The sequence below is a fragment of the Diorhabda carinulata genome, chromosome 2, assembly GCF_026250575.1.
Source record: "Diorhabda carinulata isolate Delta chromosome 2, icDioCari1.1, whole genome shotgun sequence".
NCBI classification, from domain to species: Eukaryota; Metazoa; Arthropoda; class Insecta; order Coleoptera; family Chrysomelidae; genus Diorhabda; species Diorhabda carinulata.
In genome coordinates this window covers 33,660,725-33,732,813 of record NC_079461.1, presented here as the reverse complement: position 1 = coordinate 33,732,813, position 72,089 = coordinate 33,660,725, and the positions used below count along the sequence as shown (strand labels likewise).

Sequence of the window (72,089 nt, the reverse complement as noted above, 5' to 3'; positions counted from 1 at the left end):
TATTTGTTTCGAAAGTTTGAGCCTTAATTTGAGGTTTTATAGCTTCTCAAAGATACAAATATATAAATAAACTGCCTCCAATGTTTATATTTCATATATACGTCTCTGTTCTGTGTCTGTTCTTATGTGGGACGCCCTGTATATATATATATATATATATATATATATATAGGAGAGAAAAACTATGAATCACTCCTGAATATTCCAATAGACAACTAACTATAATATTGAAATTTGTTGCTTAAATATATTTTCCATCCCCTAACTTCTGAAGATGTGGTATTAAAACAGAAATCGTCTTTGTGAGAATTTTCTTTCATTTTTTTTTAAAAGATTGTCTATGGAGTAACTGGATTGTATCATCAAGTTTTCAATTACGCATACACAAACACATACCTCGGTGTAGTTGACGTCGATCTCAAAGCATCCTCGACGCCCGCCAAGGGTCGAAAACTATAGCGAAGCATGTGGTATGATCAGAGGATGGTTTCTGCGTCAGAAGAGATGGAATGGGGAGTTGAACAATCCGAGGACGTTGGAAAAACAGCCGGTGTACTTTCGCTTCATGCATATTCAACGACCAAATATTTGCGAGCTCTCCTTATAATGATCATCCTCCCGATTCATCCCCTTGGATCTGTTCTGCACGATTCAATATAAGGGTCAGGCTTTACTTTTACTTTGGCGGCGACGAATTTTTATCCTATAGGCCAGTCGAATGATGATACAGAAATTTCAGCTCTAAATCAAAATACAAAATTTATATAATGAGATTTATCATTTAATAATAGAAAAAATAGGGTTATGGATAATTTACAGGGAAGTAGAATTGGTAGTAAATACAGGAATGATACATTTGAGGAACATGGAAAAGGGAAAATGAATCAAAATTGCTATTAAGTTTATATTTCTATTTTTTAGTTGTACAACAAGTGTTGGTTGTACCAACAACTTTCCATGGCCAATGTTCCGATGTCAACGTTTCTTCTTCTACCTTTTATAACCACTTATGGGCATTGGTCTGTTCCAGAATACCATTCCTTGTACTCAAGTTACCGTTTACCTATTTGTTATTAAGAGGTCCGATATTACATCGTCGATAAATCTTTACTTAGGTCTGTCAATCCCTTGTCGATTCCAAGTTTATTTCGAAATTATGTTGAAAGGGTTCTATCATTATTAAATGCTTCACTGAATGAGAATAATTTTAGAATTGACTGGCCTAAAAATCTGGTAACAAGAACAATTCCGTAACCGAAGGGGTGGTAATCAAAGTCGTCCTGAAAAAACACACGAAGCAAAGGATTTTCTACTTTGTGCTGAGGGTTGATAAATTAGGTTTATAAAATTAAGAAGTTGGACTAAAAACTTCCTTCCGCAAATTGAAAGATGAATGGAATGCAAAATTATCGAAAGAGCGGTGAAATAAATTTTAATTTTAGAATAAAAACTATTTGTAATCAATTATAAGAAGTAGATATATAATGTTTACGTGGTATAACTATTAGTTAAAATATATACTTTGAATAAAAATCGAGTTTACATTTTTGACATGAATCAAATCTAAATTACCAAAGTGTGAGTGAAATCATTGTTAGTGTATTAGGGAAATTTTCATTCTAAACGTTGGCAGTCGGTGGTCTACGGTGTTGCCAGATTTATCGTTACCAAATCTCACCGTTGCCTTGTATAAAACGTTTTGTAACTGAACTATGTGAATAAATATTTGTAGCGTTTAATACATGTTGTATATTAGGGTTCTTAAAAAAATTTTTCTCAACTTTTACCGTCTCAAATGTTTCTAATTGATTTAAAATAATCGTCACCAAAGATGAGTCCTGTAGCTCCATTTTAAGGGGTCGTTTTTTTGTATTTTTTTTTCTAGTTGAAATTTTCTACAAAAAACCATTTTATGTTCTTAAAGTTGAGTCTTTGAACTTATGAAAAACTGTACAATAATCAATGATTTCCATGTTATGAAGATTAGATTCAGACATAAACAATTCCGAATTGTATAAAACACTCGCCATTGGAAAATAAATCTAATCAATAGCGCATTAACAATAAACTAATTACTGAATTAAAAGTCTTCATTTTTTTTGTTGGAAAATTAATATAAAGTAGATTTCTTCTGTTTCAAAATTAGTTTTTTTGATAATTTTTTAGTAGAAAGATAAAAATTGACGTTTCGACTTTTCTGTAAGTCTTTATCAAAATACGAAATTGACTGTCAATATCGAAACGTCAAATTTTATCTATCCTAAAAAAATTATTGAAAAAAACTAATTTTGAAACAGAAGAAACCTGAAATCAAAAACATTTATATGAATTAATATATGAAAAAGTCTAAGAAATGAGAAATTTAAAAAATTATAATACATAATTACTTGTTGTCATACATATAATTGAATTATTTTATTATCATAAATACTGCCATCTATATTACGTACTGACAACCATTTTTCAACTTTATAATCTATATAAATATAATACTGACTATTAATTTGGGTAAAAATTTTGAGAAATTACACAAAAAACAAAAATAGTATAAGATATTTCTACGAATTTCAAATTTACTAATTTTTTTAATGACTGCAACTAGTCTTCATGACATTAGAAATCATTGATTATAAGTTCGAAGACTCAACTTTAAGAACAAAAAATGGTTTTTTGTATAAAATTGCGTCAATTATTAGTAAATTCAATTTTAGTGAAACATTTCTCATGGTAATGGAATGGAAAACTGAAACCAAAAATAGCTACAGCTACAGCTACATCTTTGGTGTGGATTTTTTTATATTTGAAACAGTAGAAGTTGAAAAATATTTTTTAAGCACCCTATATATTTATTAGATAATTATAAATTAATAGTATATTACAGGGGTGGCCACAAGCCTTGAATTTTGGAGACGCAAATTTCAAAATAACTTCCAATTTATAATTTTAGTTGATGAAGTTAATATTTATTCCGTTATTACAAAAGAATCTTACATAAATTAAGCTACATAATCAAAAATAACATGTTCTTTAATGTGATTATTCTCTAGGTTTTATTTCATTCATCAGTGGCTTATAATTTGATTGGTAATAGGTCACAATTTCAATATTCATCAGATAGTTCAGCTCGATGTTAAGTTTTAACAAATTTTAGACTTTAGTACAATTATTGACGTTTATAAGTGGTCCAAAAAATTAAAACGAATCTCTAAATACACATTTTTGCTTACTTCATATTCTTGTAGTCTAAATAGCTCCAGATCTACAGCTGTTGACACTTTTACTATAGGTTATGTAACAGAAAAGTTTAAGCGTCTTTAAATCACTAAATTTGTTATTAATATCGTCAGCAAGACATTTTATTGTATTTTCTCTTAGTATCAATTGATATTAGCGAATGATTCTGTTTCAAAATCTTTTTGAAACAGTGTTAACAACCTAACCTAATCTAACCTAACTTAACCTAACCTAACCTAACCTTACCTAACCTAACATAACCAATATTTTTCAGCAACTGTTTAATTGGGTGCAACAGTTCGAGAAATTTCCTACTGATAAGCATCTCACTAAATAACTTGATCATGATGATTTAGCACTCGAATGAAGGTACTTGTTGATATTTAAAACGTTTTGCTACTAACTAATCTCTCTGAATAATACAATGAATAAAGAAGAGAACAGAACACTTGACCGAGGTAACTAACGATCTTGATTCGAACGAAGTTAACTATGTCAATATACAGAAATGCAAACTTATGTTGTGAGAGATGGTTACTTGACAATTTGTTGCCTAAAAAGGCACAGCAATTAACGGTAGTTACTCGACGATTTTTCAATAGCAACACTAATAGTTTCATATTGTACTGTACTTACTATTGATTATTTAAAAGCAGTTAATTTATTATATAATTGTCTGGAATATTTCATTCGGGGTTTCGACTTAAATGTCACTTGAATGAAAATATTGCCAAATTCGGATGACTTCTCAGTTTCAGTCTGAATCTCGTAGCTTGAGTGCTGGAAAGTGTTTGCTTTGCAATTCACTTTTTTATACGTGAGAATCTACTTCAACCACTTGTCCCTTTCGAGAACTTCAACTGATATTAATCTTCCTTCTCTTTTACACACAAAAAAATCCTCCTTCCTGAGTGTTTTTTAGTTCGGGTAAATAATGTGCTACATTTTTATATATCGTCATCCTTAATCTATATTGTGTAGTTGGAGTTACAGCTTTAACAGTTTCGAATCTTGTTTTTTCAATGCAGATTTCGCTCTAGGTAAGAAACGGAAATCACATGACGCAAGATTCGTCATATAAAGCAGATGAGACGCCGAGTTTGGCTAGAATCCTCACTATTCAGACCACATGGTCCAGAAAAACCAACAAAGCAACGTTTGATGGTCGTTAAACCACGTTTTGACTGATTGGAGGCCCCTCACATGGTGATCCTGCAAACTTTTTAATGGTTGGTGTAATTACAACGGCTTCATGGTTCCATAGGTGAAGTTTGGAAATTAGAACGAATGTAGGAAGTAAAACAGAAGGCTCAGGACAAAACGGAGTTGTGAACGACAACTTAATGGTGAACCAGTAACTTTCTATGAAGAGGGATATAACTAAATCTGTTTTATTGAAATGTATCCAGGCTTAATCTTTTTTTAAATGTCAATTACACGTTTCTGGGAGGAAATTTCGCGCTTTTTGAAGTAGTAGCTCTTTAAGAAGACAAAAAGCCACATTAGATTCCACAATGGATTAGTTTGATGTAAGTAGGTGACGTGGGGATGTTATAGTGATAAATTTTGGTTTTTCCTATCGTGAGTTCTGTTTATTTCGAATACAAGATCAATTTAACGAAAAATAGGACACTATTGATAAAGTTAAAATGAGTAGAAATACTCCTTGAGCAAGCCCAAGAATTTCATGGTTTGACAGTCAACGCAAACACCAAATGTTTTTCTCGCTATTAACTTTCTTTCGTATGCTTCGATCGTGGTTTTTTTGAATAAATTCAAATTTATTACTTCGCATTTATATGGTTAAATTGCTAAATGTCATCGCCTTCGCCAAATATTGCAATACCTGCGCTCCCGCCATTTTATAACCACAAATTTATGACAAGTCATTTTATACGATACAGTTTGATGGCAGTCTTATTGAACTTTATGGACAGGTGCCTTATTATTTATGTGCTAAAGCACTATGTTCAACTAAATGTTCACAGATTGACAGGTGCTTTAATATTGATGTCGTAAAACACTGTGTTGCGAAATTTTATAAGCAGTTGCTTCTTTTATTATGTGGTCAAAGAAAATTTGCTTTTCTGATCAGTCATCAAATGATAACGAATACTTTTTGAATTACCATCATATTTTCTAACGTTAAAATTATTATGAACATTTTTAACAGAATATTTCGTCTAAAATACTAATTTTTGATTGATTTTTCCACTCCTTACTATACATATTGGTTTCTATCAGTGACACGGTATCGAATAGAAAGTATCGATGCTGCATTCATGAGTAGTATCGAATGAAAAGTATCGATATGTCAAAGTATCGAATACTTTTCTTGGAGCCTAATGACGTACACGTCAGAACATCAATATCAGTCAGTAAATAAAAACAAAAGGTTTTGGTACACAAATTTATTACAATAATAAAGAGATGCTATGTCAGTTATAGGCAATAGGTTTCTATACACGTCTGAATTCTTTGACGGAAGAACGAACGATTGTAATGTTTCAGATTAGAAGGTTCAGAACGATTGGACTAAATGATGTTGCTATAAACATGCATGACCGTAACCGTAAGATCCCAAGTTGGTAATTTCTCATAGTTATTCGATACTATACCTGTTGAAAAGTATGAATGCAAAGTATCGAGTACAAAAGTATCTGTATCGAAAGGTAAGATACTCGATACCACAAAGTATCGATACTTTTTTCGTGTCGCTAGTCCCTATATCACAGTGATGTTCTTCCTCTATTCTTCTATTCCTCTATCCAACAGTTTTCAGACCGTTTGACCGAAGCTTCTATGCCAGTATCGAAATATGATGCATGCTTGGACTCAAAATCGTTCTTCGCTGGTCTAATTTCATCGTCGCTGTTTAAATCTCTCGGATTTTACCTTTGCGACACAATAGTCGAATGGAGCCAGATCAGCGCTATATGGAGGCTTTACAATCTCCACATTTGTGTATAGTAATATTGAAAAGCAAAGCAGTGTGAACTGGAGTATTAAAAAGCGCACATTTTGGATGATTTTGCCTCCAATTGAAAGGTTATCCTCACAGTCTCAAAATATCATCAATCACTTTTTTGTTGCTTTTTTTGGCACAAGTTCTCGTTTCCAATGCCTCTCCATGGAATCTCTTTTGGTTATAGGATCATCTTTTCATGTGGGATCTTCACAAGATTTGCTTTGGAAATGCCGGTCTGTACTGGAATTTCTTTTATTTTTAGTAGCCGGTCTTCCACCAACTTCTGGAGTAGTCACCGTCGCAGGACCTCTCGCAGTAATCTTCTAATGATTCTTATTTCCAGCGAAACAACTGAGGCCAATTTTTAATTGTTGAAAATGATGGACACAAGTCACCGTAAACAGTCGCCATTTTGATTTGTGTAGGTGTTGATCTTTGTTGACACATTTTCTATAACAAAAAGAAACTAAAAAAAATAAATAAATGGACTTTCCTAGGAATTATTTAGAAGAAATACGGTAAATGAACCGCCTGCTGTAATAAAAAGTTCTAAAAGAAATATTAAAGGTGCTTACGCCACTCATTAAAAATGTGAGACGTCGCCCGAAAAGCGCCGCGCAAATTCGCCATAGTAGCTGGACAGGGCCGGTTTAGGGAGCCATTTTACGAACTTGTTCGTAACAGTAATTATCTTTCACTCAATTTTATCATATTTATTTCTTCAAGAAGTATTTTATGTATCAGTATATTCAACTATTTGTCTAATAGTCGGAAGATATCTTGCAGCAAGAAATTAATGGTAGAAACATAGCGTATTCTAATAAAATCCAAATCTCCATTTGATCTATGTTTCCCTTACATCAGTCGAATTTTAAACGCCACGTCTACCGTGAAATTACAACCGCATTTATTGAAGGGAAACTTTCTTGAAACAACATCTTCATTTTCCCATATATCCCATTTCAGATGAGCCTTAATGGATACTTTTATTGAAATTTGCCAGTCTATAAAAGTGCACCGTTGTAGTAATATCGCTTCCGAACTCCCAGATAGGGAGAGTGAGTTGCCGTCAAAAAGGAGTTTATCTACACACCTCTTTTCTTTGATCTCCTTCATGAATACCTTTAGACCCGAACATATCTAAATAGAGTAGCTCATGATTGAATTCGGTTGAAATTTTTATTCCAATTATATTGTACAGAGCGTCCACAACACAACGTTAACAAATAGTGGAAATCAAATATTACTTTTTATAATCTGTTTCACTTGAAATCTTCATTATTGATCTCGATGTTTTGGATTATAGACGAACCATGCGATTAATTCTAATAAAACGAAATCTTGTTATCGAATATTCGTTTTCCGACATGTTCATTTGTATATATAGTAATTAGTAAAAGTATTTTCAATGAATAATTACAATTTATGATAATTTTCTTCAGAGTGTCTCTTTATGGCAAATGAACAAAGATCTAAAAATCTCCATATCTCCTAAACGATAAATTTTATCGAGTTAAACCAAGAGTACTTTTTGTTAAAAAACCGATTGAAAAATGCATTTTTCCTATCTTTTCATGATATTTTTTTTCAGAATGTCTCTTTATGGCAAATGAACAAAGATCTAAAAATCTCCATATCTCCTAAACGATAAATTTTATCGAGTTAAACCAAGAGTACTTTTTGTTAAAAAATTGATTGAAAAATGCATTTGTCCTGTCTTTTAATGATAATTTTTTTCAGAATGTCTCTTTATGGCAAATGAACAAAGATCTAAAAATGTCCATATCTCCTAAACGATAAATTTTATCGAGTTAAACCAAGAGTACTTTTTGTTAAAAAATTGATTGAAAAATGCATTTGTCCTGTCTTTTCAAGATAATTTTTTTCAGAATGTCTCTTTATGGCAAATGAACAAAAATCTAAAAATGTCCATATCTTCTAAACGATAAATTTTATCGAGTTAAACCAAGAGTACTTTTTGTTAAAAAATCGATTGAAAAATGCATTTTTCCTATCTTTAAATTGTAAAGGTTGTCCCTGCTAAAGTTACGGATTGTAATTAGATAATATTAGCGTAGAAAAATTTTTTCCATGTCACACCATTATTCACACGTCAGCTATACACTCCCGAATTTGTTGTATCAAGTCACGGAACACCTTGTATACAAATTCCGCTCGTATATTTTTATTGTTATAAAATTTCAAGTGATACAAGGTTCGTAGAAAAATGCATCGTTCATCATATTTATATAATTCTAGCGATTTATGACACCTCCATATAAATATTATACTATGAATTTAGTTATTATTTTTTTCGGTAAGTATAATATTAATTATTATCTATTAATTATTAATATTTAGTACGTATGATATATAAATAAAATCATTTTCAGTTATATGTGTGAGTTAATATTTATCATTCGAACTCTGCATCTAGTTTAGTCGGTAGGTATGCAAATGGTATGCAAATAAAGGTTTTACACCCCCCGAAGGAGGATGAACAGCCCTTAGTGACTCATTGTAAGCCACTTGCATTAGAAAACCTTAAAACTGTGATTATAGCCAGCAATGTTTCTTTTAATACAATTAAGGATTAAGTTTTCTTATAAATTTTTTATTAGAAATTCTCGCCAACCCCTTTAGTATCTCGCCGAAGGGATTGAATAAAATATTACTTTCCAGAATCTAGTTATATACTTTAAATACAATAAAATTAACCAAGAAATATGAATTTTTAAATTATTATATATGAGATATAATAAAACATTTTTGTAGTTTATAATGTTCTCGTTTACGAATCGAAACGATTTTTCTTACGAGACAAGACGAGATTTACGAAGTATCGTCCCAAATCTCGCACGACAGTCTCGAAAAACGGCCTCAATTTGTAATGTCAAAATATATATTTACAAAAATTCGCAGTAACAGAAAATGAAGGGACAATATTTAGAGAAGTTCATGAATTTACTATCAATTAAATATTTATTCGAGTTATATATTTATTATCACCATTATGTTTCATATGATTAGTTTCTAGTTTTGCCGAAACTAATCGGACTCCATTTGATTTTGCTGAAGGTGAATCAGAGTTAGTTTCAGGTTTTAATGTTGAATATAGAAGACTAAATACGCGGTGTACACCACCACTACACCAACAATCACAATTACACTGTCTGAGGCGCGTTTCGATAACAAAGTTATCGTCTTCAGAAACCGAAGGTGTCAGTTTATCTTCAAATGGGTGAACAGCTTATTATGGGCTTTCACGCAGATATAAAATTATGATACACTTGGATTTTCATCGTAATTAATTTTGGATCCTCAGCATAAATTGACGTGGGGTGGAGAATTGAAGCCTAGAAAAGTTTGGAAATATTCCAAAATTTGTCCCACAAAATTTAATTGTGGACAATCGAAAACAACAGTGTGAACAAATTTACTGAATCCGATTATAAGAAGGGCTTCTCAAACTCTGATCTGATGTTTTATATCATTGAGGAATTTGAAAGTTTGAAAAAAACAAACAGAGACCAGCACGATTTATGGCTTTACAGAGTTTTTAATTACTTGAAAAAATGAGTATGAAATATACGACCAGGATATCAGGAAGTCAATATGACAGTACATGTCATATTGACATATGTCACAAACAGGGCCGCCAACCACTCAGAACGAAAAACCACAGATTCCGCAGACAGCCACTACAAAAATAACTATAGAGTCGGGATTCTTCAACAATCCTTTGTTCTCAAAAATATACAAAAGCAGACATACGTTCTCCCAAAAAGAAAACCATGCTTCATTTTCCATTGAATTAGAAGATTGATTATTACCATAATTGTTACTGGAGATTGAATTGTTCATTAACATATTAGAACATGGGATACATTCGATGATCTGATTGGCCCTGATAAAGGAGCTGCTCCTCTACAGAGCATTGAGAGTTTGATCATTAGTGTCCTCTAATCTCGAAGTTGTGATAAAATTGATATTTTGATAAGGTATTAACAGTATTAACAAAATTACGTCTGAATAAAGTTGATAAAAATGTTTTTGCTCAATTTCCGTTTTCAGTAAGTCTGGGAATCATTTCGAATTGTTCTCTAACTAACTATTTGGTACTATATTAGGTTTTTAGATTGGTACGGACAACCAGAACCTAGTTTTTTTTGTGAATATTTGAAAGGACTAATGCCCATTGTGTTATCCTTTATTTTCCTTTATTTGTGAACTTAGGAAACTACTTAATCAGCCTCCGATCTTTTTCCTTATAAAGTTTATATTTAAGCTTGTCCAACATTTTTTTATTTCTAATTATACTATTATTTCGAGGTAATATTTGGAGTCTTGTGCCAACTGTACAATGTCCAATGGTCTTCTGGACTAATTCCATTTAGTAGCAATTTTTCGTACAATTCTTGTAAACCATAAGCTGCATTTTAGATAATTTGAATTTTTCCTTATAAATACTGTATAAATATCGAAATTAATTCAAAATTAACAGTGTGGAAAACTAGAGGAAAAGATGGTTGTGTACAAAAAACTTCTAGTTTCATCAAAATGTACTAAAACTACTAAAAATCGAAATCATTTGTCTTCCGTATTACTTATTTGTAATCGTGAATAAAAAATATAATAAACAAAATGTTTTCAAATGAAATGATAATATATACAGGGTGATATCGTATTAAAAATAAGCTAAAACTAAAAAATTATTATTTTCTTCATAATTCCACTCAATATTCGTCCGCGACAACAATAATTTTCAGCATTTCACATTTCGATAACGTTTTCAGTTTCGAACATCCACCGAGAGACGAATGGAATAACAAAATAACTGATTTAATCCCGTAAGTACTTACTTTTAGATTTATTTAGTCTCCATAAATATTTTGCTGAGATGGCGGATGCCTTCCTCGGTTCCTCGTTGTAAACATCTCTGGTAATGGGATTGTTTTATCTTAACATTTCATTGGAATTAAGTGCCTCAATGTCTTCGGCCATTGTAATTTTATAGCGGAGCCAGTGACGTAGAGGACTGATTTATTCAGATTTTAAAGAGTTTCCGTATATTTTTCGAATATTTATTTTACTCAGTTACTCAAAAAGTACTCGAAGTATATACAACAGTAAATTTGATCTCTACACCCTATATATATATATTTGTTTCTAAATCATCTTGATTTGAGGTTTCCTCTCATTGAAAATCAGTTATTTTTTATAAAGACAAGTCAAAATTAAACGTTAGTCTCCTATCTAGGAACGTATCAGAATATTTTGTCCCATTTTCTTGTTGGAACTGATTTGAATGTTAGTTCTGTTGTAAATTTTTTGATGCGACTTGAAGATTTGAATGTCTTGCAAGAATTACCATCAACACACGTGGCTATTCCTATTTTCCTAGTCGTTGACAGATCAAAAGTATAAATTGGATAGTACCAAGGATACTTCCTTGTGGTGCCCCTGAATTAACTGGGTATTACCCGTATGTCTATTCTCCAAATATGATTTTGTATATAAATCATTTTATATACAAAAGAAAGCCGTGTATAATATATTTCAAACAGATTTGGCTGAAAATTGATGGGTAAGTAGCTTTCAAGTGGTATAATAAAACGCAACAAATACAAAAACGAAAAATTGATCAGTCAAAACTCAGCTCGGCCGCCAACTGACACAAAATAAAAAAATACAAGCAAAATAAATAACAAAAAATGAAACAGTTTTTATTAGCTTATCATGCGCGACCCAGTCGATCGAATCTTTCCTAACCTAACCTAACCTAACCTAACTTTGTAATGAAATGATTAAAAAAATCACGTGGAGAACTCCTCGTTTGTATAGAGCTCGACTTCGTGATGTTCAATCACAAAAGCGAAGTTATTCAGTCCGCAAAACGATTCGGTTAGGAAAAGTACTGGGTGGTTCGATACTGCGAAGATTTGACGCATTGAAGTTTTCCGGGGTCACGCCAGGCTTTTGCTGCCTTAGTGAGAAAGGGAATTTGCCATTTTCAACTTTGTAACATGCGTTCATTTCTTCGTAGCGACATATCCAAATGAAGATATTTTCTTGCAAACACAATGGTTGTTTCTGAATAACCTAATTTGGGACAGACGTTATCGCATTTGGTGATAAGTAAATTGATGGACAATGGTATGGATTTTCTTGTCATTGCATCCATACATGCTCTAGCCACGAGTTCCTTCTAATATTTTTTTGTATCGCTTTCCTCTGGTACGTCAGGTCAGTAATTTGCTTCGACTTATCTGCTATTTTCGTTAGAGTATCTTGATAAATGTTTTGAAACATTATTCCTTCCAGTCTTCAGCAGTTGTGGGTGATAAGTTTGAGCTGGGTTAATATAATATCCATATTTAACTTTTGGATGCGAAAGACTAAATTTTAAATAGGTAGATTTTATCTAGAAACGTGATTAGTGAAATTAGTGACGTTGCTTTGTGAATGGATTTAACATAACCTCACATATTTTCAAAATATTCTCCATTAAGATCAATACACTTTGTACGCGATCAAGGAACCGTTGAGGTACCTCCAAAACATGTTATCTGAAAGCATCAAGTATCTGTACACAACTGAAATAGCACTCGGAGTAAATTCACTATTAAAAATGTCGGCGATGTCAGATTTAACATATTAAAATCAGTGTTGCCATTTCAAAACTAAAATAGCAGCCCTCATATTAAACTTCGAACAAATTCGACTCGATAATTATTAATCGATAATTTTCTGTTAATATAACCGACAAAAAAGAGGTTTTAGTATATAAAAAAAAATGAATTACAAGTTATAATAATGGGTACTTGCTAAAAATATTCATTTCTTTTATCCTGTTTGTAGATTTTTCTATACACACCCGTGAAAAGTTCCTGTCGCTTCTCAGTACTTTATTGGTTTCTTTTAGTGAACATTCCGTGATATTGCCTTGTCTCCCGCTGTTCGACGTCTTCTTACCTAAGCCGGGTAATTACCAGGACATAACCTAAAATCTTCTTGCTACTTCTCCACGACATTGCTAATTTGTGAACTGAATTCGATTGCATTTATTTTATTTTATGTGATTATTCGTTGACGGTTTGTTAGTTGGGGAGACTTTCCACGAAGTAAAAGATTCGAAATTTGTTTTAAATTTATTTTCGAACGATATTTTGAATAGAAGAACGCTTTAATTACGCAAACAAGTAAAGGAATCAACAAGATATCAACAGTGTTTGTCATTCTTTTGAACCCGTTTGAGGCAGGTTTTAGAATTTTTTTCAATTTGTTGCTCGATGTTAGCACAATTGTTTAGGTAACATTCTCATTTACATATTTTTATTCACAGTTATGAAAATAATGAGTTTTTATTTGTAACACCTAGTGGAGAGAATCGTTAATGGACTAGGATGTTTAATAGCACTCAGAAGTTTCTACATCTCTCCTTAATATCACGATATCTTAATGTTGAGAGAAATGACAGCATTTTCTGGGATTCCAGTATCAACTGAAATGAATGTGTGTTTTCGTCGTGCTCTTATGACTGTAGATAACTTTTTATGTTCAGATGCACATTTTTAATTAGTCTTTTGAGGTAGATCATCCCAAATAGCTACAAGCTAAATTTTCCACTGTAGCCTTCTACCTAACATGTCCCAAAACATGCTCAAGTGGATTGAAATCTGGAGATTCTACTGCCCAATTCATTGGATTTGTATTTTGTATAATCTTCCATGAGAAAAAAGTCTCTTAGGACAATAGGATACTAAATATAAAATTCGAGATTTTGAAGCTTCATTGTACAACAAATAAATAAGTAGCAGCCCCCGTAGTTTGTTAAGGACGTCGTGGTACACTCGGAGGTCTAAGCTCTATTGTACTACTTGTAATTGTTATTCGTGTACCAACAATACAATATTGAGCAAAAATATTAAATCTGGGATATAATTGAGAAAGAGATCGTCCAATTTGAACCACCATAATCTCCTTCAGAGAAAAACCACGAATTCTACGATAGCTCCGTAACTATCTACTACTCAATCGTAAGTATAACTTGGTGACTTCAGGTGTCTATTAATTACAAAGTATCTTCAACAATAATCACATTCAAAATTTAAAATAAATGACCTGGAACAGAATCCTACTGACCGCGCCAATATATTTAGAAAATGAATCGAAAAATGTGGAAGATGAGTACTACAATAAAATGTGGTTTTGGTCCAATTTTGTGGTAGTCTTATCTCGAAAAGGGGAATCATTAAAAACACAGTTGATATTTGTAAAATATCTTTTCCTATCTACACTCGATTGTACGCTTGTATATACTTCAACATCCTGACGGGGATTTGATTCTGGGCACACATTAACTGCGTTATCCTCGATAGTACACTGAGAAATATAATTTGTATAGTATTAGCGACCTCTTTCGATTTACTACTTGCATTTTGCAAAACAATTTATTATATCACAGAAATATCTGTTTTTATAACAAAATAAGTCGAAGGAATTGTACGATGTCTGGTTCATAATTCGTTTTTTAGGTAATAGATGACACCATGATAGTTGTTTCACAGATAAAAACAATCAAGTGAACGGTTATTTTAGTTTTCTAATTATCTATTTTTTCAGTGTGGGTATTATAAAGAAGCGAAATAAAAACTGTCGGTAGTGAGATGACGCACTTTCCGCCCTATCGTATCGTTCAGATTCTGGATAGTATGCAAATCAGTCGAAAGTGAAGCTCCTTGTAACGTTCACACGGAGCTTTGTGTGGGTTTACCACCTGATAAGGTCTCCACTAACACGTCTCTATAACGTTGTCTAACATCATAATTACATCTCTCTCGGTATAACCAGCTCTATTCGGGTGTTATACGCTTTGACTGCTTCAAGATGTTAGAGTGGGATTACTAAGAGAATAAATGATCAAAAGCATCTATTGAGAACTGAGAATGACATATATAGTATAACAAACAACAAAAGAAATTAATAAGCTGTCTTTGAAATATTACAATTGAAATTTCAGTAGCTGGGTGAGTCATGTACATACTTTTACCATATGTATAACATCTTTTCTTTATTAATTCACAGGGCGATTGATGAAATTTCTCTACATTTTGATTGCTCATAGTATTTACACAACTCTTTTTTAAGATCAACAATTCTATTGGTATTTGCTAATCCGATGTCGGTTGCGCAGTCACTACAAACTCATAAGTTCTTTCCGGTTACCTTCGACGTGTAGTGTTTACACTGGTGAACTATACAGTATTCTTCAAGCTTTCAATTTTATTTATCCTCACATTAAATTTATCGCCATACAATAGTCCAGAGCATTCATGGCATCTACCAAACTCTACTTGATATAACAGTGTATTCATCTGGCTCCCATTGCACATTGGAATCGCTGGAAACGAACCTGCAGATCACCATGTCAAAGAAGCCGCAAAGAATTCTCCTGAAATCCAACTTCAGCTTGGCAATGATCTGAAGACTAACTTCAAAAACCTCATTCAAGAATCGTGGTGCGGCATATGGAAAAAAAGTTTCATACCTAACCGATAGTTTGGTATGAAAAGCAATCTTAAAGAGTGGACAGAGTAGACAGAAATGAAGAAAATCCTGGAGTTCCTAAAGCCACCAACTTTTTATTGTCCCACGAAAGCTTATAACAAATTTTGATTGTTCTATGGCCACCATATATCAAAAAATTGGCACATCAGGTTTCTTTGAGACACCAGGACATACAAGGTGTCCAGAAAGGGTATCGGATGTTATCCAAATGATGACCGTTACGTTCCTGGCACTCTTCTAAACGGGAACAAAGATTGGCGATAACAAGTCGACACAAAGCTCTTGATATTGCTGCCATTTATGACCTGATGTTTTCCTTCAATTGATAAACCTTACTTTTGAGGTATCCCCATACAAAATAGTCGAGCGGGCTAAGGTCGGGGCTTCTGGGAGACCAGTTGATGTTACCCCTTCGCGAAATGACTTTATTAGGAAATAATTCATTCACAACTTCCATCGAGTCATTCGAGGTATGGAAAGCGGCCACATCTTGCTGGAACCACGTTCTTGGGTTGAAACCTGCAAACTCCTGTAACTCTGGGATCAAAAAATTTGGCAACATACCGCAATAACGGTGACTATTCATATTGATTGCTCGGCCTCGTTGATCTTCATGAAAATAAGGACCAATAATTCCTTTAGCAGACATAACGGCCCAAACAACGACTTTTGGTCTGTGCATGGGTCGTTCATGCTTTCGTCTCGGATTCTCGACTGCCCAAAACCAACAATTTTGCTTATTAACATGACCATTCAGGTAAAAATTTGATACGTCGCTGAACTATATGTTTTCAAAGTTGTTAAATCTCTGTATGATTTCGTTCGCAAAATTCAGTCGATTAGCATAGTCAGTATACTTCAATTCTTGAACCAATTGAATTTTATTGACTTTTAAATGCAAATTTTCCTTTAAAATCAAATGTAAGGACGATTTTTTGATGTTTAACGCTTGGCTTCGCTTTCGGATGGATAAAGATGGATTTCGACGAACTGACGCCTCAACTTCTTCAATTGTTTCTTCATCGCAAACTGAACGAGGGCGACCAGAGTTTTGAATTTTAACTGTCGCACCTGTATTCTCGAACATCCTGATCCATTTCCTAATGCTATCGTCACTTGGCGTGGCGTGGCGTGTACGATATTCCGCACGATACAGACGTTGAGCAGTCACTATTGAATCACCGTTACGATAATACGCTCGTACGCAAAATGCGTGATGCGTCGCCGAGTATTGTTCCATCGTGACTAAAACTCTACAAAATGGCGGACGCCACGAACCCATCCCGCTCCCTTTCGTCGCTCCGTTTCGATTGTGGCGCGAAAGCAAATACCCGATACTCTTTTTGGACACCTTGTATATGGAAATATTCCTTAATGTACAATAAATACTCGTAGATATGATTTTCGTGAATATTCGACTCCTGGAAGGAAATGTCCTTATGAAATCTTTCGCCTTAATCGTCACGTACAGCACCCTAATTCTTAGGGAAGTAATCCAGATGTGAATGCAGGATATGTATTTTTGAAGATTTAAGTAATTCGAAATTACTGTTTACCGTTCTTCAACGCAGAGAAAAACTACTTTCCTGGCTAATACCCCAACGAATGTTGAATTACATCCTCTATGAAGTCTAATACGATCGAGAGATTGTTATACCGTTCTGATGAGACGTAATAACGTCGAAACTAGTCAGTAGTTATCGTTACAAACGATTACGGGATTTCACGGAAAACTAAGTTTTTATTTAACTAATTTTTGATGTTATTTTGAATTATTTTGATCAAATGAAATAAGACCTATGAAATGCACTTGTAAAACAATCAAATCAGTTGATATCTCTCAATATTTCCAATAAATCGCCATAAATGCAACATACTTGCTTCTATTGAAAATCACTGAGCTGTGAGTGCAAATATTTTCCAGAGAATAAAGCAAAGCTTCTCCTATTAATTAAAGTTTTGGTTAACCACTATAACAATACTAACTAGGCAACATATGTGGTAAAATTAATATGTTTCACCCCGTTTAAGTAGAATCTCGGTCCCGTTGTTAAGCCATATGTCGTCCTACATTCACTTTTAATATTATAGAAAGCCGCATGTACAGAAAGATTTAACCAAAAGTATTTGTAAAATACTAAAACTTTGTTTTTAAGTTAAGATGGCAGCATAAATTCCAATAACTTGGTGACACAAATAGTTCAGTAATCAATAATTAAATCGTGCATGGCTTCTATTACAATAATTGTTGAGTATTGATCAAATTGACAGCTGATCCGACCTGTCCCAACCTTGACCCTATCCTTATCTCACAATATTTTGTTTTATATAGAGTCAAAGTTGTTAACCATGTTCATGTTAATTTAATTAAGTTGGCAGACGACAGCGAAAAAATGAATTAAAATGGCGACAAGCAAACGTGTTCCAATTTGTAATTTCAAGGAATTTTTAAGTATTGAGCAAACCACTCCTGGGCGCTGTAAGACTTTGAAGTTGGTGGAGTGGCTCAGTAACTTTCTCTCTTCTTGTGCCGTCTTGACGGACTGGTGGAGAGGAGTAAAGCTAAGAAACAGCTCAAAAATCCAAAGGATTAAGTGTTGTACGCTGATGCAATGACAATTTGTTGTCCTCCCGGCGTTTTGTTAATCAAGTATAACAAGTATTGTCAAACGATTCAAAAGGTAATTTTTCGAAACTCTGTTCAATAAACATTTCGTCAACTTTGGACTTCATCATTACTGAACAAAGAGCCCAAACCGACTGAAAATAACAACAATAAGAATGAAGGAAAGTAATAGGAGATGAATGAGGATAACAGGGAATAGGAAATAACATAAGATGAAGGACTATTCCTGCAGTACCAAGGAGGTTCACTACATATAACAAGCTGATAGTAGGGGACTGAATAACAAGGAACTGTAAATGACGAAAGCGATGAAGTCGAAAGGAAAAATACTGGAAAAGAAGTAGAAATTTCTTTGTTGTGCATTTTCATAAAATATTTTCGATTATTGCTTGCGTTAGGATATTAGTCGTTAACCCAATTTCCAAATGAATCTACTGGAATATTTTTTATGATAATCATCGTATTTGATTCCAGGGTGTAGAAATATGTACCGAGAAGTTTGTTATACTGTGGTAAAAAATATTTTAGAGTATAATAGTTCATTAAATTTACAATAAAATCTAATTAATTCACCTACAGTGACTTTAATCCTATAAATTTCCCCCAACAACCCATTCTAATAATATTCGAACTTGACTCAATGTGTACATACTTTCGGATTTGTCACTCTCCCGGTCTGTTATCGAATTGGAAATAATGAGGGGTCAAATAGAAAATAACCCCAGATGAGAATTACTGTAGTCGATAAAGTAAACGGTGGTAGTAATTCATTAATGGAATCTGTCCACAATTTGTTGTCCGCAAAATAAATGCGATGGTTTTCGTCGATGAACTACCGAATCACCGACGTTGTGGAAATCATGTCAAGCGGAAAAACGGTTACGGTTCGAGAAGGTGTTGAGATAAATTGTTCGAATGCATTTGTTGATTAAATTTGTTAATAGTAGTCGTAGCACACTAAATGAAATTATTGGAAAATATCAATTCACTTTTCTATTAATTTGGACTGTCTGACATGACAATCACATCCTTTATTCATCTCTGTAACAGCTATATTTGGAATTCAATACGGCGCATTAGTGGAATCAATTATAAAAAAAGGAAAGATAAAGTTCAAAAACAAAATCATTGTTATGAAGCTTTTTGATTTGAAATCTACTTTAGTTTCATAAACTTCGTCTTTTTGGTCATCATCGAATTCGGCGTCTTCGTCGGCGTTGATGTCTATGATAGATCTGTCATGGATGTCACAAATGTCACTGTCAAAAGTGTCAATTTTGATTGATTAGAATGAGATAATAGAGGTTAATTGATGTAGGTCAAGAAATATTGCTTATTTAAGAAAGAGTTGAAGAAATAAATATTAAATGTCTTTTTATGACAAACGCATTACACATAAAAAAACAAAGAAACGATATTTAATGTTTACTTCTTCAATTCTTTCTTAAATATTTCTCGACCTACATTAATTATCTTAATCTAATCAATGAAAATTGACACTTGTGACAATGACATTTGTGACATCCATGACAAATCTATCATAGACATCATTATCCACAGATAAATAAAGTAAATCATATAGAAACTAAAGAAATACTTTTTCTTTACATAAATTCGAACAACATATAAAAAAATCAAAATAATTTTTCTCTTATCGAATATATTCCATCTTTTCTCTTCACCATGTAACTTAATTCTAGTTATTATATTACGTAACTCTTCTTTTTTATATGAATATATTTCTCGGCGATGCCATCTGTCATCAATAACAACACTAACGATTTTTGCCGCAGTTGTTTTGTTCCGTTCATTCTTAACCAACCTGAAAAATATTTTGCCATCAACCCGTATAATTGATAGTCCCCCCTGTATTAGTTTACTAATACTTGTAGCAAAAGATGATAAATAATGACGTTTTGATAGAATATAGTACGATATTTCGACTGCAAGGGTTGATGTATTTCGTTGGAAAAGATCATTCATCATACTCAAACTGCAATCAAGACTCCGCCTTGATAAACGCGTGTTATCTTTTATTCTTTCCATTGTGTGTATGATGTTTGTTCTCGAGGGAATAACGTTTCTATCTAAATTCATTCAATGTAATTATCGTAAAAAAATGATAAGGGAAATTAAAACTTGAAAACGGGAATGAATTATTGACTAATTAGATATTTTCCAAATTAAATTACAAACAGAACGCATCTAAATTGTTTTAACCGAAAAATCAGCAACGTATTAGTTAATATAAGGATTGTTTTCTTCAGAATATTGCATTTATGGTGAATCCTGCCATAGTATCATGGCTGTCAGTAACCTAAATTAATCCTCTTCTTTTTTATGTTTACTTTTCTTGAGTTCACCATCTACGTTTAGATATGATAAAAGAAAACAATTATACTTTAAAAAAACTGATTACAAATCGGAGATTTTGACGAAGGAAAGATTTGTTCCTTATGTCTCAATGATAATAGGGGTTGCGGGACACTGCAGAAAAGTTGAACTTCAAGAAATGGAAGAACCTTCCAAAAAGAAGATTCCAGAAAGCAAAACACACGTAATTTGAGAATTTGTGGTTAATGCTCTGGAGATATAGCTGGTGTCGAATTTGTTGACTTCCTCAAAAAGTATAGAAATATTAGACATCCTTCTATAAAGCAAGATCAATTTTTTGTACAATATTTTAATGGAAAATGTGACATACAACCTGTGAGCATAAATACCATTGGAAAAGATTCCGCAGTATCTGGATCTACCTAATGCTAAAGGATACACAGACGCTCGTCAGGGTCTCTTCTGAATATAAAGCAACAAGGACGATGGAAATCCAACATTGTCGCTAAGATCTCATAACAAAATGCGAGGAAAGTTTCAGGGAATATTCTGGACCAAGCCCCTGGTATACATGTGGATATCACAGCTTCAAACGAAATTAACATTAGACAAGAGAATATTCACCCAAAAAAAAGGGACATACATTAAATAACCGTGTCTTTAATAATGTTATTTTCAATAATGATAAATCTTAACACGTTCAGCCCCAGTAGCGGTCCATAGGCCCGCAACTGAACTTTCCTCAGCCCAGAGCGGACCCAAGGGAAAAATGTGCTGTTATGAAGACTATCCAAAATTTGGATGGGTCATGAATCAAACTAGTCTCACCAACCCTTGAGAAAGAACTCAGGTATAAATGAGTCACACATATTTCTAAATGTTTCAACACAAAATAAACGTAACAGGTATTATTTTTGACCTCATATAATAATCTTTAAAACACGTTGTACATTTTTGTACACTCTAGATAAGCAAAAATCAAAGGATAAAGAAGCGAAGAAAATTTTGTTTTTCCATACTGCTAATTGGAGATTAATATTTAAATAAAGATTAATTTCGATAAAAAGTGCAAAAAATGTTTTTTGTTTGCGGGCCGTAGAACCGCTGGGGCGCTGGGGAAAGTTTTAGTAGTAAACTTTTCCTCGGGCCCAAAGAGTTTATCAATTTTGGATGGGGCTCAATGTGTTCAAATATTGAATTAAAATAATGAGTTAATTATCAGTTTAAATGACATAACTGTCAGTTGTCACAATTAATAAATTATTATTTGAAACATAAACAATGTTTACATAACTGACATATGAAGGTTGTGACGTATCCTAATGTCAAGGAGTGACTTAAAACGTCACATTTGACAGCGGAATTAGATGAAAAATGTTTTGATTTGTTATTTACTAGCAACTAAATTTAAATTTAGTAATAACGTGGCGAGAATATTTAAATTGGCAGTGAAAACCGCCAGCATATGTTATAATAAAAAAATAATAAAAATTTAGTGAAAAAGAAATATATATATAAGTAATATATCTTAACCATATGATATTTATCAAATTTTAATGCAAATGGTAAAAGATATTTAAGTAAACTGTGGGGTTTGTACAGTTTATGAACGTAATAATGTGAAGTAAATGACCTTCAACTACTGAATTAGACATGAGTCTTCAATGAAATCGACACCAGAGTCAAATGATAGAGTTAACTGGTTTTGCATGCGTGAAGAATTTGCGCTCGACGGATAAACCTGTTGCCATCAAATAACAATTGTTAATGCAACATTTACCCCACAAAAATAGCTTTATTCAATAACCTTTTGCCGCAATATTAAAATATTCACCTATCTAATAGAATATTAATAATCAATTATCATATATAATTGATTGTTTCTGAAGATTAACCTTGTTTTTATTGCTTTCATTCAGGTGAAATAACTTCTTTAGTAAAACGATGAACGAATTTTTTTGCTGATATTCTTCACTATTTTATCTTGTTATTTTATTTTGTTTTCTTTATTGGAAATTCCATCGTGTGAAAACTACACAAAGAGTATCTATATAAAGCTTCCTATGTCCCGTATCATGAGCAACCTCATTGAAAACGTCGAAAAAAGCTCAACTTAATGATACATGTGACACACGCATCGATATGAAAAACGAGCGCGTCTTTTCTACTAAAAATCAAACTTCTTTTCGCTACATTAATATATAACCAATTTCACCCCTACAAAATACATTCGGACAGTGGCGTGAAGCACCACCACATCTTTCACATGATCATTCTCATTACGATTTAGAATTCAGTTCATAGTAAGATCAATATAATCTCCATTTAATTTTTTATTAATTTCTTTTTTGTCTTAATGCGGTATCATTTCATCATTTTCTGCATGAATTACTAAATACAATTTGTGTCTGACGTGCAGTACATAAATTATTCTTGGGCCTCCAAGGTGACATCTATCACACGTAGAATTCAAAGAGGCAAGCTAGCTAGATAATGATTTACACTAGAATTAGATCTAGCATGATCCTGAGCTAGCGACGTCCGAAGGATTCTCAAATTTTGGAAAGCCTAAATGGGCTAAGGCGAGGGGGATAGAAGGGATTGCAAAGGGACTGCTCAGGGATATACAAATATCAAAAAATCGAAATTCGTACCTCAATTTATCTGCTATTGTTTCAATTTTAGGAAAAAATCAATTGAAATCACTATATAAGTCGTTTGAGTGATTTGAGTATCTTTTTGTCTTCATGCTCTATGACAACTAGCAAGAAGTTTAAACTCGTTCCAGCGGCTAGTAAAATCGTGGAACGTAGAAACGGATGAGAATGTTCTAAAAGTAGAATCGAATAAAAAACTCAACAAATGGACCAATGGCTTCGATCCCCATCATGAAAATGCACAGAGTTACTTTTGATTTCCAAATGATTGGTTGATGAAAATGGGCAGAATGCGACCTACGATTTTGCCAGCTTTTTTCTTAATAAAATAATTATTTCTTACATTATATTCTCTAACCAAGGAAAGTGGAAAAAATTATTAGTATTTAGTCGTAGGTCTACAAAGCTGAGATGGTTGGAGGTGAAGCTTATTCAATGAATCCATGACATTAAGCCTCTTAATTGATCTCCTTGAAATCATTTTATTCCCGGTTGCTTCCTCCAGTTCGCTATCACTAGTCTTCTTTACATGTACCTAACCCATTTCTACGTGTCTACGTGGATCTTTTTTCTTCTTTCTGTACTTTATCCAATTTTTAAGCCTCTTTTCACCCATTTTTTTCTATTCTGGTTATATACCTCCAAACGTATTCTTTCAAAAATTTTTCCCAAGACTCCTTTCTACCATGTATTGAGCCTGTTTTCCCTAAGATGCTTAACTATTCTTTGAATTCTTTCGCTACCTTTGAGATGTCTTTGGACCTAGGCTTTCTTGAGCTCCAACTGTTTTATTGCCTCTTGCCAATATCTTAGCGAATTCTTCTGCTTCATATCCTCTGCCAACTATTGAAAAAGCCGACGAAATTCAATAAAAAATGAAAGTAGGCTGACATATTCCATCTCGCTACATCGCTACGTAATTAAACTTCGACTAGACTACAAAGAATTTAGGTACGTGAAACTGGATACTAAGAAAGCTCAATATGAGGCTCCACAAGAATGAATGTCTAAAAATTTGAAGAACCAGGTGTCTATTACTGATTCCCTGCCGGAACGAAACACTTCTAAAACAAATAAATTCGAATGAAGATGGTGGTTATTGTTTGGTAGGGTTGGTAAGGTACTGTAGAGCTAAAAGGTTCGTTGGTATTAGTCCTCATATAGGAGCTGCTCCTCTGCAGGACCGGAGCAGTGGTTATTTGTTTTAGATTGCACTGCTTAAGGCTGAAATTTTGGAGAAAGAAGAAAAAAAGAAAGACGGTTCTTTACAGGTTTGAAGATGTATTTGTGAATTTTTTATATTTTTTGTTTGTATTTTCGTTGTTTTTATTTGTATTTTTTATTTAATAAGACGCACATAAATTGGGGGGCGGGTACAGCTGCGGCTGCATTATTCCCTATAGCTGGCCATTTGGCAGAGGTTCACCAGGTTACAAGAAAGCCGCAGAAAACTTGCAACACCGACGATAGGCATGTGGTTCAAATAATAGGGTCAGAATTGATTTATAGGAAAGGCGGTACCACATATATTTATTTGGTGACTATTTGGTGAGATTTTGATTTGATATCACCAAAATTTTGGTGTAAATCAAGTTTGAAAAGAGGTTTGTTTCTCATGTGTATGATATTTTTTTGAAAGTCTTAGTTCCGTTGGTTATTTCTTTTAAAAATAATTTGATGTAGAGAAGACGATGGTTAGATTAGACCTTCCCTTGGTTACGCCTATGTACCAACAGTTTCGGTCTGTTTAGAAGGGAACCCGTCGGTTAACAATACATTCAAACTGGGGTTTAAAAATAATACGGTGGTCAAAGCGTCATGGTGTCGTCTGCGCCGCATTAGGCACGAACCAACAAAGAAAAGGACAATGGCAACCCCTAATAGAGCTTTTTTGGCGACGGGGCTAACAAATGAAGGGTGGATGAAACGAAGGGCTAAAGCGACTTTAATTGTTAAATGTGTACACATTTTTAGTTAGGACACGTGACGTTGTTTGAAAACGACAAAGGTCCGATAGAGAAGCGGGAGTTTATCTCGACGTAAAGCTGGATGTTGGTTTTCTCAGGATTAGTTTTTCAATATCAAAACAAAACACGACTCACGCTCACGGATATATTTATTTTGATTGCGATGCCTTGCGTCGATTCACGCTCGACGCAACGTGATGTGTGCACGTTTTTAATAAAACTTGACAGCTCTCGATCTCTTTATCGACCATAGACAAAAACAAAAGGATGCTGCAGGTGAATCATCTCTATTTTTATTCCATATTTGGAAATTAAAAAAGTTCCATAACACCGAAAGAAACTTAATGAACAATGTTTTCCTATTCAATTTTTAAAACTAATTTTAGATCAATTGGTAAGTTCGTCCGTTCTGTTCTTTCTTAGTTACACGTAGAGTACTCTACTGTCAACTTATTTAATTACTCAACAACTAGATTATTTTAAAATTATCATTGTGTATCTGTTCTATAAAGTGTGGGGCGGACCAATTATTCACGTTTTGATTTAATTCAATGCTGGATATTTCCATTAGCCTCTGCTTCCTGTTCTTGGAGTAGTGCCTATCCGATTCCGAGGTTATTAACTAGCATGACTATTCTAACTTGTTGGTTGGTGCCCGCAATAATTCTGTGGTAGTTGAGGCTAACCATGGCCTGAAGATTTGGATTAAACTGGTTTATCTCCATCCCATCCTTTTCATTTCTTATTATACGATTTAAATATTAGATTATATTATTTAGAAAGGCATCCATACTCTAAATCTGACCCCAAGCAGCTACGAGGGTTGTAGTTGTACCAAAAGTAAGGATCTCATTCAGCTACAGCTCTGATGGAAGGTGCAGGGGTAAATACGATAACACTGGGTGCGTAGTGGTTCTCGATCCAACCCGTCCACGATTCGCTATGTCACTCAGTGTTTGCTCGGCAACCGCCAGTGATGGATTTGGTGACTATCGCTTCTGCCAAATGCGTTGAGTTGACGACTGCATGTCCGTTCAGAACTACCACAAATGCAGGACTTTCGCACATGGTCGAACGGAAGTCCAAGATGCATAATGGAATGGAAGATCGCCTGTTTTGGATGCGATTGTCCAGAAGATCAACAGGAAGCTGCTCCAAGAGGTCATTGTCCGTGAACTTGTTGAAGATATTTCTGAAGCTTTCCATGACACAATTGAAATAAGTTTAAGAGGAACGTGAGGTTATCGTAAGGCAAGTGCTCGTTGTGTCCTTTCGATATGAGGGGGTAGGACTCTATAATTACAGGAGATGACACTTGGATGTTTCATTACATGCTTGGAACAAAACAACAGTGCCAGTGGCGTCGTTCCAAAAGAATTTAAGGAAATCTAGTCGATAAGGTTATGGCGACTGTATGTTGGGATAGGAACTTTTAATATGAGGTAGAGATGGCGCTGGTCGTGGACCCCAGGCTGTCTCTGAAATGAAACAATATAGAGCGATTGTTTAATATTTTTATTAACAAATTATTATTTCTAAAATGACAACGAATTATCGATGAGAGTGCGAAGTGTTTAAACAGAAGCAACCTTTAACCCAACACCAAATTTTGTTACTAAAACTGGATCTATTTTCTGCAGAATATAAAATCGTTATTTCGCGTTCGGGAATTTCTATTTCGGAAGAAGGGAAGTATTCATTTTCCAAAAGTTCCAATTCATAGCTGAAAGCGGAAGATCGCCAGAGATTGTTCTTGTAAAGTGTGACAACGTCAGTATGCATTGTTGATGCCGCTGTGCCTTCCAGAGGTAATATAGATTCCTACAATTAAAAACAACTATAAATTAAGCAATAAATAGACAAGAAAATCAATTGTTAACTTCAATTTATTCGAATTGCATCAATAAAATTGATTTTAAACAACCAAATAGTGGCCAGAATCACGTTGTTAGTGCTAAGCTATTAAGAGCAATCTTCTGAAGATAATACTATTACCTTCTGTGACATTACTACCTCTTATAGGTTTACAAATTGACTTATTAATTTATGGTGTACCTCAGACTGTTAACTCGTCAGTTAGCAGTGATATTACAGATTAGTTTGCATTATTATTTACATTATTTTGAAATCTGAAATCAAAGAAAATGTACCGCGATTCTGTCACCTATTATGAGATAAAAATTCGATAAAATCTTATTTCTTCACAATGTTTTTTTTTTTTAGTAAATCATTGTAAAGAAAAAGAAATTCGTTTTTTAATTGTTAATATTATTAACTTCGTCAAACCTTCCCTCACAAAAATGAGGGCGATCGGTGTTGGTAACCTCCATGTTATTATTTCGTCTCACGTCAATTTCTTCAGTTTTTGGACACAAATATATGCTACTATTTTCTTCTGAAATTGTCCTGATCAATTGTTCATCCATTTTTTATTAGCGTACCCATATTTTCTTTTTACCACATCGGGCACCATGTGGAATGAAATGGAAATGTACACAAATAATTTTTCTAATGCATATTTTTTGTTGTGATTGTTAATATGATAATGACATGTTATGTCAAATTGTGACAGGTTGAATTGAAGTCTTAGAGTCAAGAAGGTAGTATAAAGAAAATATTTTGTCTATGTTCGAGTTGGTATTCGTTGCGAATATTTTTGTTAAGCCAACGTTAAAGATTTTTAATCATCAACGAGAATAATGAACATTTTCTATCCTAAATTAGTATAAATTCTTACAAAATAGACATTCCTTAGATTTTATTACTAAAATAACGTGATTTACCCAAGCTCCGTCTGATACCAAGCTCTAACCATTCAAGAAGTTCATCTTTAGTAGAAGTATAAAACGTAGTTGAAAACAAAGTGTGGCAACTAAAAAGAAAATGGAAAATCGACCGTTATAGACTAAATAAGAAGAAAAATGTGATAAAAAGACAACTAATAGAGAAGATATTAAAAGAATGATAACAAAAGAGGGGTTGTAAACGTTTTTTGTATATTGAGAACAATATTAACCACCCTTGAAGGCAAAGTAAAGCAACTAGCAAATAAAAAGTGGAAGATATACCGTTTAGGATAAAGTAAGATAGAAATGTGAGGAAATGGTCATTAATAAAGATGATATCGAAGAGATCGCAGCATTAATGTCACAATATATTTGTATTTGGCTGGAATCTGGAACCAAACAGCAACCATATTTCAAAATGGTTATTAAAGATATGTACTCACTAAAACAGGCGCGGTTATATAGAAAATAAGTATATTCGTACTCTTCTGAAAGTTTTTCCCCACACTTATGATCTTTTCCATCTTAAGTTTCCTTTACTTTCCACTTCTCTTAATCATGTTCTTCCGGGTCTCTCCCCGGTCTTCTTTTTATATGTTCTAGCTACTATCTGCCATTTTTTGTCAACCGAACCTTTTTAGTTGTATTTCTTCTATTGGTTTTAAATTCAAATGTTATCTATCTGTCACAGTTTTAATATCATCTCTTTTCCTTTTCCCATACCAATTCCAAACATCTATATGTTCTTGTTTTATTATCATAATCTATTTTTTCTTCGAAATCAAAATATGCGCACTTTTCCAAAGAAACAAGACCATTTCTGCCTGTCGAGTAGGTATTGCAAATACTGCTCTAGGTAGAATTATATTAGACAGCCTCGGCAGTGCATCTGTTTTGATAGTATCGGTAAAACAAAGTCATATCAGTGACAGATCGTTGACGTAAAGGAGAAAGAACATATAATGGAAAATGCATTACTGGAGAGCATCAGCGTTGATCCCAAACATCTCGGAGGTGACCTGGATGAATCCGTTTTTGAGAAAGGTAGTCGATGAGCGAGGACGTACGATCTAAACTTATTTAGAAGATTGACATACAACGTCTTATCAAAAGCCTCCGATTTATCCAGTGCGATTGCTCTGGATTTCCCATATTTCTCTATAGCTCCAGTCCATACGTTGGTGATATATACTAGGAGATCCTTGGTTGATCTATGGTCGCTGATGATGTTAGCAAACTCAAGATATTCCATATTTCACCATTGTAGCTACTATTCGTTTAATTAGTGTACTTTTTGTACAAGTCCAAGATGCTTGATGCTTTAAAGCAGTCGTAATGTGTCACAGAAAGAAGAATAATGTGTTTTAGAGCTTTTAGACTTCACTCACTTCCTCTGCGGATGTTTATAAGTAATTTCAAGGGCAGCGCGTGCCCATACAAGCGAGAGGAGAAAGACAGTATCGCGCCATCTCTTAGCAGCAAGCGGAAATATCCTATTATTTTTGTCGAGAACGATAGAATTTTCCGCACGCTTCGAGTCTAGATTAGAAACTTCCTTAACCATATGAAATAAGTGCGTCGGCGTGACGTGAGTCAGTTGAGTCGAGTAATCGAAGCGATACGGTTGTTTTTTTTTATTTTCAAACTGGCCGACCTACGAGTTCATAATTTAATATATGGCCCTCTGCAAAATTGAGTTTGAGACTTCTGCTTTAAAGCCTACGCATTGTGTCTTGATTATCAAGAAGGTCGAACATTGTTGTTGCACGAAGCTGCTCTTCGTGACTTTTAGTGATATTTTTCGATTTTTTTTTAATGGAATTATAGTTGTGAGCTGCTGATAAAGTTTTTAATATCATTTCAGTTTATTTCTTTTTTATTTGTTTCTGTCACTTGTCATTATTTAGACACGTGAGAAGCAGCGCGTTATTTGAATGTGTCAGCTATTTTCAATTTATTAATTTGAGTGATGTTGTTGAATCGAATGCTTCCCATAAGAAACTAGACAAAAACATTTTTAAAGTGTAAAGAGACAAACTGAATTTCATTTTCTGCAAAACCTGTCTTGATTTATTTCAAAGCATGATCGTATTGGGTCGTGACCATAAGTATATATTGTGTGTAAATTCCCCTTATCCTTCGAATCAGTTAACAGAAAAAAATATCTAGTTTTTTACCGCCTTTTTTGTGTTATAATATGTCCGTAACTTTATTTCTTCTATATCTTGCTATTGACTTATATGGTATAACTGGCAATGTTCGTTCTGATGACATTGACGATAGATCAGTTTTTATCTCTACAAATTACAATACTTTAATTTCCGTTTTTCAACTTTTTTTTTCTACAGACGCAATTATCTTTGAAGCAATTAAAGTAACTCTCAGATTGTTCATGGGAACATGTCATTAGAATCTTTCAACTGGTTTTTAATGACAATTATCAATCATATGATGTTACCTATTTCAAATCATCATACATTTCTTGTAGATCATGTTTTGAATTTAAAATAATTGAACGCGACGTTTCGGACACTGTGTTCTAAATCAGGTTCGAAAGCGGCAACAAGTCTTGAACTAAGAGTCCAAGTAACCACGAATGATTGGCGAAATAGTGTGTAGAGCCGGTGAATCATATTTTATAATAAAAAAAATAAAGTGGCGCCTTCCACTGAAGTGTATGAGTTTATTCTAAACATGCATAGTGTGCCCCTACAGTAGATTTAGAAAAGTCATTCTGATTATCGTTGAACTATTCCGTCTAATCTATTTTGCATGTTTTTGTGGTTTTTTTGAAATTGGTGGCCAAAATGGTTGAATCCACATGTATATATAACGAGAAATACAAATCTACTATATTCTAAAAATAGCTATCTGATCCGTCAAGTTATTTTTTTGCCCCCATTATTTTAGTTTTTACCTAACTACCCTCCTAAAATCCGGCTTAATGCTAGCCCTTCATAAAAACGTCCTACATCCTTCTCTATCTTCGAAATCCAGTGTGACAGCCTAAAAAAGAAAATTTTTGGAAATTAAAAAAAAACTAGTGAATCAATCGTTTTAAAATTATGAGAATATATTTATACATGCTTTGAGAATACACAGTAAAATTTTTGAAATAAAATATTAAATATTTTTAAAATGACACGCGATATCTGGCGGCGCCAAAAAAGGTCCTTCACTGCTGGAGTGATTGCAGCCTTCTCCGTTGATAAAACCAAAAAATATCTCGTTAATATAAAACATATTGTCTGTACGATGACCTTTGGGCGAACAAAAAAATCAAAAATTGACAAAATGGCGGATTGTTGAAAACAAAATTAAATTTTACCGAAAATTTTGGTCGTTTTAGCTCTGCCAAAATTCGATTTTTGATCAGAAAATTTGATAGCAATCATTTGTCTCCGAGTAATCACTCCAGAAAATTCGAAAAATGTCGAGAAAAACGCTTTTAAAGTAGCCGTAGCCAATGCAACTATCTAACTGCCGAGCGGCTACTATTTTAAATCGCTGTAACTCAAAAACTATTCAAGATATCGATTTAAAATTTTAGTATGTTATTAATGAAGGTATTATCTATCGATTTTCTTAGAAAATTTTACATTAGGTGTGCCCCTTAACACGTTGAGCCCCAACCAAAATTCATAAACTTTTCCTTGGACCCAAAAAAATTGTTTTCTATTTTTACACTCCATATGCGGTGTAGATCCAAGAAAAAATAGAAAAAAAATTTATTTGAAATAAAAAGTGGGAAAAAACTTTCAAACAGTAAGAATTGACGGATGAATAGTGATTGTAATGCCTCGAACCGTGATCGACTGTAACAAAAACAAATCTTCTATACATCTATCTGACCAAATGGGAAGTTACAATACTTTTTTGAGAAGAACGTTGATTTGGTATAGGAAAATTGCTACTGAGCTGTTATTTGTGACTTCATAAAATGATAACGGAAAAGAAAATAAAGCAATTACTGATTTTTTAAGTGTAGCAAAGAAATTGCTGAAGAAAGAAACTAAGGATGTTGGTGATCCAGAGACGCCAAAACCAAAAAAACCATTATCTAGTGAAGAAAGAAGGTCCAAGTCAAAAAGTGAGAAGAGATGTTGTAGGGTACAATGAAAAAAATTGTAATACTTTTTTCGTCATGTTTTTATACCCTCAAAAAAACAGAATGAACAATAATAGGTACAGGTACAGGTATTGAATTATGTCGAAGAAAACAAAAAAAATATAAAGACCAAAACAAAATCAGATGAATTTTTCAAAGACCAAGACGGTCCAACCAAACTGTAAAATACTTTTAACGGTCCCATGAATAAAATATGTCGTGCGGTCCATAGGATCGTTCTGAGTTGTGGAGAAAGCTTAGTTGTAGACCTATAGACCGCACCAGGTCTGAAGGTGACATCTGCTGCAGTTAGTTAATCAGAACTCTCTAGGAGAAAGACCCAGTATCAATCTTTCCATTTTTTGTGTGATACCAATTGATCCATAACGTTTTTCGTCAGACATTTGGTCAAAATTAAGCGAATTATGGAAAAAATGTGGTTTCTTAATGGCGCTTAAATAAATAAAAGATTATGCTTAGTATAAGTTTAGCGTTCCAGAAATCTTAATGAACGTTTTCAGTAAATTTGTAAACATGGAAAAAATTGGTCGTCGTTTTATTTGAAAGGCCAACCATGGAAATAATAGATTGAAAAAGGAGAATCGGCTTCAAAGAAGACAAAGATCTGCAGGCAAGGTCATGAAGTCGGTTTTTTGGGATGCGCGTGGGATAATTTTCATTGACTATCTTGGAAAAGGAAAAACTATCAACCGCGAGCATTATACGAACTTATTACAACGTTTGAGCGAAGAAATCAAGCAAAAACGGCCGCATTCGGCTAAGAAGAAAGTGTTGTTTCATCAAAACAATGCATCAGCACACACATCCGTTATTGCAATGGACAAAATTGATGAATTGAAGTTTGAATTGCTTCTTCATACATTCTATTCGCCAGAATTAATCCCCTCGGTTGATTTTTTGTTCCCAGACTTGAAATTATGGCTTGGTAGTCAAAAATGAAGAGGTGATGTCGGCATTTAATGGCTGGGAAAATTGTGTGGAACTAAAAGGATATTACGTTGAAAAAAAATATATTTTTTCCAAAATTACCTTCCTTCATTGGGCATTGTATTATGCCGGTGCTCTATCGCAATAGGTACGAACTCATCACCATTCCGATTAAGACTTAGACGCTCTTTAAAGCCTCAATCTCCAGAACTCTCGAGAAGCAAGAACTTCACTACTTCACCTTCTTCTTCCTCGTGGAGCCGCGCGTTTTCGTTCTCAAGTTGTTCGAGAACGTCTTCGCGAGCCTCGATGTTATTTTCTTTTCTTAGGAATTGGAGAAGTTCCTTGTATCTATCATATTTTCGTCTATATTTGATAGAGTCAATTTTACGATCAGGATAGATACTCTGGAGATGTTTAGTGATGAATCGACCAGTACAGGCAAGCTCATGTCTGGCCATTTCTATATAATCTTCGTCTCCGAATTCAACGGGGTCATTAGGTTTTTCGTAGAGATTCTCAAGCAGATGTTATCGCATTCCAGCGTAAGATTTGTATATTAAATCATCTTATAAATCTAACTATGTATTTTGTAAAACTGCAAGTAGATATTTGTCAATATAACACACAATGAGTTTAAATTCGTGTTGAAACTGATTTATCCTTACAGTAAACGAATTATTAGGTATATAAAATGTGTTTTGGTGAAGCAAGCTCCTCCGCAAACAAAATAATTTTAGCAACGACTTAAATCCGCTTTTCTTTGCATTGTATCATGTTTTTGAAGATCTTGATCTGCTATTTTATGGGAAAACAATTTGTCATATGATTACTTCGTTAACGACATCAGTACATAATCACAACTGTTTACTTATTCGCCTAATATGTTTCTATTTCTTACTTCACATAATCAGAGATTGCAGGATCAAAGTGAAGACTTTGTTCAACGGCAGATGCCAGTTTACAGAATGACAAATGGAACAGAAACTTCTTGCGAGGCATTTGTAGGAAAGAATTCACTAGAGAGTACAATGAATTTTTCATATTTTAAATCAAAAGATCTGCAGTAACTACAATTTTTGGATTTGTTTTTATTGAACGACCGATGGTTGAAAAATGTTGATATACAAAAAAGATATGTTGAATAAACCGAAATTATGGTAACTGAAGCATTAAAACAACGTATCATTCATCAGAATATATTCCGAAATCTTTTCAAAACTTACATAAAGAACAACAATAGGACCTAATTCTCGTCAAAAGCATTTTGTGGTTTTTTTACAGACCTCACCCCATCCCGAACATATCACACTAGCCGTATATCGAATCACCCGCCGCTTCCAAAAATTTCTATGCATATAAAGAGCGTATTGAAGTTTTTCTTATGTACAATTTATCTTAAATATGACAGCGAAGATGTAGGCACAACAACCATTGACGATAAAAGTCTGGACCGAGCATTTTTACATTCAATATACGGGATGGTTTAACTAGGAACTATTGGCGTAAATTAGTGTGGGCAAAATGGGTCCCCGCGATTAAGACAAAGAAGAGAATTTAAACAAGGGATAGATATGAACCATGATATAAAAAATTTTATTCAGAAATTTCTCATAGCATAATGATTTGGACGTGATGCAGTTCGGTTTTGGAAATACCCTTGGTCAAAACGAAACAATGTTTACTCTAAAAATTTGCTGACCAACGCAAGGATGTATTCGTATGTTTTATTCGATTATGAAAAGGTCTTCGACAGAGTTCAACACGCAAATGTTATTCGTGTGATGATTTCCTGGGTCTCCAAGATCTCTTAAATTTTGTTAATGTGATGGTACAGGAAATGTAACTGAGTATAAATGTTGCTGGGGTAAAGTTCATGGTATCATGTATGCTAGTCATACCTCAACGCATTACTACAGAGAGGGTCTCCAATTTCGAGTACCTAGAATGCTACATCACCGAGCAACTGGACCCAGATAAGAAAATTAGATGCAAAAATTGAATGGGCTCATGCAACTTTTCAATTCACTGTTTTGTAAAGTTAGTCTGGAATTAAAACTGAGACAAATAATGAATATATGTTATATTTGGTCTGTGCTATGCTGAATACTGGAGGCTGCCACAATCAACCGTATATAAGCATTTAAAATGTGGTTACAGACACGAAGTCTCAAAATACCATGAGTGGTAAATGTAGTTCGTGAATTTTTGACAACAGTCATACTTGAATCATGTCCTACATTCTATTCTTATACTAGAGGTTAAAATAGTGAGTTATAATGGCATGGCATGGGAAAAAATCTCCTGGTTGAGGTTGCCCACGTCAAGGGATAATTTGAGTTGTTTATTATTGCAGGCCACTGAACTCAACGCAAACTGTGAATATGGAATGATTTATAAGGAATTATAAGTAGCAAAAAAATATTTGAATCAAGTTTTGATCAATCATTATTCCCAAGCTTGGTTAATGATTTGAGTAAATAAAAATAAAAGCTTCTTTAATTCAGACTAACAACCAGCAATTACATCAGCAGGCAAAAATGAAACCGATCAATTTTCATAAAGAAAAATCCTCATTTTCCATTCCTGAACTTTCACTGGAATATTTCGCATCAAATGTCACATTTCCAGTACTTGTTGAAGCCCCTTTTTCATTGGAGTACGGCTTGAACTTCGCCTCTAAGTCAGTTTTAGTAAAACATTTTGTGATTCCAGGAACTTTACTTTATTAGATGCGTTCGAACCCACTAGTTCTATTCCATCCACAATTTCAGGTATGTTCGAAATTAAAGTTTCATTCTGCACATATTTTTCGTCAATATGTGTAGTCAAAACAAACCGTAGATTCTTCAAACATAACTTGAACGTGTATAGTATAGTATAGTGTTATTTGAGGTTTAGGATGCATCTCAAACTATAGCTAAATCAAGGTCTAAACTATGTTTTCTGAACTACAAAAACGAAACAATTCCGGAACTAGTCACCAAAAATAGAGCTACGATTTCTTATTAACATACTAGAGTACTGGCAAGTGATATTTGTTTTGATTTCGGATGAACCAGGATCTAGCTATCTGTAAAGCATTACTGGTATAATGACTCTACAAAAACATTTTCAGGTGTGGACTTCCCGTGTTAAACAATTGCATTCCTTTCCAAAACAGAGATGCTTCATCTGCATTGCATCCTTGTCCAGTTTTGTATTCCTCATCAGATATTACGTTTGCAAACTGCTCGAAATTTTCGTCTGCCTGCTTTTCCAACGATTTGTTTCAAAAAAAGCGACTAAGATAGTTTGTATCAAAGGAAAACTCATACAGTATTCACGGCTGGTAGTCTGAACAGTGATGACTTGCCATATGGTGGAAGCGATGAAAGCCCTCTCAATTTCTAATCAGATATGTCAGATCTACTCCCCATAGACAGCCGTTTTGCTCCTTCAACAAGTCACCAGATCTTTCCAGAACCACCGCAACCAGCAATGCTGCCGACTCTGATGGAGAAACCCTTGATTGAAGGGGACTATGTAGCTGTAGTTCACGGTCGACGGAAATAATCGGGGAAAGTTGTACAAGAGGGGGATGGAGAGTTTGAAGTAACATGCATGAAAAAATCTGGGAAGTGATGGACGTGGCCACAAGAAGAGGATAATCTGTGGTTTAATCCTAGTCGCATCTGATGCAGGATTCGAATCCCAAGGATCATACCTGGAGAGAAAGCACTGTTTTCAGTTGACTCAAAGACTGCTGTGAGTGCACATTTATTTTAAAAAGTGGGGTTACTTTATTACAAACCACCGAAACAGTCGTTTTAGATGGAGAAATCACGTTGCTACAAAGTAATCCCGGATGGTGGGGTAACATTAATACAAGAAACAAATGACCCCTCTCCCTCCCTATTCAATATATCGAAGAATTCCAAACAGCAAGCTGAGATGTTAAGCTATTGTTTGGTCCAAGAATTGTCGAAATATCTTGAAAAATGAGGGTGCTACAATACAAAATATGCGAACCCTATATCAAAGTAACCCCGGTAACTATTTATTGAATTTATTGAAATTATCATTTATTTTGTATGATCAATGATTGTGTTTGTCTTCTCTAGACAATTCGCGTCAATGGCAGTAACAACAATCCAAGAAGCAGATACCGAGCAAACGGGACACTAGTAGGTATACTCTGAATAGTGCCCTGTAATCCCCGATATTTGCGTATGAATACTGCCTCGTATTGTGGTTATATACGCTGGGGGTTATTGTTGTCCTGGCCTTCAGTTTGACAACGTCATTTTCTACTTGACTGATCTGTGATCTTATCGCATTTGCGTGGAGGTGACGACCGTATTCTGAATACGTCCCCTCTCGACGACGACAACTACCAAATCAGAAATTTCCACGTGGTTGAAGGAGACGCACTTCATTTACCTCATGATTGAAATGTCATTTGGTATATACGACAATCGTGTCGGATGTCGGACAATTCACAATCTTAATTTTGGTAAATTAACAGAGAAGTTTGATATTTAAAAAAAATTATATTAGAGTAGATGTAAAAACGATTTGTCTATGAGCAGAAATGTTATCAGAATCAATTTCTTTCCTCTTCAAACTTCAAACTAGAAATTTGATATGTCAATTGTAATTGACGACATCAAATGGAATAATTTAAAAAAAAATGGTCGAAATATGGAAACTTAACCTTACCCTTCATTTAACTTCAATTGCGGAAAGTTGTTCCACAGGTGTGTAAACTAACTACGAGACTAGTGCTGCTACAGAAAAAGTACGCTTGCGCCAAATGTTATCGATGTGTCTTCTTTGTGGACAAACCAGTGTAGCCGTTTCATTTGTCTTTTTGTTTTATCGCAAAAATGACAACTTTAACTCATTTGGCTGTTTGGCATTGAATGTATGTCGCGTCCACGTGTTTTTGAGTTGGTTGAGAAAAGGTTTTGAAGATGATTTATGTTCGGATCGCCATTCCACATGGAAATGTTCACATGGGATGAATGTTTGCAAAACTCGCGCTTAGAATCCTCACATTTCAACAACAAGATACTCGCAAAAATATTTGTGGTGGCACTTTGGATGAGATTGAACCTTAGATCTATCAACCGACTTTTTCTTCCCGTATGTCAAATCTGCATTAAAAGGAACAAGATTAGAATAGGCTTTTTAATGGTTTGCAACAGTTTTTTGTTAATAATAGACACAAAAAAAGAGAATTCGCTTGTGTGAAGATGATTTCGTGGGATTATCGCTGAATGCGAGTTGATTCAAACTATTGTTAACTCAAGTTATAGTTTGAACTATTTTAGCTGATATTTAATATTGATTTATTAATAAATTCGAGCCTCACTATTTCTAAATTCGATCTACTAGAATATTATTTAATTTTGTTTTAATTATAAAAACGTAAATTAAGCATGACACATCAGACCATTAGTTGGCTGAAATTACCACCTCTAATCTAGCTAATAACCAATATTTAGCACCATAAAGACCACTTATCCCGTACAAGTCGGCGTAAAGTTGTCATATGGCAAACTGTTAGTTATTAACATTTAATGGAGAGTAAAGAAGTTGATAAGGGGCGGAATAAGCCCAAAGACACATGCTAACATTCATTATTCTCATAAGTAGATAACTTCTTTTCCAATAGGGACTTGACAATTTTGATTTTAGTTTGTGAACGCACCTTTTTACTTAACATCGAACTGTTACTGTCAGTTTATTTATTAGACATAACCTTTTCATCATGGTGAAGTTCACGAACGCATCTTAAAAATTTATTACAGAAATTCGGAGTCGGTGGCCGTTACTTTAAGAGCGTTAACTCCGATTTTCGGTCGTAATTCTCGATCTAGTACACAAGCAGGAACAAGTTTAATGAAAAAGTTTGAGTCTACATAATCGTTGTGTGATATTGCCGTGCCAGTGAGACTACGGGTTGATCGAAGTCAATTCCACGGCGTTCTCAAGAGTTGACCATCGCCAAGACCACTTTATGGCGAATTTTGCGGAAGGATATTACTTCACACCCATACAAAATCAGGCTCACTCAAGAATTGAAGCCGATTGACCATTCGATTCCTCCGATTGGGCTCCAAGATGATCAATTTCATCGCAAAATCATCTTCAGTGACGAAGCTCATATCTGGCTCAATGGGTTTGTCAATAAACAAAATATGCGGTATGGGGCGGGTGAAAAACCACTTCATCCACAAAAGATAACTGTTTGGAGCGGTTTGCATACCACACAGCATTCGTTAAAATCGATTTATTGAAGAAAAAGTTTGATGGTCAAGAAACGGACCAGTCGATTGGCAGCCTCGTTCGTGCAATTTAACGCTTCTAGATCTTTTTATTTGGGGCTATATCAAGTCATTGGTCTATGCTAATAAGCCGACGGAGTTGGAGGAGAAGCTCAAAGCCAATAATAAACGCGAAATAGCAGCCGTTTCGGCCGAAATGTGTGGCCGAGTCATGGAAAATTGGGTCCAACGAATCAACCGCTGTAAACGTGCCCCCGGTGGCCATATGAGCGAAGTCGAGTTCCATTCATAAATGTTTTGAATTTACTTCAACCCGATAATAAAGTTTTTGAAATATCTCGAATGGTTTTCATTTTATTTTGAATAAAAGTCCTTATCGGAAAACCCCTTCTTACATCTTTTCAATTGTGTATACTTTTTTAATTTGTTTTAACATTCAGGAGAGATAACTGAAGCTTTTCCGGATGCCGGAAAAGCCTTTGGTGAGATGCTTTTCCTTACCTATTCCATCGGGTCATATATAGTGAAGATTGCGTTTCATACCTGGAATTTCTGGAATAGTTTGAGATATTTTCTGTGCTACGCACTAAAACTCTTTCCACTTATATTTCTGTGGATCTGAATTCCATCCGTCAGGCATTACTTCGCAAAAGAAGTGTTAGCTAATTTGCTCTTTTTTCTTCTACTTTCTCACGTTCCCCAATGGATGGAGGATCAGGATTACAAGCTAGATCCTTCTTGTTCTTTCACTTCGTCGTCGTCAACTGGGCAGGACTCCTAGGTTCCTCTGCATCACTGTAGGGAGGTTGGTGTCCTTACTGTGTGTAGGTTGTGACACGCTCCTACATTTGTTTTACTTAAAAATTGAGCCTCCAATGAGAAGTTATTCATGGGAACAATATTAAGGGAGTTAAGAAGCCATGTTTCTTTTTCGGTATAATTTATGATTTTCTTTTGTTCTCATCGAGGGTATTATGAAATAATGCAAGTAAGGAAAGTTTTTTTTGTGTTTTTTATATCATAGTGCGAGTTGTCTTTTCAAAAGTGTCCAAATAAATTGCACTAGGTACGAGGGAAGGAATATATTCCAGCTCATAATTTTAAATAACTTTTCTTAACAACAAATTTCGATGTTATGAAAAATTACATTCTCAATATACCTTGCGGAACATTTTATGCAGAATAAACTTTTTTCTTTATCACCAACACTGTATATTATGAAAAGAAAAGTGAATAAAAACAATGGATACTATTCACAAGATTCTTTGTATAACAAAAGATTGTAAATTCTTCTTTACAAAGTTGTGTGTTGATTGTTTGCTTTGTTATTTTTATTTTAAGTAATTTTTGAGATACGGTTCTGTCCAATGAAAAAAATACGCAGTCTGTGCATCGTCTCAGTGGCGGACATTTGGGCGAATTTGTGGCAGTTGTGGGGGAGTGGTAACAGTATGATGGATGAGCGGTAGTTAGGGGTGACCCGAGTTAGAAACTCGACGTCACCCTATTTATATTTGGGGTCGCTTAAATGCTTCCCCTGGAGGACACTTTGCATTGTGAATGCCTTGTCATCGATACAATTGCATCAAAAGGAGTCAATTCGGTACGTTAGCTATTGTAAATATAATTTGTACGACGACTGTTGCTAATTAGTTTATTGAGCGTCCTGCTGAGGATGCTCGATGAGCGTACATTGCAAATTTGTTAGTTATAATGTTATCAATGACTTGAGTAACAAATAAGAGAAGGGATCTTGTACCAATGAATGATTTATAATATAAATTCGGAAAAAAATTTCCCTCAAATGTTAAGATTTATTTTTTTAACACTAAAAGGTAAAAAATTATTATAATGTGTTTTTACTTAATCAATTTTCTGCAATAGTTTTACAACATTCAGAATTATCTGAGAAGGAATACTGAATAATATGTTTACACTACCACTACACCAACACTCACAACTACACTGTCTAAGGCGCGTTTCGAAATCCAATTTATCGTCTTCAGAAACCTTTTTCAGGACGATCAGCAAGATATTATTGCTAGTGAGCTACGAATCAATAATGAATCGTGTAAATAGATGATAAAGAATTGAAATTATATCTTTAGAAACTTCTCGTTGTCAACAACTCAAGGCAAAAATTTTCCTTACAAAAAACATACGTCATTAGATTCCAATAACGATCTGGTAATCTCTTGGATCTGTTCAAATAATTATACCTTATTTTTTTACAGAAAATAAGGCCACAATTACCGTTTATTTATCTTAATACATTGGTTTGGTTCCATCAGAATGTAACAGCTTTCTGGATAGTTTCTTGGCCTCCCAGATCTCCCGACTTATGAGTGTGTGACTTTTTTCTGCGGGGACATCTAAAGAGCAGCGTCAAACACTCCAAAATTTTATGTAGTCTTCGAAGATAGGGGAGCGGGGGGCTAGTTGTAACAATTTGTCGCTTCTTAGCTATGAAAGCTTACTTGTTTCGGATTTATGAAATCTAGAAGTACTATTCCAATTAACAACTATTCAACTATCGATCCCAAATAAACTTTTGATCAAACCTGTAACGATTTTTGGTAGAAACGGCTTTGAAAAAAAGCTGACGAGTGCTGCAACTTACCCCGTGATTGGGGCAAATTGTAACATTAGGAATTGAAACTCAGTTTTATATTTTATAAAGATTTATTTGGCATATTTAGCATAAGAAACTTTGAAACGCTAAAACAGGCTTAGACACTTTAAGTCAAATTTTTAATCTAAAAGAAAATATTCAAAAATAAACAAATATGTAACATAAAGTTCTTTATTTACTGAAACTATTGAGGCATTTTAGGCTTACATCCATTTATAATCTTAACTGCTTCATTAATCAAACTTTCGGGTTCAAATTCCGAATCAGAATTTAAAACATTCTTTTTTACTTTTTCTATTCCTTGTCTTTTAGCTATTTTTATCTTACTGTTTCCTCTCGTTATTTTTCATCGATCTTGTGTTTACTTTGTCTTATTCAACTTTTTTTCGTGTTCATTTAGTAACTCGATCTTCTCTGGCTTGTCTGTCTTATTTTAGATGGAGAAAAATCATTTTGCTTTTGAATACCAGAAGGTCCAGGAGTCGGCTCAAAGTTTCTGGATTACAATTTTCTATGGAATTTATGATTTCACTGACACTTATATCTAAGGAACAATTATCAAATCTATACTAGAAAGATCTGTTATTAAGCTGGAGGCAGTGATGTTCATATCTGTTTCAGATTCTTTGCTAGCAGGATTTGGTTGATCCGTAACGTAAGATGGAGCAATATATGAATCTTTAAAAATATCTGCATTTAGAGACCATATGTCCGTAGCTTCAAAACCATTCATAATATTAGAATTAGAAAGAATCCCTATCGATCCCAGGAATGTCGTATATGGTCATCGTTTTCCCTGGGTTGTTACGCATCCCCGCTGTCTGTGTTCGGCTTAAGTAATTCTTGAATTAAAAATTAATATTTACGTATAAAATTATCCAAAAGGTTCTGTGACTAATGCTTTCGCTTTTCTTTTTGCATACAAGAATCTCCGGAAGTTCCGCAAACTACACCACTTTTGACAGCTGAAACTCACAAATTATTCCATGGGACTGTGCACTTTTTGAATAATATTTTCGTAGCTTTTTCTCGGTTTCTTTAATTATTCTTGTCAACCTCTGATAAAGGTAGTAACGGACTTGTCGATCTCCACAAATCCGATTCCGTGGTCTCTCTCCAGTCGTGAGTTTGGTTTTTTGTGAAATGTACAATATGGATATTGAAGAAAATGTAATAGTTTCTTGCTAGCTGGCAGAAGAAGAAGATAAAGAGCATAAGATTGCCAGAAAGCCCTCGATTTGGGTTCATTAAATCAATCAGAAGAGACAGGAGTATGGAGAATACCGCACATTATTCCCTGATCTGATTGATGATGACTCCAGATTTTTTCATTACTTCCGCATGACTAGTGTGAAGTTTTATGAACTGTTTGACATTTTGGAACCACATTTATAGAGGCTGACGTTCTATTGCTTATCAACAGATACTAGCATTCCTGATTCTATTGAGACTCCGTACGGATGATTCGGAAAATCCGATCCGTCCGATGACAACGAGTGCGTGACAACATTAAGTCCCGCTTCCGGTAAACCGCCGGATCTTTGAATACTGTTTTCATCCCCAGGATAATTTTGTGTCCTGAAATAGGGACGCCAATGGTGTATTCGAACAATTATAATCAACTTTTGGTTCTAATGACATTTTTTCCGTCAAATTGACATCGATATATAAAATAATCGGATTTGAAATACTATTCAAGAAACTGCTAGCTCTTTCTCGGTTTATTCCAATCGGGACAGAATGACCTTTGGGAAAGACCCAGATTTCATAATTCAATTGCTAAGCGAATATGCACTATTGTCTTGTACAAACAATAAAAATGAAAACGAACAAAAAGTTTCAAACAAAGATGGCAATAACGAATACAACAAACACCACGAATCACGAGAAGGTAAGCAGCATCGGCTTTACTCTTCATCCCGGGGTATCCATTACTCATTATTCTAATTAAAAATGTGGGCAGTACTGGACTTGACGTGAATTGATTTCCTTTTTAAACTTTCATTTATTTTACTTCGTATTGCGAGATTATTTTTGACTTATTGTATATTGAACAAGTTTGTCAATTTTGATTAAATACTGATGAGAATATTTTAATAGCAGCTTCTCTTTGGAAGTCAAATTTTGCGTGGATATTTTGAGGTTATATTCCGTTTTAGGAGAGATTTAGTTCTAGTGGAGTTCTGTTTCAGATTTTTCTCAATTTATTTCTCTTATTCTCCAACTATCCATGTTTTTACAGGACATTCCTCCAATTTTTTTTCTAGTATTTTCGATCTATCTATATTTTGCTTATCTTCATCAACATTCTTCAAGTTTTGATCTTTACATATTTAAGTAAGATACTAAAAGACACCATGTTACTAAGTTGACTGGCAAAAAAACTAAATACAAAATTGTATTTTTCTCAATAAAATATTGAAGCTAATGGTATTAACTGGTAGGCACTTTTCTCAGTTTCAAATTCAGTATCTTTCAAACTCCAATTTTCTGACATTGAATCTTATTATATTCTGCTTTTCATCTTAAATTTCCAGGTTTTTGTGATGTTCTTTGCACATTCATGATTTTACCTTTTTTTATATGCAATCTGTATTATAATGTTATCTCCAGTAGAATGGAAATTAAACTTGTTAGATAATTGCATCAGTGCTATTATTAGAAATTAAAGGCAACATGCCGTCTTCTCATTGGAGGTTCTGCCCTGCATTATGTTCTGTAGCAGTAAGTATTTATCGTTGAGTAAGATGTGTCCTTTGTAAGATGTTTTTCTTATCTTAATAATTGTCAACAACTTTCTTTTGCGACCAATGCATCTTGGTACTTCGTCTTTGGTGATTCTGTCAGTCCAGAGCATCTTTAAGATGCGTCTATAGAGTCCCATTTCAATTTTCTTGATCATTTGTGCTTTCAAAGTCCAGATTTCCACTCTTTACAGCAATACTGGCCACACATAACATTCCATGAATCCTATTTTGACGTGGAGGTTTAGATTTCTGTTTAATAATTGTCAACAGCTTTCTTTTGCGACCAATGCGTCTTGGTACTTCGTCTTTGGTGATTCTGTCAGTCCAGAGTATCTTCAGGATGCTTCTATAGAGTCACATTTCAAGTTTCTTGGTTATTTGAGCTTTCATGGTCCAGGTTTCCACTCTTTACAGCAATACTGGCCACACATAACATTCCATGAATCCTATTTTGACGTGGAGGTTTAAATTTCTGTTTAATAATTGTCAACAACTTTCTTTTGCGACCAATGCGTCTTGGTACTTCGTCTTTGGTGATTCTGTCAGTCCAGAGCATCTTTAAGATGCGTCTATAGAGTCACATTTCAATTTTCTTGATCATTTATGCTTTCAAGGTCCAAATTTCCACTCTTTACAGCAATACTGGCCACACATAACATTCCATGAATCATATTTTGACGTGGAGGTTTAGATTTCTGTTTAATAATTGTCAACAACTTTCTTTTGCGACCAATGCATCTTGGTACTCCGTCGTTGGTGATTCTGTCAGTCCAGAGCATCTTCAAGATGCGTCTATAGAGTCACATTTCAATTTTCTTGATCATTTATGCTTTCAAGGTCCAAATTTCCACTCTTTACAGCAATACTGGCCACACATAACATTCCATGAATCATATTTTGACGTGGAGGTTTAGATTTCTGTTTAATAATTGTCAACAGCTTTCTTTTGCGACCAATGCGTCTTGGTGCTTCGTCTTTGGTGATTCTGTCAGTCCAGAGTATCTTCAGGATGCGTCTATAGAGTCATATCTCAAGTTTCTTGATCATTTGAGCTTTCAAGGTCCAGGTTTCCATTCCGTACAGCAGTACTGACCACACATAACATTCAATGAATCCTATTTTGATGTGGAGGTTTACGTTAATTATGTAGCATTTATTTGTATTGTTGCTTTATTGTTTATGATCTGTTTTTAGGAAATAATTTCTGTTAAGTTAATGGGTAAGTCCTGTACTACATTAACCCATTCGAAAAAACAACCGAGTAAGTCACGGTACATGTCGCGTTTTATGTGTTGAAGTAGTCTCTCTCTCAAGTAGGGAAGTTCTGAAAGAGAACGCCGAAGAATCGACCAATGGCGAAGACCGCACAGTAGCGATCTCGAACATTTGTTTTATTACTTTTGATAGCATTCTCTCTACCATTGGCGAATTCTCACACGACAAACACTCCCATCTGATCGTTTTACACAGTTGACAACTTTTTATTTGACGGTCGACTAACCTCGGAGTTGAAAACAATGTTATTTAGCGTGAAAACTATTTTCACGTTACACTAAAAGATTTGAAACGCGTTTACGAAACATTTAACGAAGCGAGTGTCTAAACAACTTTTTTAACTTTTATTAATTCTAATGATATCAACGCTAAATGGCACATATTCCAAACCAATTAGAAAGCCGCACGAAAGGTAGGCGATGCCCGCTAAATTTAAACGAATAAATAGAATTGAGTGGCTGTCAACTGTCAAGTGTAACAACATACACTATAAAATCGTTTAAAATTCTTTTGAAATATTTCTAACAGCTTGAAAAAGTAGTCATTAAAAGGTAAATTAAGTTTTATGCAGCTAAGATAAGTCAAAAATTGTAATCGCAAGATAAACCAAATTATAGAAACAAAGTCAGCGACACAGTTGATAAAATAAGGTTATCTTTCAATTTCGTCGCCGTCGTTGGCGTATAAAGTGCTCGGGTAAAATCGGAATGATCTGCGTAAGAAGTGTTTTTGATTGGTCTGGTAGGCGAAGCCCGCTAAATTTGAACGAATAAATAGCAGTGGCTGTCAATTCACGTGTTTCCAGTGTAAATGCTTCGAATTTATTCTAAAAAGAAAAAAGATAATTTGCTTAATACTTTTATTCGAGACTAGTCAAGACTATTTAAGATTGCTGAGAAAGTAGACTAGAATACAGTGAAAATTAAAGAATAAAATACTTAAATCGTAAATACTAAGATTCACAAAAGTATATTTATTCAAATTGAGTCCAGGGAGACTCGTGCACGGTCTCAAGAGTGACTATTAGAACCAAAATGTCCATATTTTGAGTAAAATCATCTGCCCCTTCAACCACAGTCTCGTGATGAAATTCAGATCATTTATAACGTATTATAAATTTATTTCGAGATTGAGTTCTCCCGCAATACGAATAATAAACATGTTTTACGTAATTTAATACTATTTTCTAGGAACTTCACTCTAGTTTTCACGAAAAAAAAAATGATATAATATTTTCCGAGACCCCCTTTCCGCAAAGTAATATTAAATGAGATTCAGCTAGACCCCCTTTCTTGAACACCTCACATAAATAATAGAAGCCCCTAAGAAGTATTATCTAATCCAGTTTTACTAGTATAGTTTCTTGGAAGTGAAGGTCTTAATATCTACCAACATATTTCTTGATTTTGTGCTCCCCACTGGGTTTCTTTAAATCCTTGGTCCTTCTTCCATGTTTGTATGCTGCCCAAATTATACTGTGTCTTTAAATTAATTTATGTCACAATAGTTTTGGCACGAAGTAATTTTCATTTTTTTTTTCAATAAATAAATATATTTCGCGTATTTCTATAGAAATATGGACTTTTATCATGTCAAAAGCTTTTGTCAAAGCTTGTATTGGGTCTGTATTGTGAGATAATGGAATGAAAGGACAAGTGAAAGAGAAGAAGAAAAGAAAAATATCTTTAAAAAACTATACCAGTACAATAATAGACATATAAAAGCTTAAAGTCTGGTTATATCAGAAACCAAATATTTATGCATTATTTTGAGTACCATTTCAAAAAAGTTATAATGCAAAAAACGGTAAAACAGAAAGGAAAAATGCATTAGGTGGAGAAATGTTTCCAAAAGTCCATCAAACGCAACCAAATTTTAAAGCAGAATATAAACCAGAAACTGAATATCAAACTAAATATTTAGAAAATTAAATAAACAGAAGCTAAGTAAGAAGCTAAGAAACTAAAAGCATTTGGAAACGATAATTTTTCGAAAATATATATCCTGTCACGATCTCACGATTTTTTTTGAAACACCGAGATTCCATTTTCTCAGCATATATTTCCAATCCATACGAGTGAAGTTATTTTTCAAAGTATGCGGTATTCAACGCGAACAATTCATTTTGACAGCCAAATTTTCAGGCAATATTGAATGTATGCGAGTGCCCAAGTATGCTTCAAACTCACGGTATGTCAAATGACGATGTTGCAATATTAGTTTCTGGCACAATAACCGATTTTGAACGATCTACATGAAGTTCATCCTGTGGCAAACCAGCGAAACACGATGGCTAAAACTCGAAGCTAGTTGATCTGCACACTACTGTTGATTGATCCACGTCGAAAATCACAAGAAAATGTCGAACTTGTCAGATTTGACATATCCAAATCAGTGTTGCCATATCTCAAAACTTAAATAGTGGCCCTCGTATGTTACTAACGCGAGAAACCCTCTACTTAAATACACATGTGGTAAAAATATTTTAATTGTAGTATTTACACTTTTATATTCACATTAGATGAACGGAACTCGTAAAATCGTTTGGTATAAAAGGAATGACACAGCTTTTCGAACACCCCTGGTAACTATTTAAATAGTTAAGTTATTCCGTATTCTGATTTTATCTAGAAACAACTAACGAGATTTATTATTACTTTATTGATTAGTTTTTATGGGCCAGAACGAAATTTTGTCAATGTTTGAAAAATTTTATAAAATCAAGATAAATATCTTTTCTTGTAAATAGAAAATTACCAGCGACAAGAATAAAATAATTATTGTTTGAGAGAGGTGATATCTATGGAAATTTAAAATGTTCCGGGGTCTCTAACATATGCTGCTACAGCCACTTAATTGTGTTTGAAGCATGAATAGAATGCAAAGCACTTATATATAAATAATGCATGACCCTAATCACTGTAAAATAGACTTAACACGAGAAGTAAACGACTTTTCACCATCATTTTGTGTTTTTGAATAGATTTTTTTATAACTGCGATCTTATTTAATCGTTTTAAGTTAACTTGATAAGGCATAGATTTTATGACAATATTTCTAACGACGTTCTCATTGAAAAATTTTTTTTACATAATGACGATATTAAAAAATAATTTATCTTGAATTTATTATATAGAAAATTAGCTTGAAACAACAGATAAATATGAAGATTGAAGTAGTTATCAGCTATATTATTAAAATATGAAAATATTTCAATTATTATTTCAAATATGGATTGTGTTTGGTTTCAAAAAAAGGTGATTCCGTCTCTAGGACAGAGGGAAAACTGAAAAATATTTGGGGTTTGCTCAGGAAAAATTATAATATAATAAAAATACATATTTTAACGATTTTACCGCAACTACTGGCAACATTGTATCAAAATTTTATATGTTTTGGAAGCTGATATATGAATTTGTTTTTATGTCTGACTCTCATAGAGGACGCTAGTTACACGGTTCGTACCAAGTAGTATTGAACACAACTTTTTTAAGGTTAGATTTATTAAACAAAATTTGAAGAGAACTTGAAATTTTTGATAATAACCGATGATGGTATGAAGTAATGATAAGTCACCTATACTTTTTTCTAAAGAATCCATTAATCTTGGGATCTGGACGGTTGGGAGTCAGATATGAGATTATTAAAGTGATGTTAAATTCTGTCTTTGAATTCTTGAGATGAATTTACCTCTGTAGCATAAGCTTTTTGTTTAAGATACGACCAAACTGTGTAAACCAAGGGATTAAAATGAATGAATCGGAACTTCTGCACCTCTACCAATCCACGATTCGGAAAATGGTCACTCTACCAATTACGACACCTTCGATCAAAGTGCGGTGGAGCTCTATCGTGCATAAAAAATAGAGAACTTCGTTCGTTTAGCGTTGAATCTTCTCAAATAAGTGATTGCTTAAAAAATCCACGTACAAATCACCATTCAAATTCCCAGGTAGAATGTGATAACCTATTGATTTGTTACCTAAAGTTATATAAATTTCAAATCAAAATATTCCGAAAATAGTACCCAGTATTGAGTTTTATCAACAGTACTTTTGTTATGTAATATTAAATGTTCAAGTTGACTTAAATTATGTTCAATACCATTTGGAAATAACCGTGTAACTAGCGCCCTCTATGAGATTCAGACATAAAAACAATTTCATTCGATGTATTAGCTTCCAAAACATACTCGTATAAAATTTCAATACCATGTTGCCTGCAGTTGTGGCAAAATCGAAATTTTTTTACTGAGTAAACCCCAAATATTTTTCAGTTTTTTATTTATCCTAGAGTCGGTAACCCCTTTTTTGAATCGTATATTTAAATACAACGATGGCTTCCTCAAATATCTATCAACACCGTATACCCTCTAAGAATTTAAGACATTCAGAAAATGGCCGGTCAATAATATCTTTTGCATAGATTGTGGATATACCTTTTAGGCTAAAATTATTGTGGAGCCTGAGGTTTGAGACAGAACTGAAACCCAGAAAAATGTGAGTGGCTATAAGTTTGTCGACTCGACTATACAGTTTTTTATCCTTGGTACATAAATAAGCATTTATCTTTTTCTAATAAATTAAATGAAAATTTCGTGATCATTTGTTTGATTTTCGCTACGAAAAACAGTTTAAAAAGAATAGATAGAAACGTTATTTTCTACACTTTATTTTAAACAGATTTTAATTGAAAACATACCTAAAATCAAGACAAATCCCTTCGTCGTTGACACTTGAATTCGATTTGTTTTTATGTACCAATACTGTAATTGACTTATTTCTTGTTTTGTTTGTTAGACTATTGGACCAAGTATATTTCATTTGTATTCACCATGAGACATTCTTAAAATTCATATCTACATGAAGGATTTATCAAAATTATTTCCTGTATGTACGCAACAGACAACAAGACCGTAAAGTTGAAACAACCGAATCGTTTATTTTTAGTTTTCACGTTGTCGTATTTTAATGACAATTGTAATATCTTAGTTAAACGTCTTTCACAAAGTCCGTTTCCCACGAAATGGACATCAATATTCAACTCAACGGATACCGATAAATATCCTATAAACAAATGGCCGTAACAGATGTCGCGGTCATGTACGCCTTTTATGTCATTAAAAATTATAACCTCAAAAGACTTGTCGGACATGGCGACGACTATTTCTACGAAGTTTCATTTGTTTTCAAGGAAACAAATGTTTAAACTGAAATTTAGGGATGACATAAATATTAAAAAAATGATTTGATGAAATAAAAAAATAATATAATTTTAACCTTTAAGAAAACTAGGATCGGCCATATCTCCCAGGGTATCCGGAAGTGATGGCCATAGTGGTCTGGAAAACATAGCAAGTATCTATTTTGCCTTTCCCTTAGCCTTCTAATATTTCAGTTCCTTTTTATTCTCATTACGGCAGCAAAAATAGCTGTCCTCAATAAAAAAGGGACCAATTATATTGTCGCCTATTACTTTAGTAGGATTCACGGATACAACGAGGATTGTTACGTGACCAGTAGCTACAATTATGCCGATTTACGTTTTCGTTAATACAAAAAGTGACCTCATCGCGAAACATTACTTGAGAAATAGTTTTGATTGTAATATTTTTTCATCATTAGATCTACAAACTTTTCACGTCTATCAAAATCGTTATCTGACAACTCTTGAAGCAACGTTACTTTGTATGGATATTTGTCGAGTCCTCAAGAGTGTGGATCGTCTTCTAAAAGGACACAAATATCTTTGTTTTCAGTTGATGCTGTTTTTCTGCGCCATAATTTGGATAAATCTTGTTCTGAACCAGTTTCGTTAAACTTGTTATGGGATTTCGGTTAGGATATAAATTATTAAAGATATTACACGTTTCTTGTTGACTTCCTCGCCTATTACTATATCCTAATATCATTAAAATATCAAATATTTTTCATTTAAACGATCCATTTTGACTTTCAATAAATTTTGATCTCTGAAAGTCAAAGGAGAACCTCGTGACTGTATGTCTTTTATATATTTTTGTTCAGTCTTTTTTTTTTTTCGTTGTCTGCACCAAAAGTTGATGATGGTACCTTAATGTAATTGTTTTGTTTAGTGATTTTCGTGGAATATTGTAAATTGAAGTGGATCTAAAAACAATCTTCTCGTACTTGTTCCATGGCATTTTTCAAATCGTTTTCACTCCAGTGATCTAGACTGTGAAAAATATTCAAAATTACCACATTAAGTGAGTCGATATTTAGATCAAGAAACTTGATCGAATTTGCAGAACATGTTAAGTCATTGTTAAGTTTTAGTGTAAACCTTTGTAAAATAAAAATTAAAGTTTTCTCAGTGTTTCAATAGAGCCCGTTCACGACAGACCAGGACTTAATAGTGATGAGTTCTTTGCCCATGTTAAAATGTAAAGCCTGCGTATCTGAATCTGACTCCTGAAATTGCTTGAAACTTTACCTTTAGCTCGTATATGTTGTTGTCTAAATTACAGGTAAGATAAAACCTAACCTAACTTAACCTAATCAAACCATTTTAAAGGAACACCTCGGATGCCATAATACTTTAGTTTCTTATTCAGAAATACTAAGAAAAGTTTTTTTTACAGATGAATTGCTTAGTGACGTAAAAACGTACATTTTACATAATTCATTTTCTCTAGAATTTTTGATATATGCAAATCAAATAAAGTCTCTTCTTTAAACAATATTTTTTCTGCTGCCTCTTTAGCCTCCCTCTTTTAATTAATACGAGAGTTCGTCCGATTTAGCCGAGCAGATATTTATATCGAGTCCGTCGATGTAGTCGTCGTCTTCGAAAGCCTTGATTGTATTACGACAAATCACTAATGAAATGCAGATTGGGTTGAAAAAACAAAGATTCCCCTCTTTGTTTTACTCCCGACTCCAGACTAGTTGCGGAAACACCGATACCATAAATATGTATGATGAGTTCTAATCACGTTCTTTTGTACTGAATGCACTATTGAATTCTGACTCGGTTCCTGCTCAAAGTCAACGACGAGAACGCGGCTATTACAGATTCTAATTGATTATGTTTTGAATCTTCTTTACTCGTGCCTATGATAATTTAACGACGATGCGATGCTTTGTGTCATTAATTGACGAGCACTTGAATTGCAGATTCACAGCGCCAACACGTTTATTATCAAGTACTGCTCCGGACGGTTGTTATTATTTTTAACGGAATGGCGCCGTGTCGGCGAGGACGGTATCTAGTTTAATACATTCCCGAATTCACGGAATTCACTCTATCCCAAATCAAAGCAATTTTACAAGATTTTCGGAATCTCAAAATATCATTTGAAACTATAAATTTGGATTTTTATTTGATATTTTTCAAATGATTTTAAAGGCGTGTTTTCATGAAGTGATAAATGTCAGCTGTCAGCTGTCATCGAAAATTTTTTGACAGGTTAGATAATATTGAATGTTGATATAGCGGTTATAATTTGTCTATTAGTTCAAACAATTATTCATGATTATTTTGAATTATATATAGTGTATATGTCTAGAAATACTCAGTCACCAAGTTTTTAACGAGTAGTACCAACTAATGGCGACTGCTCGGTGCTAAGCAAAATTTTTGCGGCGTTTAATGATCATGGATGAAACATGGATACAACACTTCACACCAGAAACAAAATAATAATTAAAATAATGAGTTGAAAAGGGAGAACAGTATCCAAAAAGGTTCCATCTGAAGGCAAGGTCATGGCGTTGGTTTTTTGGGATGCGCGTGGAATAATTTTCATTCAACATCTTGAAAAAGGAAAAAACTATCAACTACGAGTATTATGCGAACTTATTGCATCGTTGGAGCGAAGAAATGAAGCAAAAACGGCCGAATTTGTCTAAAAAGAAAGTGTTGTTTCATCAAGATAATGCAGCAGTTCACACATCCTTAAAAAATGGCTCGGTGGTCAAAGATTTTCCAACAATGAAGTACATGGAGCTAAAAGGAGTTGAAAAGTTGAAAAATAAATATATTTTTTTCTAAATTTTTCTCTTTTTGGTCAGGTACTTCTGGAAACATCTCACTTTGTAAAACCTCCTGGTTATTTTTTCTCATTTGGAAACGTTTATCCTCGCTTAAATAAACTGCTTACATATTTTATACGATCTAACGAACTTTTTTCTATTCAGCCGACAACGGTAGTTGAAGTTAATTCTTTAAAATATTTCATATTCGAATCACAATTATACCATCACATTCCAACCATACGTGAATAATTTGTGTAATGATAAAATCGAAGGTCGTATCCATTAAAACAATAAAAAAGAAAATAAAACAAGACCTTGTATTTTCTTTGGAATACTTAATGGTTGTCAGAAATACTCACGCAATTTTTTTTATTTACAGATACTAAGTCGTTCAATAACCAAAATTATAGGTTTATTAATTGTGCACAGAAAGTGGTGGATGTATTCACGTAAATATATGAGAAATATCGATTCATACAAACAATTTATCGTTATAGATTTAATTCGAAATATATTTTGATTTTCATTAATTTTTGAAGCTCAATTTTGTCACCCCGAAGATGACAATTGTACGTTTTTGGTCCAAAAAACGCGAATTTTAGGTTGGAAAGACGAAATTTTTCTAAAAAACTATGAACATTGAAATTTAATCATGAAATAATGTCATTAAATGTAATATTAACAGGTTTTCCCTATTTTCCCAACTTTTAGGTTCAAATTTCGACTTGTTCACCCAAAGTTGGAGTTCCAATAAGCAAAATACACTTACAAATACAATCGGGAGTTGAATTTTCGATTTTCGAGCCAAGCAATAAAACATTTTTCATAAATTTAAGGATATGTCTGGGCTTGGTTGTCATAATTAACAAATTTTACCCATTGAGTATATTTTATAGTATTTTTAATACTCATATTATAAGGACTAGTGGTTTTTTTGCTGGTATCTTTTTGGCAACACTGTTTTCGACAGATCACGCGTGAATCGTGTCTTGTGTCATTGTCAAACTTATTCAGTTTGGTCTATAATTTAATCGTGAATCGATTCACGATCTCACAACGCTTGCAAATTATTAAATTTTAATATCAAAATTCATGCTCGGTTAAAAGAGGTACCGCGCACATCTTATGGGCAGTTTGATCGGCCTACTGAACTATTCGGAAACTTATGACTAAATTTCGAACCCAATTTGACACTTTGGACATTAAATCACTAACACGCAAACGTACAATGAGGACCGAAGATAATATTGCGCCAGAGTTACTGATGACCATGAAATGTCGATTCGCAGCAATTGGGCCTCTGTTACTCCACTATGTGGAAAATTATACCGAAGGATTTGGGTGGAAAACATTATAAGATACGGCTGGTGCAAGAATTGAAGCCACACGATCTCCCACAACGTCTAACATTTGGTGAATGGGCGCTGGCAAAGTTGGAGGAAGATCCACTTTTTTATCAAGATTGTGTTCAGCGACGAAGCTCATTTCTGGTTAAATGGATACGTCAACAAGCAAAATTTCTGCAGCTGGAGTGAAGAACAGCTAGAAGCATTGCAAGAGCTACCAATTTATCCCGAAAAAGTCATTGTTTGGTGTGGATTATGGGCCGGTGGCATAATCGGGTCGTACTTCTTCAAAAGCGGAACGTTACTGTGAGTGGCGAAGTGATTATTGACGATCACCTTCAGCCCGTCGGTGTATGTTATTTTAGAAGTTATCTCGTCCATATTGTCATCTTCTTCACTATCCTTAGCACCGGTTACCATATCGATGGTTTCTTCGTCGGTAATCTCCATCTGAACATCTCGATTACACCAATCACGAATGTCTTCGCTGTTGATTTGATCTTCCAACTGGTAACTCATTGGCTAGTTGACCAGACGGTGCCACATGCCATACGGCACGCGAAACAATGGCCAAATTGAGAGCCACCTTCGGTGATCAGATTTAACGCATTTGGACTATTTCTTGTAGGGCATGTTAAGGCTAATGTCTATAGGGATAAACCAGCAACGATTGACGCACTTCAAGCCAATATTGAAGCATTTATTCTTGATATATCAGCCGATATGTTGGAGAGAGTGTGCCAAAATTGCGCATGGGTTATCTAAAGCGGAGCCGCGGTCAACATTTGCATGAAATCATCTTCAAATATTAAATTCTACTGATCGTTCTATCGATTCCAATAAAGATTTTATCAATTTTCTCAAATTATTTGTGGTTTTTTTCAAAATCAAATCGGATACCTCTTAAAAAATCATTGATTAATGATAATACACTCCACCAAAAAATCATCGTATAAAAATTCCAATCAAATTCAGTAAATACAAACTGTACAGGAAACTTTGTCTTATTGACAGAAATTCGCGTGTCTACAATAGACTTCAAAGAGAAAACGTATCATGGATTTGATTCATAGTATCATAATACATCTCTTGGTCGATTTCGGTTTTAAATGCAGAACCATGTTCCCGCTTTTTCTAATCACGTACGAGGTACGTGTGTTTTTAACACATGCTCGGAATATGGTTCAGTCCATTCGCAAACGTCGTGTAAAGAGTACCAACTTAAAAAATATTTCAATTTATTCCTATCTTTGTATCCAACGACGAATAGATTTTAAAGTATCTGTTTAATTTCTGCCAAAACGAAACCATATGGCTCACAATGTCGAAAGTTGTGATATTTCATATAAAATCCAGTTTGTGATTTTGTACGCTCTAAACTCTACCAGCCTTTATTTCGCAATCTCTACATCTTAGTCAAAATCTGTAACTTGGTCATTTCGTTATAACAAAAACTAATTTATGAGAGGAAATTATTGATCAATCCTTCAACACTAAGAAGACTCAAGGAAACTTTTATATTTCCTCATACTTTTCAATGGTCTCGCTCTTTTAAGAATATCCGAGCCGTTAGACGATAAGTTTAATTACCAGATTGACAATAGCTTACAACATTTATCATTATTTAGTTTTTGAGCTACTGGCAATGCTATTTAATAGTGGAATCGAGAGCGGTTGTTGATTCCATCCCCTAGTTTGAAAGAATCGATAGATATTTTACTATTTATAACAACAGTTTTAGTTAATTTGTGTCGTATATATTCGCATTTCTTAGTTTAAAAGGTTGGTGGATAATAGTTTCTAACTTTACTTTGTTTGTGTACTAAAACTATCTGACGAGGATGTTTCCAGAAGAAATCTTGAAAATTTTAGAAAAAACTTTATATAAGCTCCTCAAAATAGCCATTAATTACATTGTTGGAATATCTTTGACCTCGGAACCATTTTTTCATGTCTGATTTATAGGAAAATAATCCGAAGAGTGTAAATCTGGCGAATAGGGTGCATGAGGTAGTAATTCGAACTTTAATTCATTAATTTTGGCCATTGCAATAACGGATGATTGAGCTAATGCATTTTTTTGATAAAACAACACTTCCTTCTTTGCTAAATGCTTGATTCCTACGTTCAAACGTTGCAATAAGTTCGCATAATACTCGCCGTTGATATTTTTTCTTTTTTCAAGATAGTCAATGACAATTATCGCACGCGCATCCCAAAAAACCGACGCCATGACCTTGCCTATGTATGGAACGGACTTTGCCTTCTTTGGAGCCGGTTCTTGCTTTTCAGTCAATTGCTTTAATTGTTCATTGTGAGCAAACGCACTTTTTGGAATGCCTACTTCATCTCGCTCACTTTAAATAGACGACCATCCAGTACCGCTTTGTGGATTTGCTTCAACATTTCTGGAGTCGTTACCTCATTTGGTCAACAACTGCGATGATGGTCTTCGCAGGTCGTACGGCCTCGATTAAACCCTGCTACAATCTTTTACTGTTGATAACGAAGGAGCAGTTTCACCCAGAGTATAATCTAGTTCAACTATTATATTGTTTGAGCTAACACATTTCAAATAAATCACCAAATACCAATTTCTTCCATGTTTTCAAATTCATTGAAAACGTTGGCTGCCAAACAAAACAACGTAGCGTCCTTGAACTTGGAACATATTTTAACTTTACAAAACTCCAAATATTTGATCATTAGTAAGTAATTGTTTGAAATACAATTAATCAAATTAAGTTATTGGGGTTCAAAAACATAAATATTCTTGAATTAGAGATGAAATGATTCTCGACAATTATTTTATCTTTAATGAATGATATTTGATCAGCTCAAAGATATTGTACCTTCTGTTTACAGGAATGTTTTACTTACTTGGCTATGGTATTTTATCAGTTCTATCTTTCTATAGCTAAATTATTAGCTATAGCATTGTAAGATTTCTTCAAGGATATTCAAGTGATACTATATGTAGCCTCAAGTTTAATTTCTTTTAAATAGTTTGCAGCATAGCATGATCTTGGTGAAACACGTATCGACAGGTCCTGTTGGGGTTGAACATTTTTTGATAGTGACCTCGGACGATCTGTTTGTGTGTTCACAGTACATATGATGCTTTTTCCATTCGCTTGATATAAAAGATTCACTATAAATCCTGTGATATGTATTTTATCATTTATTTTAACAGTTTTGGTACCTGTGGTATCAAAAATTGCATCTTATGAACTTTCATTCCGTGATTTCCAACTTACATACCAAATTTGAACTTGCTAAGATGTCTGGCATCACTAAAAATCTTGATGTAAGTGAGTTACGAATTTTTTATATAACAATTTAAGAAAAAATATTAGAACTATGATATTGAAACTTCATATATCAAGATTTAGATAAAAACATCGAAGCGGTTCAACAAATGGGATACAAAAATACTAATTATTTTACTAGAAATTTGAATTTCTGCCTGAAATGGTCGAATTAAAACTGCCGTACAGGTTTTTAATGGAATTTAGTTTAGGTGAACATCTCTCTGATCTCTTTGAGGCTTAATTATTAGTTATAACAGAAAATCAACACGGTTTCTACTAGATAAAGGGGATAAGTGTTTGTTCCAATATAATAACCTCCCCAACATTATACCCAATTAAATCGAAACCTTATGGTAAACGTTTTTATTCTTAGTTTTATGAAGAAAAGTTATTCCTCATAAAAAGTTGTGCATGGTTCAAAACCTGGAACGCACTCATCAGATATCAAAATTTGTTAGTCGTATACGAGGTATGTAAAAAAGTTTTGCTCAAGAGTTAAGTACCTTCATTTTTGAGAATATTGACAATTGTTATCAAAAAAACCGTCAACGTGCATGGTTCCAACAAGACGGTGCTACATGCCATACCACAGTAGCTGTGAGAAAATAGTAATACAATTTTTTGGCCGGCTAGATCTCCAGACTTAACCCCTCTAGATTATTTCTTATGAGGCTACTTAAAACATAGGGTTTACCAGCAAAATATTGATAATTTGGAAAGGACAATTACAGAGGCATGTCAGGAAATTACTGGTGATGTAATCAAGTATGTATTAAGGGAATTTAATAGACGAACCACTAAATGTTTATGAAGAGATGGTGGATATGTTGAGGCTTTAGTCAATTGAAACGAAAAATAAATTATTTTACTTTCAACTATTGAAGGATTCATTATATTGTTATGAATGTTATTTAACTTTAATTTAATTAACTATTCAATTGCATTGTTGCATAACTTAATAATGAACCGAAAGGTTGTCATGTCTTTCAATAAAATAGCTGATTACAAGATTTACATATGCGTGTATTTTATTTATACCAAAAAATATTTTTTAATTTAATAAATAAAATAATTTAATAAAAGTACCTTAATCTATGGTGAAAATCATGTTTTTTGACAAACCTCGTATATGACTGATAAAAGTTGTCATCTGATGGTTAAATTTTATGTTTTAGACCATGCAAAACTTTTTATGAAGAATAACTTTTTATCGTAAAATTAATAATAAAAAAGTTTCCGACATGGTTCCGACTTAATTGGACACATTGTATATTTCGGAATAGATATTCTGGCTTGAGGAAGTATATAGTTGTTTGAAATATTTTTTAGATCGATGACCATGAAGAGACAGGATTTTATCATCAAGAATTCAAATCGTCGGCTGACAAAAATTCAGTAGTTTCTGATATGGCTTTTTCGTTTTTTTTTTTTAATGAAATTTTAATCAAAATATTTTGAAAAAAATACTGTAAAAAAATGTCTCATCACTTAACAAACAAATAGAAATGTTAAAACTGTGTTTTAACAAAATCTTTTCGTGAGGATAATAACTTTTCTTGTATAATATGAATTTTATCGGATTCTAACCGAAAGTTTTGAGAAACGGACAACAAAAGATAATAAATAACTATACAAATGTCTCCCTTTCAATGGTAGGTGACCGTCTATTGTTTGAAAATTTTGAATATTCCAGGCAGTCACCTGTTTCGGCTTACAATAGCAACTTCGACCGAATAAATTCTTGAAAACGCAGCCACAAAAACTAGTGACTTTATATTATATATTTGATTCGACAGGTAGACGGTTCTTATATGGTAGTTTAGAATCGTTCTGGAATTTGAAAAACTTTAAAATTCGTGTTTTACCTACTAACGGACACCCTTTATTCGCGAAGATCGTTTCGTTGACCGAATATCATTGAAACGTCCGTTTTCGTTTTTGTTTGATTTTACCTAAAGACGCAAAAATTCGTAAAAACAATATCATACATGGAATTTATTCAAAAAATCATCTAAATCATTTGTTCAAAATGCTATTAGCAAACATACATCACAGATTGAACTTATTTCTATTGTTAATATTTTTTTTGCAGCGAAATCATTTTTGAATCATATTTCAGGTTTGCACAATCACATTATGCAAAAATAAGTTTTCTCTTTTATCTTTCGGACTAGAATTTATTGTGAAAACCCGATAAGGACCTTATCAGGTAATTTAGCAACTTGGTAACATGTAGATCAGGATAACTTGATAAGGATGTGTCGCATATCACTAATGATGTCTTGATCAGGTTTACGTTGTACAATCCTCATCAGAATTATCTAATCTAGCGATAACCTCACATGGTTCTGATCTGAATTGCCTCATAAGATCCTCATCAGGATGTATTCATAAGATTCTGATCAGGTTTGACGCCTAAACATACATTTATTTGATTAGAATTTTCTTGTATAGTTTTCGTCAGGATTACCTCAAATTATTTTTGGTCAGGATCTTGGTAAACTATGGATCAGGATATCCTGACAAGGATATGTTGCGGATGTAACGCATATCACTAATGAAGTCCTGATCAGGTTTACGTTGTACGGTCTTCATCAGAACTATCTAATATGATCCTGATTGGGATTGTCCCATAACATTCTGATCAGATTTGCCTCAGGATTCATTCATACGGATTTAATCACAAGTTTTCGTCAGGAGTTCCTCAAATTCTTTTTGGTCAGGGTCTTGTTACTTGGTACTGATCAGATTCTTATCCTCATGAGCTTGGTTCAATGGTTGGGATTCACTCGAATTACTTTAATTAATGATCATTTTTCCAGTAAGGTAAACCTGAGAGATTTCTTGTATGGATGTGGTCAGGAAGATATTGATCAGATTAGCCCGAAGGTTATCCTGATGCGTTCCTAGCATGGACCTCGTCAAGATTGTCCTAATAAGGTTAATCTTGTTTTAACCTATTAAGGTCAGTACGATGTTTCAAGGAAACTATGAAATCATTCTAGCAATCTTGAAAACATTTTGACTGACGTTGCAGTTAAAGATTTGGTCCTGTCTGGACATAAAATATCACAATAATATATTCTGGCACAGTCACGTCAATTAGCTAAGGCAGCTTCACAAAAACCTGATCTTTCTTTATGACGAAAAGATATACACTCCGCCATACCTTCCAGCCCTCTATAAGGCCAAGATTTGTCCATCATTGGAGTATTGTTTGCTCATTTTGAGCTCGGTTTTCAAGCATACCCCGGAGAGCAATTCGGCTTATAGGCGATCCAGAGTTGACTAGAAACTTGGGCAGTTTACAGCGCTGACCTGATTCTGTTTTATCGATACCATCGAATTATCCAACATAATCATAGCTAGAGCAGTATCTGCAAGATCTATTCGACAGGCAGTTACCCGATATGTAAAATTGACATGACTAAAGTCTATTTGAATCTTTGTAATGTATTGAATACTATTTCTTATGGAATTAATGTTTTTTGGAATACAATAGGATTACCAAGTTTTGAGAAATAACATCATTATCAAAACTTTTAGTCATTGCTTTATTCATTGGTAGAGAAAAAGGGCGAGAAATCTTCTGTTTAATCCAATATTGGTATTTTATGAGGTGTCAACTTTAATGAACGCTATGAAACGAATAAAAACAGTGGCGTGGAATAAAAACTTTTATTTTCATCACTTCAAAGAGGTTCTACTATTTTCTTAATTACAATAAAATAAAAATTAGTTTCAAAACACTTTTATTAGTATCACTTGTATATTTGTATGTTTTTAACTAGCTTTTTGGTCTCGAGTGTCTATTTTGAGCGATCGGATTTAATTTATACAGGCACATTGTGTGTTAAGAACCACAGATGGCTCGGCAAGGGCTGGGAAATCAGTCAGTTAGTGAGTGAATGCCTGTCTGGACAATAGCACGATGGGTAGAAAAGTTTTAGCAAGGTCGTGTGTCAACCAGTGTTAAGCAACGTTCCAAACGACCAGTCATTGAGATGACACAGATTATGGACGAAGACAAATGATAGATTCTATCGTTGACCAACGCTAAATCGTATTTCGATGGATACCCCATGCACTGATATAAGTTCAAAGATGCAAAATCCTCCGATCATATTGATGACAACACGGAGATGAATTTAGAACAGGTCATACGAACTGTGCGAAGTAGGGACATGCTGTATATTTGTTCTTTGTGATAGAACAGTGACTGTACCTTGTCCAGTCCTTGGGGAAAATTAAAACCGCATAAAGCAGATTCTGCAACGTTAGGATTGAAAAGATGTGGAATAGCCACCGTATTATCCCGACATCAAGTCCTGTAACTTTGATTTAATTAATGCTGTTGGTAATACAGCGTTTGGTGACTATTTCGACGGTCTTTGAGCACAGGTTTTCCATGTCGACGTTATGAGTACTGTGTTGTCATTTTTTACACCTTGAAGGCCTTATTGCCGTGATAAATTAGAGTATTGCAACAACTCAGGTCCATTAAATGTCGAGACATGTCGTCATAGATTTTTTCTATTATTTTATGTAATTCTAGCTCGAAAATAGTTTCTTAAAAGCGTTTAATTGTTCTAGTTCAACAAATACAGATTAAAAAAGAAATCCAAAAAAAAAACCAACATTTTTTGGGAACCAGTTAATAATCTAACGTTATCTACGTTACTGGTTTGAATAATAACTGGAGCTAGCATCCGAGACCGCAATTAAAAACATCTCCTGACTTAATTAAGGAGCCATTATTAAAATCCGACTACTATGCAGCATACCGTAAAAATTCGCGGCTCTTACCTCAAAGTTCTCATTTCGCCAGTTCCACAACTCCGAATGAAAAATGAAATAATCTCGGAAACACCCCTCTAACTGGTTGGTATATGTTTTCTTTAAAAATTAGAACTTCTCTGGAGAACCAAGCAAAAGAGTTTAGACTCTAGATTTCAACAATAAAACTTTTCAAAGCAAAATAAACATCTGAAAAACAAAACCACATTGTTAGCGTTGGTATATTTAGAGAAAAAAAGTTTTATGTGTAGAAAGTAAGGAAACGGCCGAAAGAAAATATATACAGAACTGGTATAAATGATATACTAAATCGCCGGGATTTAAACAGAATAAAAAACTAAACCCAGCACTGTACAAGGTATCCGTACTATTTCCTAGACCTAGCACACAGTTGATGCTAGTTCCATACTTTTATTTTACATTGATACTAACGTTCAAACTCTACATTTGGTTTAGCCGAGATCGAAATATTAACTGATGCAACATGGATAAAAAAGAGTTTAGTCTACTGACCATTTTTTTACTGGATAACACGATTTCTTTATAACATTTATATGCTTAATCTTCTGGTCACTTGCAGTTCTTCCAGATATGGAGAAAGTGTCTTTGAACTGTTTTTAATTCTTGTTCTTTGTGTACCAAGCGTCCTCTTCCTTATATAGGTAGAAAGTAGAGCAGGAAAAATGAACTTCGAACTTTCCAGAACAACTAAAAATGTACATAATTTGTATAATACTGAACATTACCTTTCAGGCTTTTTTAGAAAATCATTTTTTGTTTTTAACATCTCAAAAAAAAAACTAACTAACGAAATATTTTAGTTCTAAATTGGGGTGAATTGTTTCAATCATCATTGAATTGATAGCGATTTAACAACATCACGAATTAACTAAAAAAAAACAACGAAATTTCATTGCTCCAGATGAGGAGTTTCGAAAACGTGATATCGTATTCGTGTTGAATATAAAATTACAGTAATAATCCGCAAAACTATCATGTGATTTATTTTTTCCAATCACGAAATCCGAAACGTATAAGCACTTGTAAAAAGTGGCATTCTATTCCTTACGAATAATACCGGGTGGCTATTTATTCCAATCTTTTACCAGACGAATCCCGACTCTTTTACAACCAATTTTGATTCATACAAAACTTACCAATTATGTAATTTTTAATTAAATCATATTATACGGTTATCAATAGAATAAAACACTGACCATTCTGCATAAATGTGTCTGAATTTCGTAGATGTCAACGTTGAACCACTTCGTTTAATGAACGCGGGGTTGTGGGCTTGTTGACGTAGACTTGCGATTTTAAACAACCCCATAACAAGATCTCTAATGGTGTTAATCACACGATGTAGCGGGCCAAATCAGATCATCGAAACCAGAGAGTACACCACCTGGAAATGTGTCATGCTGTAAAGTGTTTCACGGGCTGTACCATTTTGCGGAAATCATATATTGGCCACATATCGAGTAAAAATCATTGCTTGATCAGCATCCTCACAAGTGAGTTTCCAGAATCCCAAAAGTGGCGATATCAGCATCCATCTTTAGTGGCATCTCCAACGGATCCTGTCCCCCGGAATTCATCTACTGGTAACAATATAATAACCGATGTCATCAATATAACAAACTATTTTGCCGATTAATTAACCCAATGATTGTGATTACTTTAAATTTGTTTTGTATATTCAATCGATAAGTAGTTGATGCACCCTGTATACGTATCTTTTCGTAACGAGATATCATTGTTCGGATGAAACAGTGGATAAATAATTTAATTGATGCCTAGGTAGCTGAAGCGCAACAACATTCAGCAAACATAAAATCATGGGCCGTTGCAGATTTTTTTTAACATAAATCTATATGGGAGAGAAACAAAAACTTGTGCAAAGATTAAAAGATATCTATTTAGGATATCGGACCGGAATTCTGATATATATTGTTACTTAATGTATTTTTATTTTGAGTTATTATTGGTCTGTCGTGAAGACGTCGTCTAAAATCACATTTTTATTTTTTTTACTTTGACTTAGCAACTTTCAAACTACAGCTACCAAATTTTCACTCACTGTCTCCCAAAATCGTTGTCTTTTAGTAAAAAAAAAACAAAAGTTATGGTGAAAAAGTGTTAATATATGATGGGTTGTACAAAAGAAGCTACGACGGTTGCCTTTTAAGTTTTTCCAACCTAACAATAAGCGGTGTTCATAATTTGTGGCACTGTATTTGTGAATAATGACGAATCCAGTGGAAATTTAGAAATTTATTATTAGAGAACGTTTAGAAAACGAAAGTTTGAACAAAAATGGAAAGCTTTTAGTTTTACTTAACTTTTGGGCAATGAAGCAACATCAGAAAACATTTTTTACAATTGGTCAAGATCGGAATGTGACTCACACACAGATAGGATATCGCAGAATGAAAAACAATCGATTTTGTATGAATAATTAGATTAAATATTCGAAGGAGAAAAGTAGTAATGTCTCATATTAACCTGATTTATTACCTACTGATTATTTTTTATTTAACAACGAGTTTCATCACTTCAAGAAGCTGTTGAAGACAGTAATTTCAAATTTCTGTTCGGTGTGTTCTTATAGTTGAACCAATCATTGTATTTACATTTAGTTAGATCTATTAAAATAGTTTAATTCGAAATTTACACTTTTCTTTTTAGCGGAAATTACATAATAATTATTTTCTTGAAGCGTTCACTAGTTCGATGTTCAAATAATTGGATTTAACTATTGCATTGTTTCCATTAGAACAGTTCAATTCGCTTGTGGTCTAATTTCTTACCTACGTGGCTTCCACCGAGTTCCACTTCCACAGATTTTATGCTTAGTCAAATATACGTGCAAGAAAATTTTGATAAAACTATTTCTATATTGAGGATATTTGGAAAGAATTTAAAATTGGTGTGAGCACTTCCGAACAACTTTCACTTTGCAGTTTCCATCAATATTTTCACGTGTTTCATCTATAAGACACTTTTCGAAATTCCTAAAGTTACCTTCTTTTGGAAAATTCCAAGAGCTCTTTCTTTGTGCTATTTGCTAAACTTGTTTCAGTGTATGTGCAGAGGTGTCAGTCATTTTATTTTAAGGATATTGTATTTGGTAATCAAAGACACGATGATTCTAATTTTGAAAAGAAATTGCGACAAGCAGGACAAACTAGAAGAGCTGCAGCTTTATCTGCCGGAAAAAAAAACAAACACAGTATTTCCTGATATAAAACATCATGGAGCAGTACCAATATTCTTCTTCCAAGAGATCCTCGCCTAAAAATTTACAACTACAACTTCCTTAAGTGGAATACATCGGGATGTTTCGGGAAGGAAGGAAGGCACAAAGTAGTTCTGGGGAGCTATAAATCTGTGTTTTATTTCTGACATATCCTTGGACAAATATTTAAAAGTAACTTTCGATTCCCGAAAGAAGGTAATTTGGAATTTCTTAAGTGTTTTTTGATTTGAAATAAGTTTCATTTGCTAAATGTGTTTTTGAGTTGTGAGATAAATAAGTAATTCCCCACATAATCTGAAGTGTATTTCAATCTTTTTTTGAACTGTTCCAATAAAAAAATGCCAATTTCAAATGTGGGAAATATTTTAAGTAGACAAGGGCAATTATTTAAAAAGTTGTTAACCAGATGTTTGACAACCGTATCACATAATTTCCCTGACTGCGACGGTGTTGATGGACTTTTAAGATCGACAGAGTTGATAAATTTGCGGCACAATACTAGACAGTTGTCTACGTAACTAACCGCCCCATTCTTTGTTTTCATCAAGGGTTGCAATTTGTTACCTAATCTAAGATGAAAGATCTACGGGTTGGTTTTTTTTTGTATAATCTCACGTGTATTAAACCATGTAAATTTTCTAAAATGTGGTTGTTTCGGTAGCTAGAACAAAAGTTGAATCGTTTTTTTTTGTTAATATTTATGAGGTTTTGTTTATCAGTTTTTTTGTTGCTCTTAGTATTCTGCTTTGTTCTAGTGAAGTGTGCCATTTTTTTTGAAAAGTGTATCAAGATAAGTGTTGACACAGGGATATTTTATACTATTTTTTCTTGTTAACGGTTAGTTTGATGGTAGCTTTGATAGGGTAGAATAAAGAGTGGACAAAATCGATTTTCTTATTAACATAGAATATGAAAAAACTTATAACTACCATTAAGAATCTTGAATAATACTCATTCATCCATTCAGGATAGAGTATCAGTTGAGCCAATGAAAAATCATAGAATGTTTGACAGAAATTTGATAATAGACTAAATTCAGTAAACTATTATGAAGAAAAATAAATATGGAATACGAAAAACTTTGAAGAAGACATTTCTTAATGAAATGTGTACCAAACTGTGAGAAAATTGTCCCAGAAGTACTGGTTCATCGAGACAATGTACCGTGTCCCTAATTAATGAAAACGATAACATCAATCAATCAGTTTTTATGCCAAAAATCAATTTTATTCATCAATCTAATCTCCTTCAAGAGCAATACAATCATTTCATTGCTTCTCCAACTTCTTGATGGCGTTCTTGTAGAAGGATTTGTCTTTTGCCTCAAAATAAGTTTCATTTTCAGTAACTGCTTTTTCATTTGAGCTGAATTTCTCACCTCCATGCATTTTTTCGAGATCAGATCACTGGAAACCAGATCTGGACAATACGGTATATGATGAAGGAATTAGAAGTATAATTCGTTCGATTTAACCATCTTTGTATTCGGTGCATTGTCTTGATGTAACAATGTTTTTCTCTTCGACATATGAGGCCTTTTTTCTTGATTTTTGCATTCAAACAATCCAACAACTCTATTTAGTTGTCGGTATTGATTGTTTCTCCCTTTTGTAGATAGTCGATAAACAATATTCCATGCGCATCCCAAATTAATGAAGCCATAACCTTTCCAGTTGACTGTGGCTTGATTCCCAAGGGAAGTGATGGATCCATGTTTCATTCATTGTCAAAACATGGCCAAATACTTTGAATCATCAACACGTTGTTGGTTTTGACGACTAATAGTAGTTTTTTTACTTGATTTTGGATGTGTCTAATTTAACGCTCTGTATCTCAGAAATTTTAATCGCGAACGCAATCTCGAGTTTCTTACAAATAAATCAATATTTTTATAGCAATATACTGAAAAATCAGATCAGCATTTCTCTTATTTTCTTTTGTAAGATTTTCCGAATAAAATCATGTATTTTTTTTCCCAAATTCATTACCTAATGGTTTAGTACCATGGAAAGTTCAGTAAAATTCAATTCACGTAATTTCTTTTAATCCTCATCGATTAAAAAAAAATTGTCTAGGCATTATGAAATTTTTAAGTTTCTAAAGTCATTACTTCTCGAGAAATAAGACTTTAAAGTTGAACATTATGTTTTCTTTTGATTTTTGATGAGTCTACTTTAACGCTCTGTATCTCAGAAATTTTAATCGCGAACGCAAACTCGAGTTTCTTACGAATAAATCAATATTTTTATAGCAATATACTGAAAAATCAGATCAACATTTCTGTTATTTTTTTTGTAAGATTCTCCTAATAAAATCTTGTATTTTTTTTCGTAAACTCACCACCTAATGGTTTAGCACCATAAAAAGTTCCGTACGATTAATTCCACGTAATTTCTTATAATCTCCATCAATTTAGAAAAAAATTGTCTAGACACTGTGGAATTTTTAAGTTTCTAAAGTCATTATTTCTCGATATATAAGGCTTTGAAGTTGAACATTATGTTTTCTTTTGATTTTTGATGTGTCTACTTTAACGCTCTGTATCTCAGAAATTTTAATCGCGAACGCAAACTCGAGTTTCTTACGAATAAATCAATATTTTTATAGCAATATACTGAAAAATCAGATCAACATTTCTGTTATTTTTTTTGTAAGATTCTCCAAATAAAATCTTGTATTTTTTTTCGTAAACTCACCACCTAATGGTTTAGCACCATAAAAAGTTCAGTACGATTAATTCCTCGTAATTTCTTATAATCTCCATCAATTTAGAAAAAAATTGTCTAGACACTGTGGAATTTTTAAGTTTCTAAAGTCATTATTTCTCGATATATAAGGCTTTGAAGTTGAACATTATGTTTTCTTTTGATTTTTGATGTGTCTACTTTAACGCTCTGTATCTCAGAAATTCCAATCGCGAAAGCAATCGTTATTTTTTCAAAAACAAATTAATATTTTTAGAACATCATACAAAAAAATCAGATCAAAATTTTCTTTATTTTTTTTGTAGGATTTTTCAAATAAAATTATGTATTTTTTTTCGTAAATTCACCACCTAATGGTTTAGTACCATAAAAAGTTCAGTACGATTAATTCCACGCAATTTCTTATAATCTCCATCAATTTAGAAAGAAATTGTCTAGACACTGTGAAATTTTCAAGTTCTTAAAGTCATTATTTTTCGAGATATAAGATTTTAAAGTTAAAGTTAAACAAATAACAAATGATTTTTTTCGATGGAGTACGAGTATTAACACACGAAATGGTTTTGAATCCATTGCTTTGAAAATAACAAAACTAGCTTCACATAAATGGCTATTACTTCTTTCTGACTAATCAGAATGTCATGTCGTGTATTTTGAAAGTTGAGACTTCATAAACGTCATATGGATGTGACAATGATAACGCCATCTGTGTGTCAGTCACACGAATTATTGAGTGATGTAATTCCTGTTCTCAGACCTCAAGAGGACTGAAATTCTTTAACAGTGAAGAGGCTCTCGCCTAATTCAGGACTGAAAAACGGTGTCTATAAATTGTATAATTACTATAATATATAAGGTATCTAGATTGAATAATAAAATCAAAATTTATGGACAAATGTTTTTGTCTATGTCTTCAGTATGTCTTCAATACTAAGTTATGAGATACCGCTAAACACGATGGAATCATTTGCTAGTTTCTTTTGCTTCTTCAAGTGAAATTAGAATAACTGTAAGAAACTATTCGACCAAAAACACAAAAAAACGCGTTTAGAAAACAAATCAACTAGAAAAAATTTCGTGCAACAGTAACATCGAATCTTCTTGTTGCTAATTATTTTAACTAAAATACTGCTTCAAATATTTTGATTCCAATCAAAAAATTTAATTTATACGACTGAAATCTATTGAAAGTAACGTGATTTGTTATGAAATTCACTTTCCGTCGGATCCGTTTCATGGACGTTTTCCTGTAGACGAAAATGTGTATTGCACCATTCAACATACAGTTACTTAACATCTGTAATTCAATTACGTATAAAAATATGCACAAGAATTTACATAAATGAATAGTTAACTATTCAATCCAATCATTCAGACTTTATACTTACCTAAAATACCTATCATAATAACAGTACATCTAATTTGTTTTATTTCATTTAGTTTTATGATTTATCATCATATTCAATACGTATTCGTGGTGAAAGTACAATTTTAATTAAATATTTTTTGGTATTAGCGCCAAATAATTTTGACACAAAATTTAGGAGTTTGAAATTAGGTTAAAATAATTAAATATCAAAATAAATTTGTGAACAAAGCATTGTTCACTTTCTGGACATTAATTAAACAACCCCTTTTTTATGTTATTTGCATTAAAATGTCTTATAAGCGGGAAATAAAAATAATTTATAATTTGGCTGGAAAGATCTCTAACCCTGACATTTCAAAACCAAAATATTTCACGCGAAAGCTTTTACCGTGCTTAAGTCTAATGTTAAGAAGGAATACCATGTATGAACCTCTCAAAAATTGGAAAACCAAGAATTCATACCCAAGACTAGAAATGTGGTTATATCGGAACCAAAGTCGGAACCGAAGGCAGAAGAAGTCCATTCGTTTATAATTTTGAAAATTGAATATACACATGGACAAAATACTGTCGAGGAAAATGGAGGTTATATTTAACAAACAAATCAGTGAATTTTGTCTTGAGTGATTTTTACTCAAATGTATGACATTTCAAAATAATCTTAACTCTGTTAAATTCTTCATTTGTACCGAGAGCTGTTGTACTTATAAACGATTCCTTTGAACTTGGCTCACTCCAAATGTTTGTTGTAAATGAAATTTTGTCATATTATTTCAGTGATTCATTCGTCGTTGGTGATTCTGTCAATCCAGGGTACCTTCAAGATGCGTCTATAGAGCCACATCTCAAATGCTTCAAGTTTTTGGATCATTTGAGCTTTCAAGGTCCAGGTTTCCACTCTGTACAGCAGTATTAACCTGACATAACATTCCATGAATCCTATTTCGACGTGGAGGTTTAGATTTCTGTTTAATAATTGTCAACAGCTTTCTTTTGCGACCAATGCGTCTTGGTACATCGTTGTTGGTGATTCTGCCAGTCCACAGTATCTTCAGGATGCGTCTATAGAGTCATATCTCAAGTTTTTGGATCATTTGAGCTTTCAAGGTCCAGGTTTCCACTCTGTACAGCAGTACTCGCCACACATAACATTTCATGAAACATATTCTGACGTGGAGGAT

The 72,089-nt window shown here is 33.6% G+C and overlaps 1 protein-coding gene and 1 long non-coding RNA gene across 2 annotated transcripts; both read right to left on the bottom strand.

Moving 5' to 3' along the window:
* Window positions 1-26,856: 26,856 nt before the first annotated feature.
* On the bottom strand, window positions 26,857-27,989 carry LOC130903576 (uncharacterized). The gene is made up of 2 exons (XM_057815762.1): window positions 27,633-27,989; window positions 26,857-27,177 (listed from the first exon to the last, which is right to left on the bottom strand). Exons 1-2 carry the CDS (start codon window positions 27,780-27,782, stop codon window positions 26,908-26,910), a joined length of 420 nt encoding a protein of 139 aa, XP_057671745.1. The 5' UTR covers window positions 27,783-27,989; the 3' UTR covers window positions 26,857-26,907.
* Window positions 27,990-30,006: 2,017 nt separating this feature from the next.
* Window positions 30,007-64,283, bottom strand: LOC130903575 (uncharacterized). The gene is made up of 3 exons (XR_009060755.1): window positions 64,089-64,283; window positions 63,585-63,764; window positions 30,007-31,148 (listed from the first exon to the last, which is right to left on the bottom strand). It is a non-coding gene; the product is annotated as an uncharacterized LOC130903575 (long non-coding RNA).
* Between the last annotated feature and the right edge of the window lie 7,806 nt (window positions 64,284-72,089).

Bases quoted from the DNA above. Each gene is read 5' to 3' on its own strand.
- LOC130903576 (XM_057815762.1), bottom strand. From the start codon at position 27,782: ATGGATGAACAATTGATCAGGACAATTTCAGAAGAAAATAGTAGCATA. The intron at 27,178-27,632 runs GTTAATAATATT...TTTTAATTGTAG, and splicing joins GTGAGGGAAGGTTTGACGAA to GAATCTATATTACCTCTGGA.